Source organism: Schistocerca piceifrons, chromosome 8 (genome assembly GCF_021461385.2).
Source record: "Schistocerca piceifrons isolate TAMUIC-IGC-003096 chromosome 8, iqSchPice1.1, whole genome shotgun sequence".
NCBI lineage: Eukaryota > Metazoa > Arthropoda > Insecta > Orthoptera > Acrididae > Schistocerca > Schistocerca piceifrons.
In genome coordinates, this window is record NC_060145.1 from 373,304,812 (window position 1) to 373,376,900 (window position 72,089).

Genomic DNA, 72,089 nt, shown 5'->3' on the forward strand with positions numbered 1-72,089 from the left:
GCCATGATCCATTTTTCATAAAACCATATTGTGTGCCCACTGCAAAACTTACAGTGGTTGAGAAAGAATTACACAAGACGGAAGTGTGTGGCATTATTGAAAGGAGTATCAGTGTGTATAATAACCCAGTGGTGGTTGTGTCAAAGAGATATGGGGAGTGAGAATAGTTCTTGACTGTAAGCCTTTAAACAAGATGTTACACAGGGAAACAGACCACCCTGAAAACCTTTATGATCTGTTGCACAAGTTCAAGGATATAAAATAAATGTCAAGTTTAGACTTAACCTCAGGCCATCACCAAGTACCCCTGGCACCCAACTCTAGGAAATACACCGCTTTTCTATACAAAGGTCATTGCTATCAGTATTGTGTAGTCCCTTTCGGATTGAACCTATCAATAGCAGAATTTATTAAAACTTTAGACCATGTACTTGGGCAGGAACGTGTATCCAAATTAGTGATTTACACAGATGGCATTTTAGTAAATGGTCAAGATTGGAATGAGCAAGTTGGGCTTTTAAGACAGGTGTGTGATAAACTTAGAAGAGGAGGAATGGCACAAAAACATGAAAAGCCCAAATTTGGAGTGCCAGAGTTAAACTTTTTGGGACATGTCTTAACAGAAAAACGAATTTTGGCAGATCCAGACAAAATTAAAGCTAGTTCAGAGTTTCCTATACCCCGTAACAGAAAACAAATCATTTTATGGGCCATTTGAATTCTACAGAAAAATTGTGAGTAAACCAGAACCTGTTACACAGACCAGATTTCAGTTTATCTTTCTGTTTACATATTGAATAGTGATTATGGTTATGTGATGAATTATTTCAAGAAAAAGAAGTCAATGGGGAGACAGTTCATTCTACAATTTCATTTGCAAGCGGAATGTGATTGAAGCAGGAGAAAAAAAAAACTATACAGTCACAGAAAAAGAGTTATCAGTCATACAGTGGTAGTTTTCAAAATTCAGGACCTACTTACTTGGACATAAGGTAACAGCGTACTCCGATCATAAAGCCTTAAGCTATTTACAGGAATGCAAGCTCTATCATGATAGAAGATGAGCATTGTATTTACAACAATTCAACTTCGAAATTAAGTATATTAAAGGTAGTGACAACATAGTTGCAGATGCTCTATAGAGGTTACCAGTAGGAGGGGAAACAAATTTATCAGAATGAAGAAAAACAGTTTAAAATGAGGTATATTAAAGGGGCCACAGATTAAACCGTTGTTAGATCATTGTGCAAGAAAAATCAGGAGCCAGAACTGGATACAAATTAGAAATTAATAAATTAGGTATACACGAGAACTATGGTCATCGAGGCATTCAGAAATGTATGCAGAAATTACAAGGAAATATACACTTCCACAATATGGCCAAGAAAGTTGGAAAATAATTGTGAACTTGTGGTAAGTGTCAATGAGTCAAACTAAGTAACAGAAAATGTCGAGGCGAAAGGCAAAACATTACTCCTGCACAACCTCTAGACTTAGTCGCTGTGGATTTCTATGGGCCTCTTCCAAGGAGGAGTGGCCACTGCTACATTTTTGTCATAGTGGATGTATTTTCTGACCTAATCAAGTCATATCCTGTCAGAAAAGCCACAGGGAGAGAGAGAGGGAGAGAGAGAGGGAGAGAGAGGGGGAGGGAGAGGGGGGCGGGGGGGGGGGGGGGGGGGGGAGAGAGAGAGAGAGAGAGAGAGAGAGAGAGAGAGAGAGAGAGAGAGAGAGACTTTCTTAAACATTGGGAAACCAAAAGCGATTTTGTCGGATAACGGTTTGAGGTTTTGGCAAAAGTATAGAAAGCCTTTATTGATAAATCAGGAATCAAACATGTTCAAATACCTGTATATAATCCGTCATCAAACCCAGTTGAGAGGTATATGAGCGAAATGTGGTCATACGTATTGCAGTCATAAACGTCCTACAAGGTACGACCATGTACTAGACTTTGAAGGTGTTATGAACAGCTAGCAACGTACTTCCACAGGATTTTCACCTTATGAAATTATGTTTCATCTAAAACCGGACAACATTGTCACTGAACTCTTAGAATTTCCACCATGCACAATGATGACTGTGCGTGAACATGAAGCCATAGTGAAAAAAACCATCATAAAATGGGAAGACAAGATACAGACGACATGATTGCAAGATCAAAGCAAGCAAGTTTAAAGTTGGAGATTATGTTTTAGTAAAACCATATCAGAAATCAAAAATGTTAAGGCCTGAAATAAAGAAATTCTTTGATATATACACGGGTCCATTCGAGACTGGAGAATTCACACCTTAATGCATACCTGTTGGTGTATCCTAAATCCAGGAAAGTTGTCGGGCTAAGGAATATTGTTTCGTTAAAACTGTATAAACTAAGAAAGTTAAAAGGTGACTCAACAAAAGTTTTTCACTGGAAGTTATGAAATGTTGTGTATAAAAATTGACTGATTTCGATATAGTTTTGTCCTTGAAAATGTTTATTATTTCTTTAAAATGTATTTGCTGTATGAAGTGTTTGCAATGAATTGTCCTTGTGTAATATGCTTATCGTGTTAGTTCCCGATATTTCTGTGTGTTTGTGCAATTTGAATGATATTTGATAATGTGTGTAATTTTAGCTTGTGTAACATTCTCACACCACACTTATTGAAACATTTAAAATGTAAACCACTAATCAGCACTAAATCTGTCTTGCAACAATTAACAGGTTTTTTTAAAATTCTTTTTTAGTCTTAAAGGCAGAGTCTTAATTACTACACACTTAAGTTGTTGAAATGTCCAACTACACAAGGGGGAGAATCGTTTTAAGTTAACAACATGAATTGCTGTATATTTGTTTCCCACCACTGCAAAGCATAGGCAGTAATATTTTTCCAATTTTGATATATACATATCAACCTAAAACTTTCAAACAACCATGGCTCTACCCTCGCACTTTTACTGTGTATATGAACCCTTGTAACAGACTGTAGCTTTACTTTTGAAAACTAATTTTTTGTTTATCCTTAGTGTAAGTGTTACAGTTTGCAATAAGACATTTTACACCCAATATGTTAACGCATTTGTACTACAATGTTTATTGAATTTATTGTTAGTTAAAGGATCCTTTTTGGACTATTACTCAGTATTACTCAGACAGATCCAATTTTATGTTTTCCTTTACTTTGTGTAACAATTTCAATGTGAAACCTAATATCATGCCAATTGCTATGGGCAGAAGGTTGGCAAAATTCAAAGAAAATAGTCCTATTAAAAATTTTAATTTATTTAAAATCATTCTTGGCAGTTCCATTATTCTGGTGTCAGAATTTTGTTCGCATGTTCATACTTACGAAATTCTTGGGGGGCTATTGTAATGGAACTGACAGAACCCATTTTGTTATATTATACACTAATTAAAGTTGTTTTGAAAAGTATTTACTTTGTACGATTTTAGGGTAGGTGTTGCGATCCATAATCGATACAGTAATTGTCAGTTCTTTGCCAATATGACTTATCTTTGGTCAGCAACGTTATTTCGCCGCTTGAGCTCTGGCTGTGGTTGAGTTTTTTATTTTTTTAAGTTCTGGCAATAAATATGTGTTTTTTTCTAAACAAAAAAACTGTGGAATCCTGCTTCATCACTTCAGTAGTCTAGTGATAGTCAAAACCCACACCTTTTTCCATTCAGAGCAGCAATAGAATCAGTCATTGCCTAGACAACGAAGCCACATGGACAACAGATATTCAGTAGCATCAAGGTAAGTGACATGATCATCTCTACAAAGTACTTGACATCCATTAGCCAGACCATAATGGTGTCCTTATGGAAATAACTTTGTAGTGTAGTAGAGAGGGTCCATGATACAGGGCAGAAAAATGGTTGGTGGTGTACACCAGTGACACAAAGGTCAGCTGGGCGAGGGTATCACGTGACAACAGCATCAAAGAGGATCTCCGAGTCGGCAAATGAGAAGACCATTTGCCTCGGTTTGACTCTTTAGAGACTTTCGGGTTGGCAGAGGAAGATTCAGATGTTTGTAGGCTGGAGGGACATAAGAAGTCTTCGCAGGCATATTCCTTCTGTTCTTTCAGGACTGCCAGTCGTGTAGCAGGTGACTTCTCCCTTGAGGCGAAAGTATGGTGGCTTGTTGCACAGCTGGAGGAGACGGGAATGCTACCATTACATTGGGTGATTTCACAACAGCAGTGTCAAATTTGAGGTTGCATGTCTCCATGGCCATCTCCTCCGTGGAGTGAGATGTTGCCACTGTGAATGTATATATCAACAAGGCATTATCCTTTGAAATACACATGACACATTACATATACATATGAACATGACATTGATGGTTTTGACTGATCATTAGTTAACGATTAACCGAACCTAAAAAATTTCAAAAATCTGTGTGAAAACTCTTAGGCATCTGTTTTGTAACAATAAGCTCTCTTGGTAGAATTCAGAGCTGATAAAATGACAAATATCTAGGATTCCTTGCCAAAATTCTTCAGGGACTGGTATGTACAAGTGAAAACTGACAACATGGAAACCCGAGACGAGACTATATTAACATCCCTCAATGCAGGTCACCACTATGTCATAAGGGTGAAACCTTAAAGTGTCAACTTCTAAAATTTCAACATCCCTCCTCCCCCCCCCCCCCCCCCACATTTCACTCTTAATGACTATCTCCTCTTCTTACAGCTTAGTCTTTCTTTTCATACCTTTAAGACAATGAGTGGGAAACTTCAGTCCTGGAGGAATTTAAATACCATATGGCAGATTAGTAGACAGTTCCACATATGTTTGTTATGAGATACCACAGTGCATGAAGAATAATGTTAGCTACAAGACACGAGCAGAATATATTGGAGAGCACTATAGGTGATCACTTTAAAAACAATGACATGAAATAAAGAAGCACAATACTGAAAGTGCCCCACTCATGTTTTACACTGTACCTCATATAATTAAATTTTGCACTGCTTATGGGAAGAATCTGAGAAGATTAAGATATACAAGGTATAAAGGTAGCTGAGAAGTCTTTGAAACCAGTGAAGTCACATAAAAGCTTAGTTTGAAATAGTGGATAAAAACAACAGCCGAGTAATGGAAGAGTAGAGTAATAGTAATTCCTCTGATAAATGTAACCAGAGTAGCAGTCAGTTCATTGTATACTTCATGGAGGTAGCCTTTAGTGTTTGCTTCTGCATGTTAACATAAAACACTTTCCACATACCTGAGGATTCTCCATGATAGGATTTACGTAGCATGGTGCATGAATTACTCTATTAACAATTGTGGATTGACTAAAATTTGTAACACAAATTTACCTTTAAAAATTTATTTTCTTGCAATTTAATTTTGTAATATTTTTAAATCTGAATTTGATCAAAATACTTATGTTGCCAAAACAATCTTGCACTTTACAATAATATACAGCATTCAGCACACAAGGTCAATTTCAGCTAACCACAAAACCAATCATTCACATTTATGTTAAACTTTACGTAAAGAATAATTACAACCAATCTCTCAAATTTTCTACCTGATGTATAAATGTATGGTAAATATAAAATGACAAACTTTGTACACATACAAAAACCACGAACAAGGCTTCACTGATAATAGGCACATGTTTCACATATGTTACTACCTTGTTTTTCAGTACAAATTTACTTTCAAACAAACAGAGCAAATAAAATCACATAGAACAGAGAGTAAACATCGCCAATCACACTAATATTTATGGTTCACAATGTGTTAAAAAGTTGCATGATATGAGTATTTTTCTGTTTAAATATCACACCCTGTAAAATCTCTCTCACTAATCCAACTCTAACGTTACTCATCACTTTTTTGTTTACGCAATAGCTGAACACTTAAATCATAGAACCAAGGTGTCGTCTTCTCTCACACCACATTTCCTTACATAACCACAAATGTCTTTGTTGAATGACTGTGTACCACAAATCATAACAAAAACAGAACTCTTTCCTGCAAGTTCACTGGAAACAACTTCTGAAGTGATCCTTCCCGATGAAAGATCCTCACCATACCATTTCTCCAAACCTGTATCATCATCTTGTGTTAATACTGTTTTTGAGGTAAAATTCCAGTTCTCTCTGAGCTTTCGAAGGGGTTGTCTGAGCAAAATGTTATTTCTAGTCCTGCACGAAAAAATAATCCTAACAAAAGTCTCATCTAATTCATTGGATGTAACATAATGAGCCAATGCGAAACATGGTGCTAGCCCTGTTCCAGCACAAAACATCACTATATGGCTGTAGCTATTGGGATTATAGTGGAAGCCAGTCTCATATGGTCCTTTCCATAGCACCACTTCATCACAATAAACCTTTTTCCAAAACTCTGACATCAGGCCACCCTCATAGAGTTTCACAAGAACATTGAATTGACTTTGAGTTTTGCCAGGGAGAGGGGTGTAAGCTCTGGATATGGAAACATTTAAGTTACTTTGAGCTACCAAGTATTGCCCTGGAGAAAAATTTATACTCCTGTCACATTCTGTTGATTCAAAGCAGTACACATTAACATTTACTGCCTCATGTTCTACAGAAACACAACGAAATGGAGACCACCACAATGGAGAAATGATGTCAGCTGTATCAGTGTTGTATTTTGTAGCTTCCAGTCTTCTGCATTCTGCTTCCCAGGCCCTCATTTGCTGCTGATAAATGTCAAATATGCAAGGTTGACAACCTTGCCCACAACAGTCTTCCACTCGTGGTTCTTCCGGTTTGGGTGGAAGAGCCAGAGAGGGACATGGCACATGTACCTTTGGATGCACAGAACTATTATTAACTTCTTCCTCACCGCTGTATTGATCCATCTTGTCAGCTTGCCTTAAATAATGTTTTATTACTGCAGTCTTGCTTGCAAAATGTGCAATTGAATGTCTTAACCACTTTCTTTGCAGCACTTTTAAGAATGTTTCACAAATAAACAACTACATCTCCATACTTGTCTCTCCAGAAGCTAATATACTAGCCCTTATAGGTCCACCATCCAAACTATTTGCTGTCATAGTTGCCTCAAGGGATGAGCGCATGCCATTTGTAGTACTTCCACTTTCCATCACAGCAGTACCATTCTCACCACCTCCATTACTTGTTGCTCTACTGGGGTTGTCATCCCAGTCAACCTATGGAACAAAACAAACAGTGGAACTACAGATTGGAATATCAATTATAAAAGGAAAAGGACTGATTGCTACTCATTGTAAAGGTGGATCAGCAATCTCAGCTGCTGGAGATGGTGGTCGTGTGTGCATCAGGTGTGGTTGCTTGTGTGAATGAATGTGTGGGTTTCCTTTTCCGATGAAGGCTTTAGCCAAAGCTAAATGAATGTCATTTTGTAGTGCCGGTCTGCAACTCAACTTGTCATCTTTACAGTGAGTAGTATCTGTTTTTTTCCTTTTGCTAATGGAACAATAGAATTTTTTAAATTATTATAGGAGACACTGTTACAATATTAAGAACTACTGATATCAACTTAAACTACCAGAAAGTTCAGCAAGTGTCCTGATTCAATCTACGACCTACATTACCTTTTCAGGCATCAGAATTACAAAATAGAATTACTGTTAAACTAAATAAGGTGGAACAAAGTGACAAGAAACAGCAAAAAGTAAGTCACTGAAATGTAGTATGTCCTCTATAAATTTTTGAAGTATCTACGAAATTGCAATTGAAGCACCAAAGTAATGAATATTATTGGCTAACAAAACCCTTTCCAAGCCACTTACCATCCTCCTTTTTGTTTTCAATTTGATGCAAATTTGTTTACACTAACAGCTTTATACAATATTTACAAACTTCAAAAAGCATGAAGTTAAAATGAAACAATAAACTACTGTATACAAGTTTTAAAGTGAGGTAGGGGGAAGAAAACTACCTTGAAACGAGTTACTCTAGGATTTGTTGCGAGAATATTGCGTTGCAGTTTGTCGAACTGTGGTGTTGCTGGTGGCTGGGCCTGCAGCTCAGGGTCCGTGTAATCGTTATTTACGTAGTAACCAACACGGATGAATTCCTGGCCCCTAAACATAAATATGTCACTGAAGTAATTCCAACAATTTACAATCGACAACAAATAATGTTAAAAGATGGAAACTACTTAGTAATTCCTCACCTATATGAACATGTGAGCAACACAACAGTGACACCAACAACATCTGCCACTGGTATTTTTTTAGGATCTGGAGGTTCTGCTTGGAATACAAACATATGCCGTCCCTCTGGCACAGGTCCCACATACACAGTATCTAGTACCTGGACAAAAAGTTCATATTATTTCAAAGCAGTATTAACATCAATATCACAGAGTTCATTTCTTCAGCTTCTATGTCAAAAAGTGAGTATAGACTAGTACAGCAGTTTGGCATTACATTAACAGTAGGAACTAGTGGCTGTAGAGCAACAAAACATTTTTCAGAATTTTAAATAGTTATTCTTTAGAATTACAAAATTGTATTACACAGGACATCCCGCATAAAACCAGTACACTTCACGTACTAGTTAATCATCTCTACTCAAATGGAATGTGAAGTGGCAACACTGTCTCAAAAGTTGGCTACACTGCATTTTCTCAGAAAAATAAATGTTGCTGTGTGTTCGTGCATCAATTGTGTGAAGCTTGTGATGTTGAGCTGTTACAGAAATGGGGCACTTTGCATTAGAATAGAAAACTGATATTGTGGAGTGTTATATAAAGATAGGCATCATCAAGGAATGTTTCATGCGAAATATCTTGGTAGGAAACTCCCCACAATCAACACTATTCATGATATGTATGAGAAATGGAGGGTTGTAACATTCATTCAGAATGTGCAGAGGAAAAGATACGAAATTAAAAGCCTAAAAGCCTAATGTGCGAGTGTTGTGCAAGAACTAAAATTTGACGATCAGGCAAAGAGAGTACATTATTGTAAATGGCTGTTAACATCATTTGCCAACTGTTACTTGGACCCCTTGGTTTACTTAATGTCAGATGAGACCCTGTTTCATTTGTTGTTTTTGTTTTTGGGGAAATAACTAGTCATATGCACCCATGTCAGAACCACATGTGGTGAAACAAGCACTGTATCATTTGAGAGATACAGAGGCAAGCAAGTGCGCTGGTACTTACTTCAGTTCACTGATATTAGCGCCACATCACCATAACATGTATGTGCCTAGCACGGAAGTATTGCACCATAATTTAAGAATGAATTTAAAAAAAAAAAATTCCAGCTTGGTCAACATATGCTTCAATATATTAATGTTTAAATTGGCAAATCTCCGAGTGATTGGATATCTTTCCCTAAATACACAGTTTTAAGCAAAAGAAAACAAGTGGCACTAAATAATAAAGCCAGAAATTGGTCAGAATGTGCAAATGGATGTCAAACTCAACTGTTATAAGTTTCAGCTTGATCGGAACAAAATTTTAGCCAGAATTCATGTATTTACGAAAAATAAATGGCGCTAAATGATAAAGCTAGAAGTCAAAAATTTGTATGAAGCCTTAGTTTGATATGAAAACCTGAAGTACCTGACCTCATTAAGATATATCTAATAGTTTTCGAGTAATTTACTGAACACTGAATTTGGAACAAAAATTGCCTTATTTGTAGTGGATTAAGTATTATTTATGTTAATGATAAAAAATTTTGATTACAGCACCACATGACTTCCATTAAATAAAGCTATACCAAGTTTCAAGACTTATGTAAATAACACTTAATACAAAGTCTCTTAAAGTTGTAGTTCAGAGGTCACATTCTACTGTCAGTTACATTCTAAAAATTCTAGATGGCAAAGTTTAAATGCAGTCGAGCTAAATCTTTTTCTGTGATGATAACCAACTTAATTCCATTCATACAAAAATTGCAAAGATTCTAAATTAATACACAACAGTGTCATAAAATAATGTGTGTCCGAGGAAGTGGTCATTTACATACTGCTAGGTGGGTACAGAGCGGACGACGGCAGGTGTTTCTGTCAGCTGTCTGCTGCGCCCGTATATTAATACAGCTGGAGAGGCAGTGACTTCACTTCACTTTGCACCCAGCTACCATACAGTCCTCAGTCAAACGCCGGCTTATGCGCTGTCTCGGCCGACATCACACTCATACTGCACTAAACTCATGTTTTTGGTGCAAATAGAGGTGAACTCATGAGGACTGTATACCATCCTCGATCGCTTAGATTTTGCTAAAGTAACTGTTTGTGTGCTGCTCATAATGTTAACAAATCCACGTGGCAAGCAGTGATGATTATTTTCCACTTTTATGGTGAGCAATTATTTTGATTATTAAAAGTCAGAGCAAAACCCCATTTAATGGCAACTTACCTTAAAGGTCACCTCTTAACTGTTCCTAGTGCTGTTTAGGATACACACATTTATTTAGTCTTATTGTCACAAATACTACTATGTTGTGCATGTGAAAGCTGACCAAATGTATCAATTAAAACTCAAAATCTTCATTTATAATCATAGTCCCTGATCCCACTGAGTAAACGGAGAATAGAAATATTTCTTTCAGTGCGCTGGACAAGAATATGGATTTGCAGACTGGAAACTATGGTTAGTATGTTCATCGCTTTCTGGCTGACCAAAGTAGTAGTTTTCAGGCTCTCTTAAAAGACGGCGAACAATATTCTAATATTTCCTATATTATTAACCCACTGTCCCACACACAACATGTGGACTTAAAAGGAGTTGAAAACTACTACTTGTGAAGCCCAAGTGGCAAAAGGAGAGAGAGCTAAAAACAGGGACTTGGAGAAAGCTCCATAAAATAAACCATAGAGACACTGGAGGTCCTGAAGTAAAGATTAAATGTCCTTCACCATATTGCTACAACAGATAAAACGTAAAATGTGATTGATAGCCCGCGTGTCATTTGTTAAAACAACCGATAACTCGGACTGCAAACAAATGAGAATGTAAGTGGTTTTTTAAAAAAAAGGGGGCACCCCATCAGGAAATGGTGAACCGTCAGAGGCTGAGGGAAGTGAGTACAATGGGGTTGGGGATCACTAAAAAGTGGCAATGGCTAAAAAGACAGTGCCCAATACGCAACCTAGCTAAAATGATCTCCTTGTGGGAAGAGGGCCGAGAGGTGGTCAGCCAATAATATGGTGGCAGAGGTTTCATTCCCTGGAGCTTGTTCCCATGAAGGGAAGACCTGTGGTGATGCAAAATTGACACCACCTGCTGACAGATGGCAATACAGAGATCAGAGGAAGTGAAGAACTAGCGTGTCAAGGTATGAGAACTGCAATCTTGGCAGCAGCATCCGCAACCTCATTTCGCTTCAGACGAAGGTAACCAGGGACCCATATAAACAATATAAGTGTTGCTCCATTAAGGGAATTCCTGGACCCGTTGCATTAAAGTGTCAGCACACAGAGGCTCTGAAGGGCACAGAGTGTTGGATCAGTGGACAATTGAAAAGCTTGTGTCGCCGGATGTGCCGTGTGGCCTGATACAGGGCAAAGAGCACGGCTGTAAACAATGAGCAGTGTTCCGGAAGCCAATACTGAAACTCGTTGCCAACGACAAAAAAACACCCGTCACCATTGTCAGTCCAAGAGCCATCAGTGTACACGAAGGTACTATCACAAAGTTCTGTGCGAAGGTCGAGAAACTTCAAGTGATGGACTTAACTTGGTTCTGAAGGACACTACTTCAGTCTCAAAGGTTAATACAAGCCACCACACAAATCCAAGGTAGTGAAGAGTTTACACCCATCGGCAAGTGGCAGGTAGCACGTAGTTGATCTGCAGGAGCAATAGCCGAAAACGAACTCCTGGAGCTAACAGAAGTGGGACGCGCCCCATACTGGAAGTGAAATGAGTCATCGACGAAGGAGATACAGAATGCGTGGCCACGCACGGCAGATAAAGGGCATGCATATCTTCTGAGCAGAAAATGACAGCAGTATGACAGTGGTAGTGTGCACACACACACACACACACACACACACACACACACACACACACACACACACACACACACACACACACAAACTGGGCTACTGTAGAAGGCACCAGTGGCCAAACGGACTCTGCAATGGTGGATAGTATTGAGACAATGTAAGAGTGACAGACATGCAGATGAATAAACCACACACTTAGTCTAATTTTGACCGGACAAGAGACTGATACAATCTGAGGAGGGTGGTCCGATCCGCTCCCCAGGAAGTACCGCTCAGGACACGTAGGACACTCAGGGACTGCGTAAACAGGTGGGCAGGTAAGACGCATGAGAGGACCAAGAAACTTTCCTATCACGCATTTACTCCAGAAATTTTGTAATTTCAATGAACAAAAAGAGCAACAGGCCCAAGATGTGAAAACGGTGGAAGAAACCAATTGCACCTCCAAAATTTCATACATGCTCCACGAGTATAGACAATCAAGACACCACATAAGGCATCGCTCAAGGAGACAAGTCCGTGGAGAACTTTAATATATGGCAAAGTCATCAACAAAAATGGAGGCTGAGATGCCCAATTGGAGACAGGCCATAATAGAGTTAATGGCGATTGCAAAGTGGACGATGCTCAGGACGGACACTGGGGCACGCCATTTTCCTGGATAAAGGTGAGCAACATGGCAGAACCCACACGTTCCTTGGAAAACTGGCCATTAAAAAATTCCTGGAGGAAATGGGGCATGTGGATTCAAACCCCATGTGTAGAGAGTACAGAGAATACCAGTCCCGCACCAGGTCTCTTAGGCTTTCTCGAAATCGAAAAACAACTCCAGTCTGGTATTTACGTCAAGAACTGTTCATGACATGGATTGACAAGATGACACGACGGTCAACTGCAGAACAGAGTGCTCAAAAACCACACTGTGCAGTGGTTAATAAACTGTGAGACTCTAGCCACCATAATAGATGGGCACAAGTCATACGTTCCATTCTCTTGTGAACACAGTTGGTGGGAGAAATGGAGCGATAACTAGAAGGAAAGTTTTGTTCCTTGCCAGGCTTGTGTGTGGATATGACAGTGGCTTCACGCCAGCATCTGGGAACTGTGTCCTCTGCCCAGATGTGATTATACTAATGAAGCAGAAACTGCTTGCCCGCAAGAAAAAGGTTCTGCCACATCTGAATGTGAACAGTCTGGTCCTGAGGTGGAGGATCAGGACGAAGAAAGAGCATGATCCAGCTGCCTCATGGTAAAGGTGGAATTGTAGCTCTCACCATTCTGATAAGAGAAAGGTATCGCTCGAGCCCCCTCCACACATTTCTGATGGAGAAAGACAGGGTGATAGTGCGTGGAGCACGAAATCTCGACAAAATAGCAGCCCAAGATGTTGGAGATAGTAGCAGATGATGTTGTAGTGGACCCTACTATCATGCTGAAATTGGTAAATGGACCTTGGTCCCAGACGGCCATCACAGGTTGGCCCACATGACTAAAGATGGTGTGGAAGTTAACAGAACTGGTAAAGGAAACAAAGCCGTAATATTGTGGCAGGAAGTTTCAAACATCAGGCAGTTCTCCTGAAATTTTGTGGAACAAAGCTAGCTTTTCTGCTATCCTGAAGCATGTGACGACACTGTGCACACAACTGTTTGTAACAAATGCAGTTTGCCATTGTAGGGTGACTGCTAAATTGTGCGAATTGCGTCACGGCATGCCTCAGTGCACCAAGGAACGGGGACACAGCATGGTAAAGAGGAATTGTGAGGAATGGAACATTCTGGGGTGGTAAGGATAGCTTTGATAAGATAGTCTATCTGGTCACTACAACTGGGGAAATGTTCGTCGAAGGTTGCCAGGGAGGAGTACAGCCTCCAGTTGGCTTTAGAAAGCTGATATTTGGGTGCGCATGTAGGTGGGGTAGGAGTCAGCAATGAGACAGCACACTGGAAATGGTTGTGCAAGTCCGTGTCAGAGACAACGGACCACTCAAGATTATGGGCAAGCTAGGCAGTGCAGAAGAATAGGTCCAAATGGGAACAGGTTTGAGTTGAGTCTGAAAGGAATGCACATGCTCCCCTGTTAATGCAGATGACGTTAAGCTGCCGAGGTCAGTTGAGAGAGCACCTCTCCGACAGCTTCTGGGGAGTGCCGAAGGAGATGGTGTGCGTTAAAAGTCACCGAGAAGCAAAAAATGGTGTGGGAGTTGCCCAATAAGATGAAGGAAGTCTGCCCTGGTGACCCTGAATGACAGGGGATGTAAATGGTATAAAGGGAAAATGTGAAGTGGGAAAAGACAATGCGGACAACAGCAGCTTTAAGCCAGGTAGTTAGGCAGATGAGTTGACAAACATCATCCCAGATGAGCAGCAAGTCTCCCCCACGAGATGGGATGCTGCTTTGGGGGAAGCTCAAAGTGGACCAGGAGGAAATGCATGAGCTCAAAGCGGTCGTGGGGATGCGGTGTTGTTTCCTGGAAGCAGAGTACAATCAGATGCTGCAATTCTAAGAGTAGCCTTAAGTCCCCTTTGTTGGATCGAAGGGTGCGAATGTTCCATTGGATTACAGTCATGACTGAAAAGAATGGAGTCTGAAGACTTCCTGCTACAGGGGCACAGTGACTGGAGGATACTACTTACACATCTTAGGTCACACTTCCTGACTACCTGACAGGGACCAATGGGCAATTTAGGAAGGTAGCAGCTCAGGCAATCACCCCTCCATGGGCCTGGCCTTTACTAGGGTGAGTATGAACCCTACCCATCAACCCAGGGCTGGGAATTATGCTTTACCCAGTTAACTGTTAAGCATCAGATGTGTGGGCTGGCCTTCAGGAGCAGAGGGAGGAAGAAAAAGTGCTAACCTCAAACACCGAAGTGGAAGAAGGCTAGGAAAGGGGGAGGGGGGGGGGGGGGGGGGGGGGGGGGGGAAAGGAAGGAACAAAGAATAATGGAGATACTGTTCTGATATCGCAACTGAATATGCAGAACACATTTTCAACAACATCCCAGACATGTTCCCCAAGGGAGAGGAAAAAGAACAACAAGAGAGAGACTTGCAGCAGGGAAGTGAGAAGATGCTGCAAAGGCTGGGGCCACATGATAGCCAAGCACGAACCCACCAAAGAGCAGCGAGAACCCCCCCCCCCTGGGGCAGGGGGGGTTGCTGGTTTCAATTGCCAGGTTATGTAAATGCCAATGTGCAGAATTGCGGAGACTTGTCTCAAGACACCATGTATTTTGCATTAACAGCTTCTCCACTCAAAGAAGGTAAGCATTTTGTATGCATTGTCCAGTTCACACGTTACTGGCCACATTGAACAGTGTAAGATATCTTGAGATCTTTGACACTTTCTATGCGTAATTAACAGATTTAGAGAAATTTTATACCGTATTCCAACAAGATGGTGCAACTCTCCACACATCAAACCAAAGTATGGCTCACATTACCAACATGTTACCAGAAGATGGACTCTCAAATTCCAGATTAGTACTAATAAAGAGGCTGGGCTTTGAAACTGTTAGAGATAAACTCCCTCAAAACGAAACGTTTTCATGAGCAGCCTTCCATTACTTTCGCATTACAGCCAATCATTTTGTTAAAGCCATTAATGGCAAAATATACTGAGCATTAAATCCTCCTTTATCTTGCATTACAATCCAACAAATGTTAATTTCTTCCACTTTTTTTAATATAGATTTTGTGACATTTACTTACCACTCATCCTTTATAGGATTGTCTAAAATCTACGGCAATATGCTTTGCCAACTAATTGGGAACCAAATGACTGGCCATGGATAGATAGTTATCATCAATTTAAAATTAGCGCCCCTCACGAATTTTCCAAAACTGAGTTCAATGGGAAACAGTGTACCACAGTATAATGTTGTAATTGCCTCACATGTGCATCATCTGATTCACAAATAATAATGTTCTGTAAGGTGTATCACAATGATTACATTAAATGGACAATACAGTCTATAATACAATTTCCACTATGGTCTCACAGCTTGACCACCATTAATTTGTTATGCATCTGTAATCCAATTACCTTCCTCTAAACCAAATTGACCACATGCAGAAGTATGGCATATTCTCCCTCTTAGATCTTTTGATATATATATATTTTACACCCACAGTGAAGTTCATTTCTAGTCTTAAATGGAAATGTGTATCCTAATATCCTTAACAGTTCTGTCCGCTGGGCAGATATTACAGGTATTACGTAACACACTTTGGGATTCCGAGTGCAAAAGTTGCTTCTTTCTCTAATCGTCTACTCCCAGTGCTCTCAGGATCACAGAGACTTCTGCATCAAAATCGAAAGTTTGGCTCTAAGTGGGTGCCGCAGAAGTAGTCGACATCCAGCGGTGTCCCTGTTTTGGCCATAGTTTATATTTAAACTCACAGTATTCAGGGAAAAGTAAACATTTAAGAAATTAGTCTTCTCCAAAATCACTCTAGAACTTTTAAATAACAAGGATGGTAGATTGCTACAACCTTATACTGTCTTTTAAATTTGTTACACTCAGACTTCAGGTTGCTTCTCTGATAAGGTTGTAAATGGCTTGCATGCTCTTCTAAGCCATAAACATGCAAGCACTAGAAAGTCCAATGAATTGCTGATTGCACTTTGTACACATGCATGGTTGCAGAAGGGTGAAAGTGTGTAGATGCAGATGAAAACACAGGCCGAGTCAGGCCTACCATACAGACAATTTTTTCAAGTAACGATGCAGCCAATCTTTGTGGTGTTTTGGTCATACAATAAAAAAATATTGGAGTTTATGAATTTAACAATTTTTTTGCTATTTTAACACTTACATTACTATCTCTCTCATCTTGTGTTCCATGTCACTATTTACAATGTTTTTCCGTGCATCATGAAAAGAATCAAGAGAAGTTAAATCTGGTACTCTGGTGGCAAAAATCACTAGCTCTAGTCTAATATTTCACAAACAGTACTGTCAAGGAAGGAAAATTTGGTGAAAAGAATCATGTAGTCACAAATCCGACAATCATAAAAATAGTATTTCACCAGTATAAAATTAATGTTTGTTCTATGAAGTTGCTTAATGATAACTATTAAATGCGTGCATTACCTCTAAATGCAATAGAACTGTATTAAGGGATTGTGTTCTGGTGATGTAACAGGTTGGAAGAGAGGGTAAAGAGCTAAAGTAAGGTAGGCCACCAGAGTGTTGTCATTTACTTCCCTTCTTCATAATTCTGCAAACTATAGAACAAGCAAGTGATTAGTCACTCCACAGCATTGCCACTTCTGCAGCGTATCTTATGAATCACTGGAGGCACAGTAGTATATTTTCCACAAAGTGCATTAACACTACTGGGATTGAAGACAAGTTACTAACAATGTAATAAAAGAAATGCATATCAGCACATTCTATGTAAATTTCTGCTAATTGTGTAACGACTGGAACGAAATTTACTGTACCGTAACTAACATTTTTCTGGGAAATACAAGTTTCCAATCCCAAGTGCTGCTTGCTCTTCAGTTTGCCGATTTTTTATTCCTCCCCAGCATTTCATAACCATCTTCTCATATGAGTGGACAAAAATAACTTCACCTAGCTCATATTTATATACAAGAGCTTATTCAGCTTATTGAGTGAGTAATTATTTACAGGTTTTAGAGGAGCTATTATGAACTGTCTACCAAAAAGAAGAGCCTGTCCCAAGTGTAACATGCTGATAATATGCATTTAACTATACTGATTTCATTGTCTCCACTAACAATGACTGATACTTTTTACAAGATGAGGGCCATCAAAAGTATCTCCCCAGCCTCAGCCCTGCCAGTATATGAAGAGACCCCACAGGCTTAAATTTGCACTCTCTGTGACAGAAGTAGGTCACCTTTGAGCTTTTGGAACTTCAGATAATTCAACCAAGTTAAGCAACATATTTCAGCAGGTTAGTGTTCTGAACTTTAACATGATCAGTCTGTTTCCATCAGACATATTCACACCCACCTTGGAGCTAAACTGTGGGTGCGTGGTAAGTGACTCCACTTAGTTCAGCCCACTCTGGAAGTGCCAGCAATTCCCAAATGGGAAAAGTTATACAGTATATCAGTAACAATTAATGGTTTCTTTTGTTGGTTTTGTTTCAGAAAACAAAACAAGTAAGGTCATTAGCACCCATGAATCTTGGAACACTAACACGAAAAAGAAGTTAAAACAACTACATGTTAAGCCCGATTGATAAAAGAAAAGAGCTAAAAACAAGGACTCCTCTGGGAGAAAGGTCCACAAAATACACTGTAGAGACAGCAGAGGTCCCAAACCAAAGATTAAATGTCCTTCGCCATATTGCTAGAGGGATAAAAAGTAAAATGTGATTGACAGCCCAAGTGTCATTCACTGAAATGGCTGATAACTGACGGCAAATGCACTAAAATGTAAAAAAAAAAAAAGTTCATTTGGCCAGGAAACGGCAAACTGCCAAAGGTTGACAGTAGGCACTAAGTGGTGGGGGATCACCACTTAAATGACGATGGCTAATAAGACAGTGCCCAATACACAATCTAGTTTAAATGAGAGGGCCGACAGGTCATCAGCCAACCTGCTCAGAGACGTTTAATTCCTTGGAGCTTGTTCCCTTGACGAGAAAAACAGAGGTGATGCCAAACTGACAACATCTGCCAACAGATAGCAACACAGATTATCTGAACGAATGGAAGAGCTAGCTGGCCAAGGTAGGAAGACTGCAGTCTTGGCAGCAGTGTCAGCAGCCTCATTTGCAATCAGACTGATTTGACTAGGAACTAACGAACATCACAGCAGCTCCCTCAACAGCAAACAAATGGAGGCTTTCATGGACCCATTGCACTAAGGGATGGACTGCGTACTCTGAAGGGCACAGATAATCAGAGCATATGACGCAGTTAAAACCTGTGTCACCCGTTTACTGGATGGCCAGACAGAAGGCCAAGAGCTTTGCTGTAAATAGAGCAGTGTTCTGGAAGCAGATACAGAAAATGGATTGTGCCAATGACAAAAGCCCACCAAACACCATGGTCAGTTGTAGCACCATTAGTGCACACTAAGGAGCTATTGCTAAGTCGCATGCAAAGGTCACAAAACTTACAGCAATCTATCATATCTAGAGTAGTTTCCTTAGGAAGCGAATTAACTTCAAGATGGATACCAGACACCACACAAAGTGATGGTGGTGGCAGGTACTGTGAAGTTATATCTGCCAGAGCAACAGCTGAAAGCGAAATCTGGGATGGCAGTCGATGGGGTCACTGAAAAATGAGGCATAGGAAGGGTAGCCAGGCACAGCAGACAAACAACATGCGTATCTGCTGAGGAGACCATCATGCTGGTACGACTGGCACTTCGGCAGCTTCCACGTAGATTCTCAACCAGGATAGTATAAAAGGCAAGAATGGCTGAATGGATTCCACAATGGTGGATTGTATTAAGACTGTAAGATGGACAGATGCACAGATGACTAAACGCACCCATAGGATAGTTTCTAGACAAAGGACTAGGTACAAACTGAGTAAAGTGGTCTGACCAGCTCCCCAGGAAGTACTGCTTAGGACATGTAGGGTGTTGAGAGTCAGGATACAGCGATACAAACAGTTTTGTCTGTGGAAAAGCCAAGGCCATTGTTGATGCTCCACAAGTAAATACAATCGCGACATCGCTGAAGTTGCCAGTAAAGGAAGCACGTCAATGGAGAACTGCTATAGATCACAAAGTCCTTGATAAAAATGGAGCCAGAAACGTATGGGTCATAACAGGGTTAATGGCTGTAGCATAGAGAACGTAGCTCAGCACGGAGCCTTGAGGCAGCCCGTTCTCCTGGATGAAGGTGTCTAACAAGGCCGAACCCACATGTTCCTCGAAAACTCTGACAAATTCTCGAAGGAAATGGGGCAAGCAGCCTCAGAAGCCCCATGTGTAGAGTGTATGACACAGCCACAGTCTTATTTCTCAAGAAAAGTGTTCTTGACATGGGTTGACGAAGTGACAAGATGGTCAACTGCAAAACAGCACACTGTAAGTCCACATTCTGCAATGGTTAGTAGATTGCAAGATTTGACCCACCATAGCAACTGGCCCCAAGTCATACGTTCCATCACCTTACAAACACAGCTGGTGAGAGAAATGGGGTGGTGGTTAAAAAGAAGCTGTTTGTCTTCACCAGGCTTAGGTATGGGTATTACAGGGGCTTTACACCAGCATCTGGGAAACATGCCATCCATCCATATGCAATTGTACGTATAAGGACAGTGCTTGCACGCAAGAGAAAGGTGCTGCAACATTGAGTGTTAACGCTGTGCAGTGCTGGGGCTGGGAGGACACGAGAGCATAATCTAGCTCCTGCATAGTATCACGATTCTGAGAAGAGAAGGGTATCCCCCAAACCACCACCACCCATTTCAGAGGGAGGAAGGCAGGGTGACATTCGTGGAGCTCGAAATCTCTGCAAAATAGTACCAAGAGGTCTTTGTGGCAGCAATAGGATCCACAATTACATCTGCCACAGTCAGGCCAGAAATATGGGAATGGACCTTTGTCCAAAAGAACCAACAGAGGTTGGCTCATAAGACAGAAAAGGAGTGAAACTGTTAAGAGAACGCGTAAGTGAAATTCAGGTAGCTTTTTTTGTACAAAAGAATGCAATGACACTACATACGAAGCTATTTCCAACAAATCCAGTTTGCCATCATAGGATAGCAGTTACAAACGCGTAGAGCGCATCACGAGCGAATCGCATCGCAGCATGCCTCAGTCCACCAGAGGACCAGGACACAGTGTGGTAAAGATGGGTGCGAGGTATGGAATGTTCTTCAGCAGTAAAAGTAACGTTTGTAAGGTACTGTACTTGTTTATCACAATTGGGAAAATGTTGTGCATTGAAAGTCGCCAGGAAGGAATACAGCCTATAGTCAGCCTTAGAAACCTGCCAATTGGGTTTACATATAGGTGTGGTAGGAGTCAGCAATCTAAGAGTGCATGGGAAATGGTCGCTCAAGTATGTGTCAGAGAGAATGGACCATGTGAGATGACGAGCAAGCTGGGCAGTGCAGAATGAGAGGTCCACAGGGGACCAGAAGGGAATAGGAGGGGTCAAAGCAGTCATGAGGACACAATGTTTTTTCTTGGAGGCAGAGAACAAGTGGACACTGATTCCAAGAGCAGCCATATTTCCTAAAGGTTAGGTGGTATGCACTGGCAACACGTAGGCCAGCCAGGTGAGGGTATTATGTGGCAACACCGCTGAAGATGATCTCCACGTCTGGGAATGACAAGGCCATTTGATTTCTTAGAGCGTTTGGCTGGAGAAACAAAAAGTCTTAATGGAGAATATTTTTCCTTTTGCCCCTTCTGGGTTGCCAGTTGTGAACCAGGTGATTTTGTTGCCTGGGATAAAAATTTGGTGGCTTCTTGTGCACCTGTAAGAGAAGGAGGTGGGGATGCTACAATGTACTGGGCAATTTTACAACTACAGTGCCAAATAAGAGGTCGCAAGTTTGCATAGGCATGTTCTTCATGGAGCAGGGCGTAGCAAGAACAGTACTGTAAGTGCCAGATGGTAAGATGCACAGCTTTCAAATAGCCACAACTTGTGAGCAAAAGGATAAGGTACTTTCTTCTTCACCTGGATAGCCCACTCATCTAGAGATCCAGGATATTCTCCGGATGAGGCAGCATGGCCAGAGAACTTCTGACAGAGGGACCAGTTGCCAATTTGGGATGGTGGCAGCTCAGGCAGTCAACCCCTCCCTGGGCCTGGTCTGTATCAGGGGTATGTGTGTACTCTACCTGTTTACCCAGGGCTGGCAGTAACCTGCTATGAGTCAAACACATGAACTGGCTTTCAGAAGGGCACAGAGAGGAACACGAAATGAAGAGAAACTTCGAACACCGAAGCGAAAGAAGAATAGGAGATTGAGAACGAGGAAAGAAAGAAAACAACGAAAGACATGTGATGAACTGTTCCAATGTTAGGCTATCAAGACTGCAGAACACATTCCTAAACATATTCCAGCCATGTTCCCAAGGGAGGGAAAAAAGAACAGCAGGGGATAGGCATGCAACACAAAGGGAAGAGGTGCTGCACAGGCTGGTGCCCTGTGGAAGCGCACACAGTCTCAGAGAATGGTTTCAGTTCTCAGACTGCAGACGTGTGTGTGTGTGTGTGTGTGTGTGTGTGTGTGTGTGTGTGTGTGTGTACTGCTGACAAAGGCCTTAATGCCTGAAAGCTATAATTGTGCTAATCTTTTTGTTGTGCCTATTGTGACTCAGCCTCTCCACTATATGGTAAGCAGCAACTTTCCTTCTCTGGTATTGTTGGACTCAAAAATTTATGAAGAAACCTGAATATGGTACTACAGAAATTATCCAATTTGTACCACTTCCAGAATAAGGTTAATCGCCCAAAAATCAAATCGGATAATATAGTTTTGTGAGTGAAAGCACAACAAGAGTACTCATGAAAACGACCATTTCATGCCAAGTGGTGTAAATTAAGTAAAGTTTTTTCACGAAATATTTATAGATTTTGCTGAAATTGTGTGTTAATTTTCACACGTTCCCAACTAATATAGGTATAATTTTAATTTTACTTGCAGAGATATAGGCACTGTCTGCCCCCATAGTGCAGGTTTTAACAGTGCACCCCAGATTTTTTGGTGACACAGAACCTCCGGCAACATTTTCTTGAAGGAAACAAAACTGCCATCTCTTACAACTTTTTGTGTTCTCTTGAACTAAATTAAGATTTCTTGAGCAATTTTCATATAAATTATTTGAAGCAAAGTCTCAAGGAAAACAGACTCTTGAAAAAAAAAAAAAAATAATAATAAAGTTTAGCTAATTATTGTATTATACTGAAAAATGGATATTTTTAGCACAACTATTTTCATTAGTAAGATCGTGTTCTAAGCTACCTACAAAACAATTTCATTTTTCATTGCAAGCATATTAGGCCCTTAAAGAAAGGAAGTCGGTCCCGGTAGAGGTGCATTTAAAATATGCCCATATTCTGCTAGCACTCAAATCTGACATCTTTTATCATATCCTAAAATTCTTTAGGGAAAGGTAATATCAAAAGCCTTGATGACTACAAAATGAGGTAGTCAGGGGGGGGGGGGAGGGGGGGGGGGGGGGGAAAGAAGAAGAGGGATGGGTGTAATGTCATGACTCAACATATTTCAGCCTCTTTTGCTATAATCACAGAATCAAACTTACTTACATATGCACACTGAAGCAATGTATGAAAATTTATAACAATGCTGAGATTCGAACTCTGGTCTCCTGCTCACTAGGCAGATACACTATTCACTGTGTTTCAGGCAGGATCCCGTTTTGTCCATCGCTGAAGTGCTATTCTGTGCGAGCTTAGGGGGAAAACCAAGTGGGCTGAGGCACGAATGGGAATCTGGATTGAGGAGGGAAGCAGGAAGGCATGCTAGTTACTCTGTGCAGTTGTGCAAAGCCACTGCTCCTGGGTGGCATAGTGGTTAGCATATTTGCCTAGTGACCAAGAGACCTGGGTTCACATCCTGGTCTTTGTACAAACTTTCATTTGTCACTTCAGGCCGAGTATTTACATCATGTGTACGAGACTTGAAAAGGTCTCTGAAGTCTAGTTTCATTTGAGAAAAACTGGCTATAAAAATTTTGGTGAAGTTCCTAGTAGCCTGTCTTGACATTTTTTTGAAACGATTCACAGAACTCAAAATTCTCTGTATGTCTATTATACAATACTATCGATCTGGTAGTTTAATTCCAGTGCTGACCCCACGGCCCTCCTATCCGCATCCTCCACGGAGGATGACACGGCGGTCAGATGGTCCCGGCAGGCCATTCGTGGCCTGAAGACTGAGTGCTTTACCTTTTTTTTAGTAGGATATTGTGTGTTGGTACATGGAGGCTTAACCACTACTCTTTCCTTTAACATTACTCAACCACACGTCCATCACCTTAGATGTCACGTATGATAGCTGTACAACAGCAGCCACGGGTGGGTTTCTTTGCAGAGGCTCTTAAGTGAGATGGCAAATTTCTTTGTCAGACACCAAAGCTAGAAAAGGTCTCTAAGAGCCAAAGCTTATGTTTACATCAAGCTACTTTTAATTTTTTAAATGTTTCATTATCTTGCTGTTTAACATCACGAAGAAAACTGTACTATCAGCCAGATGATGTCCTTGATTAGGCTGGAAAAACTGCAGTAATGTCCTTTTCCACAATCCATCACTCTTCAGTCCTTGACGGCCAATGAAATGAATTTCCTTAGCCATGTGAGTGCATAAAACTTATGAAAACATCCTTTTCAGCAGAAGTCTTATTTCCAACCCAACACTCTTTCATACATGTATGCAGCATATTGTCCTGGCTGGAGGTCTGATCTGTTTCTCTTCAGCATTGAGAGAAGTAACAGCATTAATGTTTGTTTTATCAGCAAAGACGACTGAATGGCAAAGTGTTATAAGATGTGAGGTTTGAACATGAGCATAACCTAGCAAGAACTACAGAAAATCATGTTTTGCAAGCTGATGAAACAACTCAGGTTAGCGGAATTTCGAACAGTGCGCCATCTTTTCTGGCCAAAATTTGTGACCTTAGCACAGGAGATATTAACATCACGCCTCCAGGCAGGACAATATGCTGCATACCTTTATGTAAATGAATGGTGGGTTGGAAATATCTGAGACTTCTTTTAAGCAGATGGCTGCTTTAATAAGCTTTATGCACACACATGGCCAGAAAACTCTTTATTGGGCATCAAGGAGTGACTAGTGGTGGGTTCCAAAACAGTGCATTATTGCAGTTCTTCCAGCATAATCAGCGACACTATCCGGCCACAAGCAATTTTCCTCATGATGTTCAGCAGCACATTAATAAAAAAAGTAAAAAATTGAATGTAGCTTTACATAAAGATAAGCTTAGGCTCTTAGAAGAGACCTCTTCTAACATTGGCCTCTAACAGAAGTATCTTAAGGCTTGGACACCTATGTTAAGAACCCAACTTTGACTGCTGTTGCACAACTGTTTGGTGTGGCTCCTATGGTGATGGATATGTGGTGACGTCACTTTAAAAGGAATCAGAAAAGGTTAAGCCTCAGTGGACCACAGCAACATATTTACACAATTTTTCCACCAGTACACCAATAAATTACTTACCTTCGCAATTATTACACTGGCAAAATTAAAACTGTACCTATGTTCATTTGGAGCACGTGCGAATGTTCACACAAAATTTTATGAAATCCGTAACAGGCATTTGGGAACCTCTAGTCAACTCCGCAAGCAATGCCAGCACAATACTACCTACTTTCTACTTAGAAAAAAATGTTACAATAGATATAAAAAGGAGCTACTGAACATATCAAAGAAGGAGAGTACAAATCATTGAACATTTTAGAGAATCACAAAAATGAAAACCTGAACTGTCAGAAAACTGGTGCCAACCATCAAGCAAAAGTCTACAAACCAAGTTCCAAGGTGGAGTATTAAGTGAAGAATCTACAAATACATTATAGATTAGATTAAAACTAGAGTAATTACAGTACACACAGAGGCATTTAAGCAGTTATTCTCCTCATGCTCCACATGCCAACAGAAGAATTGAATTGAATTGAATTGAATTGAATTTTTTTGATCCTGTAAGATTACATCATGTACAGTAAATGTACGTGTAATATAGGACATGTCAAAGTATTAAAATTCTTTATCAATTATTTTTCTACACCTTTAGCTTACATTTTTACATCACTGATAATGAGTAACAATATATACAAATTTAATGGCATAAGTATTCTGCAACACTGTAAAACTCTTTTTCAATGAGATAGTCTTTAAGTTTCTTTGTAAATTCATTGTGAAGTACACTATCTTGCAAGGTTTTGGGCAGACTTCTTAGTAGTCTGATACCAGAGTACTGGGGTCCTTTTTCTAGCATTGCCAGTCGGTGGGGTATGCTCCGTACTTCATTCTTCTTTCTTGTATTGTGGGTGTGTACACTAGCATTTGTAATCCAGTCCTCACTACCTTTTGTGATGTACATTATTGTTTTGTATATATATAATGATGAAAAAGTTAAGATACCTAAATTCTTGAAACAGTTTCTGCATGTTTCAGAGGTCTTTCTTCTTAAAATGGTCCTAATTGCTTTTTTTTGTAATGTGAACACTCGTTTTGTCTCTTGTTTGTTTGAGTTTCCCCACACCGTCACTCCATACTGTAAGTATGGTTCGAAAAGTCCATGATACACTGTACACAGAAGGTTCTTGTCTGAATACTGTGATAGCTGCATCATTAAGAATATGACAGAGCTCAGTTTCTTACAGACATTATTAATATGTTTTTTCCATTTCAGTTCATTATCCACAAGAATACCTAAGAATCTAGCAGATTCTACTTCTTCCAGCCTTGTTCCGTCAACCTCTAAATCCATGTCTACAGCCTTTTCCTAGTTTTTAAACACTGCATACATAGTCTTTTTTAGATTTATAACCAGTTCATTTTCCAACAGCCATTGAGCTGTGACATTTGCAGATATGTATGCTCTTCTCTCAAGCTGTTCCATATTTTGGTCACTATTTAGTATTGTCATGTCATCAGCATACAATATTTTCTTTTCTTCCTCCTCAACACCTATATCATTAACAAATACATTAAATAACAATGGCCCCATTACCGAACCCTGCGGCACTCCATATTTGATGGATTGGGTTTCTGATTGGTATGAGTTTCCTAATGATACATACTGCTTGCGGTTGCACAAGTATGATTTTATCCATTCACCTGGTTGCCCCCGAATGCCATAGTTGCTTAATTTTTGTATCAGCATTTCATGGTCAATGGTGTCAAATGCCTTTGAAAGATCCAGAAACATTGCAGAGACAACCTTTTTCTCATCTAAGGACTGTAAAATGTATTCTGTTAGACTGACAATTGCTGATTCTGTAGATTTACCCTTTCTGAAACCATGTTGTGAGGTCATGAGAATGTTATGTTTGTCCAAATAGTTAACTAATCTGGTATACATAAGCATTTCTAGGATTTTTGAGAAACCTGATATCAGTGAAACTGGTCTGTAGTTGTTGGGATCATCCTTACACCCTTTCTTGTACACTGGCACTACCTTCGTTATCTTCAGTTTTTCTGGAAAAATTGCATCTCTGAAAGAACAGTTTGCTATGTTCAGCAGTGGTGTTATTATCTCCTCACATACCAGCTTTATTACATGATTTGATATTTCATCATCACCAGCTGATTTCTTGGACTTCAGTTTCTGTATAGTTTTCCGCAATTCATCTTCCGTGACTGGTCTTAAGAACATAGTACTGCATGATCTTCTTGGTACCTTAATACCCTTCTGTTTTTGACTATTTCTTTCCAATTTTAGGTTTTCTACTACACTGATATAGTTATTATTCAGTATGTTTGCTATTTCCATACCATCTGTGACCACTGTGTTGTCTACTTTAATTGACCTAATACCTTCTTCTTTGTTTGACCCATCTTTTTCCTTTCTTTCAGCATTGATTGCCTTCCAAGCTGCCTTTGCCTTGTTTTTTGAGTTCGCTATAGTGGTGTCAATTGCTCTTGCTTTCGCTTCTCTTATTGTTTTTCTATACTTCTTTTTTAACACTTTATAGTTTTCAGCTTCGCCCATCCGTCTCACATCCTGAAGCTTCCTTCGCTGTTCTAGTATTTCACTCGTAATCCACTGTGTTTGATCTTGATGCCTTTCTTGTCTCTTTACTTTGGGAAATGCTACATTAAAATGGTACTTAATTGTTGAAATAAATGCATCATATTTTTCATTTACACTCTGGGCCTGTAGGATTTCATTCCAGGTTTCCTTACTTAACATTGTTCTAAAGATGTTGATATTTTGTTCACTGATGATCCTAATTTCTTTGGTTGTTTGTTTTGGTTCTGATACTGTGTCATTACTTCTGCAAAAGCTGATTAGTTGTCCATGATGATCAGATATTTCTGTCTGAACTACATGTGACTCATAGTTACACATATTAGTAATTATGTTGTCAATAATTGTCTCACTTTGTGAAGTCACTCTTGTTGGTGCAGTTATTGTCACTTTCACGTTATGCTGTATTAACAATTCTTCAAAATCCTGTCTTATTTTTGTGTCTTTTCCCATGTCAATGTTGAAGTCTCCACATATAATAAGATTTCTCTTCATATTCATTCTCAATATATTGTTCAATGGGAAGTATCCTCTGCCATTCACTTCAAAGCAATTTGTCGAGAACGAAGGTAAACTTAGTTTTACTGAAGACAGGATGTATGTGAACAGGAAAAGAAAATTCCTGGATTTTTCCCAGATTTCCCAGTTAAAAATCAACTTTTCCCCAGGTGAAAATACAGTTTTTTGAGTTAAGTGACAGTATACTTAACTTTGGAACTGTAAAACTTAACAATCCTTTGAATGATTGAGGTTTTATACACGAGTGTACGAATTCCTGGAACTTTAGAAAACTAAATCCAGGGGGGGGGGAAGTGTTTTGGATAGATCTTTGACATGCAGCAACAAGTACGCTACATACATTTGTATTACTAAAGTATAAATTCAAATTCCAAACACAGCACGTTAGTTTCCAAGCATTGAAATCGAGATTGCGATGTGCTTCTGTAAGCCAATCATAGATCACGTCACATGATCTCGCCAGCCAATCACATATTCACAGCATACACCACGCGACATAGCCAGCCAATAGCAACATCACTGATAAGTAGCACAAACACACAAATAGGAACAAGTTAACAGAGATAATATATCATGTCAAAAGAAACAGTGCATCAAAAAATGCTTCATAAGCATCAGAATTTCTTAAGCCATACTAAAATGCATTTGGCTTAAAGTACAGATTTGTATGTCCAGATACCAATGATTATGGGTTAAGCCGGTGGTAGACTTTGGTTTATTGATAGAATATTGGGCAAGTACAATCAATCTACAAAGGAGATTGCTTACAAATAACTCTTGCAACTGGTTCTAGAATATTGCTCAAGTGCTTTTTTTTTTTTTTTTTTTTTTTTTTTTTTTTTTTTTTTTTTTTTTTTTTGTGGTGTTAGGGCGCAAAACTTCTATGGTCATTAGCGCCCTACCCGTGACGTAGAAAACAGGAAAAAAACGAAATTTAAAATCAGCAGCAATGGGAACAAAGTCATAAAATTTGAGAAACTAAAGGCAGAAGGAATGCTTAAAAATCCACTATAGAAAGGGGTTGGTTGTCCCCCAAAAAAAGCTTCAAATGACTGACGTCATTTCACTGTCACTAATAAACTGTAGAACGCGATCAGCTGAGCGCGTGTCATCTGCTAAAATCGACGATAGATCAGGCGATAGCTGTAGACGGGAGCGTAACGGATTAAAATAGGGGCATTCAATTAAAAGGTGTCTGACCGTCCACAGCTGAGAGCAGTGGGGACAGAGTGGGGGAGGATCACCGCTTAAAAGATGTCTATGACTAAAAAGACAGTGCCCTATCCGGAGTCTAGCTAAAATTACCTCCCCCTGACGACGCGTTCAGGAGGAAGAGGTCCAAGCGCAAGGAAGGGCTTTCACTTCCCGCAATTTATTATGGGGAAGTGTTGACCAATGCGCATGCCATAAATGAGCAACTTGGCGACATAAACCGCTCCGTAGATCGGTAAACGGAAGAGACTGAATAGCTGGCCGAGGAAGAGAGACTGCAGCCTTGGCCGCTATATCGGCCGCCTCATTTCCACAGATACCAGCGTGTCCCGGGAGCCAGAGGAACGCCACTGAGACGCCCCCCAGGTGGAGCAAGCGCAGACAGTCCTGAATCCGGTGGACCAGAGGGTGCACAGGGTAAAGAGCTTGGAGACTTAGGAGAGAGCTGAGAGAATCTGAGCAGATTACGTACTGTATCCGCTGATGGCGGCGGATGTAGTGGACAGCCTGGAGAATAGCGTAAAGCTCCGCAGTATAAACCGAACACTGGTCGGGAAGCCGAAAGTGATTTGGGGTGTCGCCAACAATATAGGCACTCCCTACACCCAACGATGTTTTCGAGCCATCGGTGTAAATAAATGTGGCTTCCGTCATTTGTGCACATAGAGCAGCAAATGCCCGATGGTAAACAAGTGTAGGGGTACCATCCTTGGGAAATTGACATAGGTCTCTGAGCAAGTCGATCCGCGGACGGAGCCAAGGCGGTGCTGTACCCCAAGTTGTCAAGAAGGTTTTAGGAAAGCGGAAGGAAAGAGAATGGAGCAGTTGACGGAAGCGGACTCCCGGGGGTAGTAGGGAGGAGCGGCCTCCATACCCGACATCAAAGGTGGCATCGAAAAAAAGGTCATGGGCTGGATTAGCAGGCATGGAAGACAGATGGCTAGCATAACGACTCAGAAGGACTGCCCGCCGATTGGACAGCGGAGGTTCAGCAGTCTCAGCATAAAGGCTTTCCACAGGGCTGGTGTAAAAAGCTCCAGACACTAAACGTAATCCACGGTGGTGGATAGAGTCGAGACGCCGAAGAATAGACGGCCGAGCAGAGGAGTAGACCATGCTTCCATAATCCAATTTCGAGCGCACTAAGGCGCGATAGAGGCGGATAAGGACCACTCGGTCCGCTCCCCAAGAGGTACCATTCAGGACACGGAGGGTGTTAAGGGAACGCAGACAGCGAGCCGAAAGATAGGAAACGTGGGAGGACCAGCACAGTTTTCTGTCAAACATAAGACCCAAGAATTTAGCGACGTCGGAAAACGGAAGGTTGACAGGACCTAGATGTAAGGAGGGCGGACGAAACTCCTTACGTCGCCAAAAATTAACACAAACGGTCTTACTGGGTGAGAAACGGAAGCCAGTTTCGATGCTCCACATTTGCTCAAGTGTGTGGGACAAGTACCAGATAGGACTAAAAGGGAATATTTAATGTACACAGAGAAAGGCAGCATGCATGGTCACAAGTTTGTTTAATCTATGGGAGTGTCACAGAGATACTGAAAGAACTGAACTGGAAGGCTCTTTAAGATAGATGTAAACTACCCCAAAAAAGTCAAAGTTCCAAGAACTGACTTTAAATGATGACTGGGTATACACTATAGTTCCCTATGTATCACTCACACAGGGATTGTGAGAATAAGATTAGAATAATTACTGTATGCACAGAGGCATTCAAAGAATCATTCTTCCCTTTGTCTGTAAGTGAATGGAACAGGAAGAAACCCTAGTAGCTGGTACAATGGGACTTGCCCTGTGCCATGCTCCTCATGGTGGTTTGCACAGTTTAGATGTAGATGTAGAAATAGTCCCCAGCTTGATATTAAGTTTTTCAGTGTGGATTTTGAGACACACATTTTCTTTGAGCACCAATACTGTGTCTCATGTTTGGTCCTTTATTATGGCATAATGTTGTATGTGCCAGAAGATGAAAATGTGCACTTTATAAATTCAGCAAACTGTTTAAAGTAGCCAATAGTATGGAACAAAATACTTCAAATAGATCCATTGCCTCAGTGGAAAAGATTAATGAAAGCCAAATTTCTTTACAGAACCGACAAAAGTAACTTCATTTTTCTGCAAGGCAATTAAGGCCCGACTGCCAAAAATACGGAAATAAAATCAGAACACGAACTATTAACAAATTTAGCCTCACCTAATTATGTGAATGTATTTTAATTCACTTGATAGCACCCGACCACAGAAGTCCGTTTTGTTAGAGGAAACAACAAAATAACTTAACGTAAACAATGGTCACATAGATACTAGTTCATCCACTCAGCAACCCTCACTGCTCTGTGCATGTGCGAACCTGACAGCTTGAGCGTGCCAGAAAAATTTTTCTGGGTAGCACCTGATTGTTTGTCCCAACTGCTGACATAGCTAACAGCCAGAATGGGAGACAGTACTGTTAATACGCAACCCAACTGCATATGCGCAAGAGCCCACTGCAACTGCTGAAATGAAACTAATGCAAACAGTTGTGACGTCATGCTCAACAGAAGCAGTTTATTGTTATGAAGTATTGCGTGTATTTCCTTTGCAACTTACGTTCCTGCAGTGGTGGGATACAGTAAGCTTCTTTGTTAGAGTAACAGTTCTTACTGGTAAAGATTACAAAATTTTAACTTAAAACTAAAAATTCCAATCATATACAGACCGACAGACTGCAGACAGCTGAAGGTCATAATGTGTAATGGGCAGACATCTTTCCAAATCATCACACAGGAATTCCAAACTGCATCTGGATCCACTGCAAGTACTATGAGAGTTAAGCAGGAGGTGAGAAAACTGGGATTTCATCATCGAGAGGCTACTCGTAAGCTACACATCCGTTCCAATAAATGCAAAACGACACCTCGCTTGGTGTAAGAGCGTAAACATTGGACGATTGAACAGTGGAAAAAACAATGTGTGGAGTGACGAATCATGGTACACAATGTGTCGATCCGATGACTGTGTGGGTATGGCAAATGCCTGGTGAATGTCATCTACCAGCATGTGTAGTGCCAACAGTAAACTTCAGAGGTGGTGGTGTAACAGTGTGGTCACGTTTTCCATGGAGGCGGCTTGCACCCCTTTGTTCTGCATGGTACTATCACAGAACATGCCTACACTGATGTTTTAAGTACCTTCTTGCTGTTGAAGAGCAATCTGGGAATGGCAATTCCATCTTTCAACATGATCGAGTACCTGTGCATATGCACAGCCTGTGGTGGAGGGGTTATACAACACTAACATCCCTGTAATGGGCTGGCCTGCACAGAGTCCTGACCTGAATCCTGTAGAACACCTTTAGGATGGTTTGGAATGCTGACTTCATGCCAGGCCTCACCGACTGACATCGATACCTCCTCTCAGTGCAGCACTCTGAAGAATTGGCTGCTATTCCACAGCAAACTTTCCAGCAGCTGCTTGAAGATATGCCTGAGAGAGTGGAAGCTGTTATCAAGGGTAAGGATGGGCAAAGGCCATATTGAATTCCAGCATTACCAATGGAGGTCATCAGGAACTTTTAACTTATTTTCAGCCAGGTGTCAGAATACTTTTAATTACATAGTGTAAGAGGTCAGACTGTTGTTGTAAGGGGAGCCACCACCACCACCACCACCACCACCACCACCACCACCACCACCACCACCCCTCCTCCTCCTCCTCATAGGTTGAGGAGGGCAACAGGCTTCTGCAAGATCCAGCTGCCGAAAGAGAGTAGGCATCATTAAAGCACAGCGGAATGTGTGTCCCACATAGCAGTCCTCCAGCCCGGTGGACATCCAGAGAAAAGGGAGAGGGCGAGAGGGGGAGAAGAGGAAGGTGGGGGGGAGGGGGGGAGAAGAGGAAGGTGGGGGGGAGGGGGGGAGAAGAGGAAGGTGGGGGGGAGGGGGGGAGAAGAGGAAGGTGGGGGGGAGGGGGGGAGAAGAGGAAGGTGGGGGGGAGGGGGGGGAGAAGAGGAAGATGGGGGGGGAGGGGGGGGAGAAGAGGAAGATGGGGGGGGAGGGGGGGAGAAGAGGAAGATGGGGGGGGAGGGGGGGAGAAGAGGAAGATGGGGGGGAGGGGGGGAGAAGAGGAAGATGGGGGGGGAGGGGGGGAGAAGAGGAAGATGGGGGGGAGGGGGGGAGAAGAGGAAGATGGGGGGGGAGGGGGGGAGAAGAGGGAGATGGGGGGGGAGGGGGGGATGGGGGGGAGGGGGGGAGGGGGGGGAGATGGGGGGGAGAGGGAGATGGGGGGGAGGGGGGGAGATGGGGGGGAGAGGGAGATGGGGGGGAGGGGGGGAGATGGGGGGGAGAGGGAGATGGGGGGGGAGGGGGGGAGATGGGGGGGAGAGGGAGATGGGGGGGAGGGGGGGGAGGGGGGGGGGAGAGGGAGATGGGGGGGAGGGGGGAGGGGGGGGGGAGAGGGAGATGGGGGGAGGGGGGGAGGGGGGGGGAGAGGGAGATGGGGGGGAGGGGGGGAGGGGGGGGGGAGAGGGAGATGGGGGGGAGGGGGGGGGAGAGGGAGATGGGGGGGAGGGGGGGAGGGGGGGGAGAGGGAGATGGGGGGGAGGGGGGGAGGGGGGGGGGAGAGGGAGATGGGGGGGAGGGGGGGGGGAGAGGGAGATGGGGGGGAGGGGGGGAGGGGGGGGGAGAGGGAGATGGGGGGGAGGGGGGGAGGGGGGGGGACGAGGGAGATGGGGGGGAGGGGGGGAGGGGGGGGACGAGGGAGATGGGGGGGAGGGGGGGAGGGGGGGACGAGGGAGATGGGGGGGAGGGGGGGAGGGGGGAGATGGGGGGGAGGGGGGGGAGGGGGGAGATGGGGGGGAGGGGGGGAGGGGGGAGATGGGGGGGAGGGGGGGAGGGGGGAGATGGGGGGAGGGGGGGAGGGGGGAGATGGGGGGGAGGGGGGGAGGGGGGAGATGGGGGGGAGGGGGGGACGAGGGAGATGGGGGGGAGGGGGGGACGAGGGAGATGGGGGGGAGGGGGGGACGAGGGAGATGGGGGGGTGGGGGGGGGCGAGGGAAAAGGGGGGGAGGGGGGGAGCGAGGGAGATGGGGGGGAGGGGGGGGAGAGGGAGATGGGGGGGAGGGGGGGAGGGGGAGATGGGGGGGAGGGGGGAGAGGGAGATGGGGGGGAGGGGGGGAGAGGGAGATGGGGGGAGGGGGGGAGAGGGAGATGGGGGGAGGGGGGGAGAGGGAGATGGGGGGGAGGGGGGGAGAGGGAGATGGGGGGGAGGGGGGGAGAGGGAGATGGGGGGGAGGGGGGGAGAGGGAGATGGGGGGGAGGGGGGAGAGGGAGATGGGGGGGGTGGGGGGAGAGGGAGATGGGGGGGAGGGGGGGAGAGGGAGAGGGGGGGGAGGGGGGAGAGGGAGATGGGGGGGGGAGAGGGAGATGGGGGGGAGGGGGGGAGAGGGAGATGGGGGGGAGGGGGGAGAGGGAGATGGGGGGTGGGGGGTGAGGGAGATGGGGGGGGGGGGGGGAGAGGGAGATGGGGGGGTGGGGGGGAGAGGGTGATGGGGGGGAGGGGGGGAGGGAGATGGGGGGGGGGGGGTGAGGGGATGGGGGGGAGGGGGGGTGAGGGTGATGGGGGGGGGTGTGGGAGATGGGGGGGGAGAGGGAGATGGGGGGGGGTGTGGGAGTGGGGGGGGGAGAGGGAGTTGGGGGGGGGAGAGGGTGATGGGGGGGGAGTGGGAGATGGGGGGGTGAGGGAGATGGGGGGGGTGTGGGTGATGGGGGGGGAGTGGGGATGGGGGGGAGAGGGAGATGGGGGGGAGAGGGAGATGGGGGGGAGAGGGAGATGGGGGGGGAGTGGGAGATGGGGGGGAGAGGGAGATGGGGGGGGTGGGAGATGGGGGGGGGAGGGTGATGGGGGGGGGGGAGATGGGTGGGGGGGAGGGTGATGGGTGGGGGGAGAGGGAGATGGGTGGGGGGGTGGGGTGATGGGGGGGGTGTGGGTGTGGGGGGGGAGTGGGAGATGGGGGGGGAGTGGGTGATGGGGGGGGAGGGGGATGGGGGGGGAGGGGAGTGGGGGGGGAGTGGGAGATGGGGGGGGGAGAGTTGGAGATGGGGGGGGAGAGATGGAGATGGGGGGGGAGAGATGGTGATGGGGGGGGTGAGATGGGATGGGGGGGGAGAGATGGAGATGGGGGGGAGTGATGGAGTGGGGGGGGAGGATGGAGATGGGGGGGGGTGATGGGATGGGGGGGGAGTGATGGAGTGGGGGGGGAGAGATGGAGATGGGGGGGGAGAGATGGTGATGGGGGGGGGGAGATGGTGATGGGGGGGGGGAGGATGGAGATGGGGGGGGAGTGATGGAGATGGGGGGGGGAGTGTGGAGATGGGGGGGGTGAGATGGTGATGGGGGGAGTGATGGAGATGGGGGGGGAGAGATGGAGATGGGGGGGGAGAGATGGAGATGGGGGGGGGGTGATGGAGTTGGGGGGGAGAGTTGGAGATGGGGGGGGAGTGATGGAGTTGGGGGGGGGTGGATGGAGATGGGGGGGGAGATGGTGATGGGGGGGGAGAGATGGGATGGGGGGGGGAGTGATGGAGATGGGGGGGGAGAGATGGAGATGGGGGGGTGAGTGGAGATGGGGGGGGTGTGTGGGATGGGGGGGGAGAGATGGAGATGGGGGGGGAGAGAGGAGATGGGGTGGGGAGTGAGGAAGATGGGGGGGGAGAGAGGAGATGGGGGGGGAGAGAGGAAGATGGGGGGGGGGGTGTGGAAGTGGGGGGGAGTGGAAGATGGGGGGGGAGAGGAGATGGGGGGGGAGAGGAAGATGGGGGGGGGGAGAGGAAGATGGGGGGGGAGAGGAAGATGGGGGGGAGAGGAAGATGGGGGGGGAGGAAGATGGGGGGGAGAGGAAGATGGGGGGGGAGAGGAAGATGGGGGGGGAGAGGAAGATGGGGGGGAGAGGAAGATGGGGGGGAGAGGAAGATGGGGGGGAGAGGAAGATGGGGGGAGAGGAAGATGGGGGGGAGAGGAAGATGGGGGGGAGAGGAAGATGGGGGGGGAGAGGAAGATGGGGGGGAGAGGAAGATGGGGGGGGAGAGGAAGATGGGGGGGGAGAGGAAGATGGGGGGGAGAGGAAGATGGGGGGGGAGAGGAGATGGGGGGGGGAGAGGAAGATGGGGGGGGGAGAGGAAGATGGGGGGGGAGAGGAAGATGGGGGGGGGGAGAGGAAGATGGGGGGGTGTGGAAGTGGGGGGGAGAGGAAGATGGGGGGGAGAGGAAGATGGGGGGGGAGAGGAAGATGGGGGGGGAGAGGAAGATGGGGGGGGAGAGGAAGATGGGGGGGGAGAGGAAGATGGGGGGGGAGAGGAAGATGGGGGGGGAGAGGAAGATGGGGGGGAGAGGAAGATGGGGGAGGAGAGGAAGATGGGGGGGAGAGGAAGATGGGGGGGAGAGGAAGATGGGGGGGAGAGGAAGATGGGGGGGAGAGGAAGATGGGGGGGTGAGGATGTTGGGGGGGAGAGGAAGATGGGGGGGAGAGGAAGATGGGGGGGAGAGGAAGATGGGGGGGAGAGGGGGAGAGGAAGATGGGGGGGGAGAGGGGGGAGAGGAAGATGGGGGGAGAGGGGGAGAGGAAGATGGGGGGGGAGAGGGGGAGAGGAGATGGGGGGGGAGAGGGGGAGAGGAAGATGGGGGGAGAGGGGGAGAGGAAGATGGGGGGAGAGGGGGAGAGGATGATGGGGGGGAGAGGGGGGGAGAGGGGGAGACTTGGGTAGGAAGGACGTGGAAAGAACGTACTGGAGGTAAAATCAGAAATCATCGACAGATGGTCTAGTTGGCCATATTTCAGAGGAGTCTAAAGGTAGGATAAATAATCAAGGGACTTTTACTCCTGATCTTTTTTCCCTTTCTTATAACCCGGGCAATCTGATGAGCCTGAGGAGTGACAGCTGTGACGAACACACACAAGCAGGTGCTTCCCTCAGGAGTGGGTGTCCGCACTCACCATGGAGAGGGCTCACCATACAGCGGGAAGACATGTGCCCAAACCACAAGCACATCATGGGTGGAGGGACATTGGGGCTTCACATCACACCTGGAAGACATAACCTTCACTTCTGAGCTGGCACCTCCCTCAATCAGTTTGAAGGAAGAGGTCTCTATGAAAAACAACTTCATGAACCAGATCCAGAACTCCCTGAATTTGCAAGAAGTAATGGATATCAGCCAGTGTATACATGCACAAAAAAAAGGAAAAAAAATCCCTGATTTCTCAGCTAAAAATACACTTATTCTTTCTTTTCTCAGACGTTATGTCTGGTCAAAACTGGAAAGTGACGCGGACGTTGATCAAGGGTGACTTCCTTTTAAATGTATGGTATATGTTACATTGCATTTAGGAACTTTCGGGTAATTGAACATATATCAATAATTACAGATTTCTGTAGTTGTATATACAAGTTTGGATGTAGCTGTATTGCATTGATGTACTGGTGGCTATTGTGTGGTATGACTCCTGTAGTTGATAGTATAATTGGTATAATGTCAACTTTATCCTGATGCCACATGTCCTTGACTTCCTCAGCCAGTTGGATGTATTTTTCAATTCTTTCTCCTGTTTTCTTTCGCATATTTGTTGTATTGGGTATGGATATTTCGATTAGTTGTGTTAATTTCTTCTTTTTATTGGTGAGTATGATGTCAGGTTTGTTATGTGGTGTTGTTTTATCTGTTATAATGGTTCTGTTCCAGTATAATTTGTATTCATCATTCTCCAGTACATTTTGTGGTGCATACTTGTATGTGGGAACGTGTTGTTTTATGAGTTTTATGTTGTAAGGCAAGCTGTTGATGTATTATTTTTGCTAAATTGTCATGTCTTCTGGGGTATTCTGTATTTGCTAGTATTGTACATCCACTTGTGATGTGATCTACTGTTTCTATTTGTTGTTTGCAAAGTCTGCATTTATCTGTTGTGGTATTGGGATCTTTAATAATATGCTTGCTGTAATAACTGGTGTTTATTGTTTGATCCTGTATTGCAATCATGAATCCTTCCGTCTCACTGTATATATTGCCTTTTCTTAGCCATGTGTTGGATGCGTCTTGATCGATGTGTGGCTGTGTTAGATGATACGGGTGCTTGCCATGTAGTGTTTTCTTTTTCCAATTTACTTTCTTCGTATCTGTTGATGTTACGTGATCCAAAGGGTTGTAGAAGTGGTTATGAAATTGCAGTGGTGTAGCCGATGTATTTATATGAGTGATTGCTTTGTGTAATTTGCTAGTATCTGCTCGTTCTAGAAAGAATTTTCTTAAATTGTCTACCTGTCCATAATGTAGGTTTTTTATGTCGATGAACCCCTTCCTCCTTCCTTTCTGCTTAATGTGAATCTTTCCGTTGCTGAATGTATGTGATGTATTCTACATTTGCGGCATTGTGAACGTGTAAGTGTATTGAGTGCTTCTAGGTCTGTGTTACTCCATTTCACTACTCCAAATGAGTAGGTCAATATTGGTATAGCATAAGTATTTATAGCTTTTGTCTTGTTTCTTGCTGTCAATTCTGTTTTCAGTATTTTTGTTAGCCTTTGTCTAGTTTCTTATTTTTTTCTTATTTTTTATTTTTATTTTTATTATTATTTTTATTATATTATTATTATTATTATTAAAGTACTACTTCTCAAACCACCATTGGTAACTTTTTCACAACTTATCAGGAATAGTTTATCTGAATAGTTGCCAGAGATCACCAGAAGACAGACACTAGTGCGCGAGCACAACTATGATAACACAAAGCTTGTGCTTGCTCTGTTCATATGCCTCTTGTTGGCTTTCTGTTTGGAATTTTGAGTGTAGTGTGGTCAAGTGACCATGTGCAACATGTTTGGACGGGACATATATAGTTATTATACTTAGGGCAAATGTTTTATTATATTCTATCCCTATAAGGAATGCCAAATAAGGAAACAGCACTTGGCGCATTATCAGATCTTTCATTATGGCTAAAGAAACAGGAGCCCCTACCTGGTATTAAGCTTCAGAATACGAAGCTGTACACTTGAAATTCATCAAAGAGTTGAAACTGAGCAATAATATGGAATGAAACACTCCATTTCAAATAATAAAACAAAAAATAAAATCAGAAAACAAATGGCCTGAGGTGCTGGAGTTGGTAGAGTTGTGTTTGTTGTTTTTGTCGTTAGCATCCGGTCTGACTTCAGAAAAGGTAAAAAACGAAAATGGAAACCAGCAGCAATGGGAACAAAACTCAAAAAATTGGAGAAACTAAAAGCAGAAGGAAAGCTTAAAAAACCTCGACAGAAAGGGGTTGGTTGTCCCCAAAAAGAGCTTCAAATGACTGACGTCATCTCACTGGCACTAATAAACTCAAGAACACGATCGGCTGAGCGCGTGTCATCTGCTAAAATGGACGATATTTCAGGCGACAGCTGCAGACAGGCGCGTAACGAAGTAAAATAGGGGCACTCAAGTAAAAGGTGTCTTACCGTCCACAGCTGAGAGCAGTGGGGACCGAGTGGGGGAGAATCGCCGCTTGCTGATGGCTAAAAAGACAGTGCCTATCCGGAGTCTAGTTAAAATTACCACCTCCTGACAACGCGTTCGTGAGGAAGAGGTCGAAGTACAGGGAAGAGCTTTCACGTCCCGCAACTTATTATGGGGAAGTGTGGACCAAAGTGCATGCCATAAAAGAACAACACGACGACATAAAACACTCCATAGATCGGCGGAGGGAATCGTGCGAATAGCTGATCGAAGAAGAGAGACTGCAGCCTTGGCCGCTATATCGGCCGCCTCATTTCCACAGATACCAACGTGTCCAGGGATCCAGAGGAACACCACCGAGACGCCCCCCAAGTGGAGCAAGCGTAGGCAGCCCTGAATCCGGTGAACCAGAGGGTGGACAGGGTAGAGAGCTTTGAGACTGAGGAGAGAGCTGAGAGAATCTGAACAGATAACATACTGTATCCGCTGATGGTGACGGATGTATTGGACAGCGTGAAGCTCCGCAGTATAAACCGAACACTGGTCGGAATGCCGAAATCGATCTGGAGTGTCGCCAACAATATAGGCACTCCCTACACCTAACGATGTTTTTGAGTCATCAGTGTATATAAATGTGGCATCCTCCATTTGTGCGCGTAGAGCAGAAAATGCCCGACTATAAACAAGTGAAGGGGTACCATCCTTGGGAAACTGACAAAGATCACGGAGCAGGCAGGTCCGGGGACAGAGCCAAGGCGGTGCTGTACCCCAAGTTGTCAAGAAAGTTTTAGGAAAGCAGAAGGAAAGAGAATGGAGCAGTTGACGGAAGCAGACTCCCGGTGGTAGTAGGGAGGAAGGGCGGCCTGCATACCCTAAATCCAAGGAGGCGTCGAAAAAACGTCATGTGCCGGATTAGCAGGCATGGAAGACAAATGGCTAGCATACCGACTTCGAAGGACAGCTCGCCGATTGGACAGCGGAGGTTCAGCAGTCTCAGCATAAAGGCTTTCCACAGGGCTGGTGTAAAAAGCTCCAGACACTAAACGTAATCCACAGTGGTGGATAGAGTCGAGACAACGAAGAATAGACAGCCGAGCAGAGGAGTAAACTATGCTTCCATAGTCCAATTTCGAGCGCACTAAGGCGCGATAGAGGCGGAGAAGGACCACTCGGTCCACTCCCCAGGAGGTACCATTCAGGACACTGAGGGTTTCGAGGGATTGCAGACAGCAAGCCGAAAGATAGGAAACGTGGGAGGACCAGCACAGTTTTCTGTCAAACATAAGACCCAAGAATTTAGCGACGTCCAGAAACTGAAGGTTGACAGGTCTTAGATGTAAGGAAGGTGGAAGAAACTCCTGACGTCGCCAAAAATTAACACAAACGGTCTTACTGGGAGAAAAGCGAAAGCCTGTTTCGATGCTCCAAGAGTGGAGGCGATCGAGCCAGCCTTGAAGACGTCGTTCAAGAAGGCTGGTCCATTGAGAGCTGTAGTAGATCGCAAAATCGTCCACAAAGAGGGAGCCCGAGACATCAGGAAGGAGACAATCCATAATTGGATTTATGACAATGGCATACAGTACAACACTTAGCACGGAGCCCTGGAGTACCCCATTTTCTTGGGAGAAAGTACAGGAGAGAGTAGTGTTCACCCGCACTTTAAATGTGCGTTCTGCCATAAATTCACGAAGAAAAAGGGGCAACCGACCACGAAAGCCCCAAGAGGACAGTGTGCGGAGGATGCCTGTCCTCCAACAGGTATCATATGCTCTCTCCAGATCAAGAACTATTGCTACCGTTTGGCGTTTCTGGAGAAAATTGTTCACGATATAAGTGGAGAGAGCAACAAGATGGTCAACTGCAGAACGATGCTTTCGGAAACCGCATTGGGCAGGTGTTAAAAGACTGCGGGACTCCAGCCACCAAGCTAAACGGCAATTCACCATACGCTCCAAAACCTTACACTACTCGTGAGAGAAATGGGGTGATAGCTAGAGGGGAGATGTTTGTCCTTTCCAGGTTTCGGAACAGGAACGACGATAGCTTCCCGCCATCTCCTGTGTAAAGTACTGTCGGTCCAAATTCGATTATAAAGGCGAAGGAGGTAATGCAGACTATGGTATGATAAATGCAGCAACATTTGGATGTGGATACCATCCGGTCCTGCGGCGGAGGAGCGAGAAGAATAGAGTGCATGTTGGAGTTCCCACATGGAGAAAACAGTATTGTAGCTTTTGCTATTTTTAAAGGAGAAAGCAAGAGGTCGCAGTTCTGCTGCGTTTCTTCGGGAGAAACGCTGGCGGGTAATTTGAAGAGCTCGAAATCTCAGCAAAGTGCTGACCCAATGAGTTAGAAATTGCGACAGGGTCCACTAATGTATCATGCGCGACTGTGAGCCCAGAGACCGGGGAGAAACTAGGTGCGCCTGATAACTGCCGAATCCGACTCCAAACTTCCGAAGAGGGAGTGAAGGTGTTAAATGAGCTAGTAAAGAAGTCCCAGCTTGCCTTCTTGCTATCACGGATGAAGCGACTGCATCGCGCACGTAACTGCTTATAGCGGATACAGTTGGCCAAAGTAGGATGGTGTCCGGAAACGCGAAGAGCACGTCACAGCTCACGTATTGTGTCACGGCATGCCTCGTTACACCAAGGAACTGGGTGGGCGCCGGGGCCATTCGGAGCTGCGAGGTATTGAACGTTCCACAGCTGTAAGAATAACGTCTGTAATATGAGTGACCTCATCATCGACGCTAGGAAAGTGACTGTCATCAAATGTCGCTAGAGACGAAAAAAGTGACAAATCGGCTTGGGCAAACTTCCAGCGTCTTGGGCGCATATATGGCAGTTGTGGCTGCAATCTAAGGATACATGGAAAATGGTCACTCGAGTGTGTATCAGCAAGGGCGAACCATTCGAAGCACCGAGCTAGCGGAACAGTACCGACCGAAAGGTCCAAATGAGAGAAATTTGTCGTGGAGGCAGACAAAAATGTAGGGTCCCCAGTGTTGAGGCAAACAAGATCCGCTTGGTGGAAGACGTCTAGCAATAGTGAGCCACGCGGGATGTGGAGATCCCCAAAGCGGGTGGTGGGCATTGAAGTCCCCAACCAGCAAATAGGGGGGGGTGGAAGCTGACCAAGAAGATGAAGGAGATCAGCTCGTGCCATTGATGTGGACGATGGAATGTATACAGTACGAAGAGAGAAGGTGTATCCAGAAAGGGAAAGACGGACAGCGACTGCTTGGAAGGAAGTGTTTAAGGAGGAGGAGGAGGAGGAGATTAGTGTTTAACGTCCCATCGACAACGAGGTCATTAGAGACGGAGCGCAAGCTCAGGTGAGGGAAGGATGGGGAAGGAAATCGGCCGTGCCCTTTCAAAGGAACCATCCCGGCATTTGCCTGAAGTGATTTAGGGAAACCACGGAAAACCTAAATCAGGATGGCCGGAGACGGGATTGAACCGTCGTCCTCCCGAATGCGAGTCCAGTGTGCTAACCACTGCGCCACCTCGCTCGGTGGAAGTGTTTAAGGGGATTGGGTGATAATGGAGAGAATTATGGAGAAGAATCACGAGTCCTCCATGTGCTGGAGTGCCTTCAACAGAGGGGAGATCAAATCGGACTGACTGAAAATGGGGGAAAACAAAGCGGTCATGGGGACGCAGCTTTGTTTCCTGAAGACAGAAGATGACTGTTGAGTAGGATCATAAGAGGATTGTCAATTCATCCCGATTGGCTCGAATGCCGCAGATATTCGAATGGATAATGGACATAGGGCGGACAGAAAATGGAAGATGTGACCAAAGTTGCCATCAACGACTGCTCAGAGCTTGCGACCGACAGCGTGGAACGGCACTCAGCCGAAGGCAGAAGATCCTGATCCATAGGTTGTTCAAGAGCAGTTCCTGCCACCAGCGATCGGACGGTTGATCGGCCGCCAGCAGTGCGCCTCGGCGACACAGAAGACGGCCGAGGGTCGTTACCACCAGGTGGTGCTGTAGATGAGACACGCCGTGGTGGAGGAGAGGAACTGGGTTTCTTATTAGCCTTCTTGGAAATATGGTGTTTAGATGGAGAAGGAACCAATGGTTGTGAAGTTGGGGTACGTAAAAAATCTTCACGAGTATGCTCTTTTTTGGAAGTCCGGGTGTCTGATTTTTGGGATCGAGATTTAGCAGAACCCGATGAAGGGTGAGCCATAGAGTGAGCAGGCAAAAGTGGGGAGGTTGAACGGGCGATCTTTGCGCTGGCTGATCTGACGACAGTGTCACTAAAGGTGAGATCACAAGTCTGCATGGCTGCCTCCTTTGTTGGCCGAGGAGAGGCAAGGACAGTGCTGTATTTTCCTGTCTGAGGCACAGTGGGCTTTCGACTGGCGAATAATTTTCGAGCAGCAAAGGTGGACACCTTTTCCTTCACTCTGATATTCTGAATGAGCTTTTCATCTTTAAAATGGGGTAATCTCGAGAGGTCACCCATACAGTTAATGCAACGAGGGGATGGAGGTGGACAAGCACCCTCATGGGCATACTTGCACATTTGGCCGGGTTGGAACAGGACTGGCTGGTATGATTGAACCGGTGACACCAATAGCAACGCGTAGGGTTTGGGACGTAGGGGCAAACGGAAATTATCTCATAGCCCGCTTTTATTTTCGATGGGAGTTGAACTCTGTCAAATGTCAAGAAGACAGTATGGGTTGAAACGATGTTCGTGTCAACCCTTTTCATGACTACGAACAGCCGTTACGCCCTGGTCAGACAGGCAGTGTTGAATTTCCTCGTTGGACAGTCCGTAGAGGGAGCGTGTATAAACGACTCCACGTGAGGAATTTAAAGTGCAGTGCGCTTCCACCCGGACAGGGAAGGTGTGGAGCAGCGAAGTACGCAGCAATTTTTGTGCCTGGAGGGCACTGACTGTTTCTAACAAGGTGCCATTCCGTAATCTGGAACAAGACTTTACAGGACCTGCAATTGCGTCGACATCTTTCTGAATAATGAAAGGGTTGACCGTGGAGAAGTCGTGACCTTTGTCAGACCGAGAAACAACAAGGAACTGTGGCAACGATGGAAGAATTGTCTGTGGCTGAGACTCAGTGAACTTACACTTGTTAGCAGACATAGTGGAAGATGAGGAAACCATTGCGGAAGACTCCCCCATGATTACCGGTGTCTCTGATGACGCGCTCCTCCCTTGTGGGGGCCCTCTCTGAGGGCACTCCCGCCTTAGGTGATTGTTCACACCTCAGGTCACACCTCCCGAGAAATGGATAGAGGGACCAATCGGCACTTTCGGAAGGTATCAACTCGGGTAATCATCCCTCCCTGGGCCTGGCCGTTACCAGGGGGTACATACGTGTCCTACCTGTCTACCTGGGGCGGGGAATTACGCGTTACCCTGTCACCGGCTACGGATGAAATTGCGTGGGTCGGCCTTCAGACACGCACAGGGAGGAAAAAAGAGAAAGGGAAAACAAAGAAAGGGAAAGGAAAGAAGAGAGGTCTCAAGTGCCACAGCGGAGAGAAGGGTAAAGAGAAGAGGCAAGGAAAAGAGAAGGACAAAGGAAGGATGAAGACGTGCAAGCAGAGAAAGCGAAGAATGTGTTACATTTTCGAGTGTCCATCTCCGGACGTAGGCACAAAACATACTCCCAGAGGGGGGGGAAGGGAAGGAGAGGAAAGAGCCATAGGTGAGGGGAGGGCGAAAATGGGGGATGGGGAAGGATGCGGAAAAGGAAGGTATGCAGCCTGGAAAGGAAGGAGGGCCACATTAGCTCGGGGTTCCGTGCTCGCTACGCACATATCCACGAAAGAGTTGTGGACGCCCTGGGGGGTTGGTGGTGCGTGTGTGTGAGGGGGGGAGTACTAAAGATGAGGCCAAAAGCTGTATTTGTCTTAATTGGGCCTGTCTGCAACTTTATTCATCTTTAAGTAGACATCTGTCTTTTCCTAGATTGATACAGAATACGGATGGAGTTTCCATTGTTAAACAACACATTATAGTCTTCTGTAATCATGCAATTGTATTTTAATTCATCTGAAAGTCCTAGTGCAGACCAAGTTGCAGGGAAAGTATTTCACTGCAAGCCAATGAGCCTGGCCCTCCTCCCAGGGTGTACCCAGAGAAGGTAAGGCCACAGAATCATAAGAAGCAGCACTGAAAGAGCCATTACCAACTGCATAACAGCTGTAGGCGAATGACCAGCTGTTTGGAGCTTGATACATTTCTTACAAATACCATTTGCTATGATACCATCCACTCTGACCAGGGGCTCTCCCCACAGGTGCCATCCAGCCACAGCAAGAGCCATCTGGCACAGTGATTGTTGCCAGGAGTCCTGATGTCCCAGAATGACAAGCAACTATTCCTAGGCATACAAGGGGAGGCAACAGCTCAGGTATCAGAAGTTTAGTCCCTGTGCTGTCAGCGAGCTTGGCCAGGTGGGTACTTAATAGCCCCACCACGAGGACTGGCTAAACTTGCTGGTGACCAAATGGGACAGAGGGGCTACAGCAGGGAAGGAAGATGGAAGGAGAGGTATCCACACCGTAGATGTTAGGGAGAGATTTCTTCCCCAAATGGCTCACATTATAAAGAGAAAATTGGAAAGTGGAGGTCAAACCCTAAAGGGGGACCAAAAATGCCAAAAAGGTAGGACTGAAAAGAAATGGCAAGGGGAACAAAAACCAGAAGGAATTCAAGAGACTTGTTGGATAGTCAGGTCAGTGTAAGTAACACCAAGAGAGGAGAAGCAATGAGGACAGGGAGTGGCACTGGGTAGAAAATTCAGTCCAGGAAGAAAGGGCCGCAATAGGTCCAGGATATGTGTGCACCATGCACTAAAGAACTGTGAGCCCTAGGAGCAGAGGGGCAGGATTGTAATTATATAAAGATGAGTGATATATAGTCACGGTGTAAATTTTGAATAGTGGCAATGGTAGACAGGGCATTCATCTGTTAAAATACATAGATTATCTACGAAACAATGGAAAAGCCAGGACGGAATGTAACAATATTACGACACTTGCATAGTCACACAAAACCACAGTCTCTGGCAGCTGAAGCCAGTTTGGCTTATATTGTGAAAGTCCTTTTGTTGTGCCTATCTGTGACTCAGCATCTCCGATATATGGTAAGTAGCAATATCCTTTTCATAATACTGATAGATTATCTATACATAGGCAAAGGAAAAATGGTTATAAACCTGCAACAAAAGCAGGCATAAAGGCAATGTAATTTGCACACCAAAATTGAAATCTTTGACAACTATAACTTGTTTCGAGTTGCATTTAGTCTTGCAAGGCTGCCTTAAATTACTCTGACAAAACTATCACATGTTCCCTTTTGGAATGGAGGTTGTGATGACAGATCTGTCTGTATCAAAGGCTAGGTTGGCAGTAATTAGTACAAGATACTGGTGAAGACAAAATTGTGTGTTGAGTAGTTCAGCTACAGTTACTCATGTAGAGTGTCCTTAAAATTAGTTTTATTGTTGTACTAAAATCGCAAAAATCTTAAGATCAGAACTACTCTATGGTAATATTACTACCAGGATTTGGCACTATTACAACTCACTGCTACAAAACATGTCTGCCAATAGCTCTCAGTTGGTCATTTATTACCTGCTGTTAGTTTCGTGTACTCCCATACCACAATGGTGAAGGCTGTGACTCCTACTCCACGAAACAATGCCCCAATTCTAAACTTAAATACTGTCACACTACAGACAAACTTTATATGAGCAGCACATTTCCTTTATTTGGGTATGTAGCATTATCTTCTACTTTGATATACCTGCAATGTCGCTATCAGCAAGGTAAAGTCCACCACAATGACCAAGACTGCGGTAGCTAATTTTAATGTTTGGAAGCGAGTTTGTTGTAAAGAAAAATAAGTAGCTAAAAAAAAAAACTCACTCAGTTAACAATTTATGAAACAGTCAAATGCACTGTGCAAAATAATTAAGGAAACAATGCACTGTCCTACCACCTTCCAAACAGGATGCCTAACAGTAAGGGTAAGGCAATGTAATGCTGTCTTATCAAATTATCAACTTTACAGGAAATGGAAAATTAAGTCAGTACCAGGAAGTTGCTGTAGTTATTGCTATATATTCCGAAGGCCACACTGATGGCAAGTGGGGAAAAATGGTCAAGAAATATAACAGCAGGTTCAACGAACATCAGCAGCGGCACGTTTTCACATTATTACACTACCTGAATTAACTATAAATGCTAACCTGCTTATATTTTCAGTACTAAATATTTAATGTACAGTGTTTTCAAAACCAATGACATTTGTGGAAGTATAGCACTGAACACATTTGTTAGCTTTCAATTTTCCCCCCCATCTCACTGGAAGTCAACTTAGCCCAGAATATTCTTGTTAATTTTAAGAATTTTTTGTGTTTCACACCGTTCGTTGATACTTACATTTCTGTCAATAGTGGTATGCTAGTTTTGCCCTGTAATATACTGAGCTTAAAGCACTTCTGCTTACCTGATCAAATGCTTCACTTTCTGCAGAACCAACATAAATTATTTTCCATTCGAGATCTTCCTGGAGATCTTCTACACACTCAAATGTTATTTCAAACTGAAATGGATTCAAGAAAGCTGATGGATTGTCGAGTACAACAACATTCATCACCTGGACTTTAGCCATGTTTTAAATGCACCAATGTTCCTGTAAAGAATAAAAAAGTTTCCTGAGCACTAGTACAATTAAAGAACAATTTACATTCTCATAACAAACACACACACACACACACACACACACACACACACACACACACACACACACACACACACACACACACTCTCTTCAACAATGTTTCAAACTACTAATGGTTGGTCGATATTTCCAACATGTTATTTGTGAAGTATCAGTCCGCATCACAGGAAAATGTTTCTGGCCAGCTACTGCATGGCACAGCAAATTTTGATCTTTAGGCTGGGTTGAGATTTTTGTATGTGGTATGAAAATTGACTAGGTCTGGCAACTAACACTAACTGGCACCTAAGTAAGCAGAATGCATGTGGAATACAAAAAGTACAAAAATAAGATTCACTGCATAAAACAGTCTTAAGAAGGAAAGAACAGCAATTGCTTGAACAATAAATTTACAAGCCAATACAGCAGACTTTTTTTTTATTAAATTCAATAAATAACGTATTTTCAACATAATTTCATTCCGTTATCTTTACATAATCCATTGAGCGTTGAACCAATGCTCCTCTTCTGAAGGTACTATCTGAGATGCTGTTTTAAAATGCAAGCTTTGAAATTAATTTTTTTGTCAAAATATGTAAGTCCATCACACTATGAAATCGGTTTTCTGAAATTTCAAGTATTTCTTTGAAAGATATGGTGTTACACATGTGCAAAAAATGAATGCAATCTTCCAGTCATCTTTCCTAACAAGTTATTCCCACTACTACTTATATAGTATGTTTTTGTCAAATAAACACACCTTTTAAAAATTTACAAAAACCTTTGAGCATTAACAGGCAACAGCACTTCACTACATATGTAACTCATCACTAGATACTATTGTGAAGCAAATGACAACATATTACAATAAAAACTTCCTGCTATTATGGATAGAGTCTTAATAAGAAAGGCAATTACACACATGCACCCAACAATTACAGGTTCTAGTGGGATCTTTATAGCACATGAGCATAAAATGGTACATATCTGAGCAGTGCATTGGTAGTAAAATTCAAAATTAAAATGTATTAAAAGGGCATTAACAGTTCACCAACAGCCTACTAATAAATTATAAAACAAGGAGTTTAAACTACTTACAACACCAATTATCCCTTTTATGAAACAATGTAATACCTTTTCAAATGCCAGCAGGTTTGTGCATTGTCCACACGTATGTTTGTCCTACACCACCTGTCCCTACAAGATGATATCCCAGTTCCTCCAGAGAATCTAGGACCTCACGTGGCACTTTGTCACAGACGTAAACGTAGCTAAAAAAGAACAGACATAAACAGTACATGGTTATCAACCATAAAAGTTGCCAGATAAACAATTCAGGACTTACAAGTTATTCCCAGGATCAACTTTTTTAACAGCGCCAAGTTTAAGCATTAACTCCGGATCAGAATTCTCATCACCGACAATCGTTGGGCCTCTTTCCTATATAAAGGAAATAACAACTCAAGATTAGTCATGCCACGGCTCATTCGTTATATACAGCATGCTTTTCCACAGCAACACTCCAGCGTGTATCTATCGTGGAAGGACAGGAGAAACTGGCTGAAGCAATGACAATATACACAACGGTTGGAAAATTTCTAAGCAAGGAAGTATGCACAATGCTTAAAAACATAGGCATAGTGTGCACAGAATAAAAAATGTACTGTTTACAACAGAACAGCATAGTTTTACAAGTTACTTAGAGAAATAGGAAGCCACACATCAAATGGGGAAATGTCACAAATAACAAGGCAACATACAATCATTTACGTGATAAGACAACTTTGTCTCTCTCTCACAAAAGCATAAATGGCAGAGAAACTGGCAGTGTTAAATACATACAAAACTGCTGTTTACTTATATATATTTCAAGCAAAGTGCTGGACTAATTTAGAGTTATATTCCAGTAATAACACTTCCTGCGCAAACTGCAAAGGAGTTGGTAACTTTATTACCGCTTAATTCTTTTGAGAAACCGTGCACCTAACATTTAATTTCACAGTAGATATGCTCTCAAATAACATGGCAATGTCCAATACAATACTACTGTTTCCGCAAATCCTGTCTAAACGATAATTGTGAACAATTCAGGAGTAATTGATTCGTAAATGAAACTGAGTTCTATCAATAAGCGCAGTGGAAGAGGAGCTGAAAATAACGGGTTTTCGCTTCCCACAAACAGTTCTTTTGCAATGCAACGGCGCTCATACTTTGAAAACATAATAACCGTCACGATATACGAAACTTCGGTGTCTTCATTATACTCTCACTACTTCCAACATGCACAGACTTCAAACGCAGTAAATACTCTTACCAATCGTATCTGTGTAGATACTAATACATAAGGCATACTGAACGTAAGTAGATTGCTTAAGCAACGTTGGAAGACAACATTACACACTAAATGTTTAACACGGTATTACTCTTGCCTGTTCAAAGTTCAGCAACTTCCGTCCACACGACCCCTGCAGGAACGCGGGAAACTGCCGCAGCGCGAAAAACTTGAACACATATATTCACACCCCCCACCTCAGTGATCAAGGATGACTACAATATTTATACCGATATGGATCTCTGATACTATAATTATAATTAGCCGCTGAAATTGTAAAAAAAATATTTTATATAAATAAAACATATATCGCTCGAATACAGTTAGAGATGTCTTTGGTGCGAAGTTTGAATCACTCATTTCAAGAGCTAAATGGTGGTGACTAATTCATTCTAGATGCCTGCATTTATTAATTGCCTATTTTAGTCTCTTTATCAATTACTCAGGATCACTTAAAAATTATCACAAGCTCATGGAAAGAATCGCGCTGCTGAAATAATAATACACTAAGATGTAAATCATTTTCTTCTTGATTCGTGAATATAGGCCCAAGATTATATATTTGTCATATATTGTTGTTTTTCTGACATGTTCCACATCCTGGAGGACCTCCTCACTACGGATCAATTGGAATGAAAGTAAATCTAATCTAAACTGAATTAGCAACATTAACAATGTATCTATATAAACTATTATGTTAATTTCAAATCAACAAATATGATCTGTGGAGAAGCAATGTAATGGGCGTGGGCTATTGTTAGGAACCTTACTGCTGCTGCGTTTAAACCTTTTGCGAAACCTATGGAAATGCCAAATCCAGAGGCCACGAATAGGTAGCAGTCGTGAGTCTCATTTATAAAACACTTGTTTCCTAGTTGTTATTCATTACAATGATTTGCAGTGACATAAACCACCACAAAATGAGTACTTAGCTGTTCCTGAAGACAGCCTTCTGCTAGAGCTTCCAAACCTGAAGTGTGTCACTGACCATCTTTACTTCCTGTGGAAGGTTGTCGAAATTGAGTGCTGCAGAATGACACTCCTTTCTGAACAGTACGCGAACACGATGAAATTTTCATAATTGCGAGTCGCTTCTTAATACTTTTTAAGTTCTCATTAAAGAGCGCCATAATATGCTTTGATTGTCTTTCTAAATTATTACCATTATGACGCTGCTAATACACTAAGACGTAAACTATTTTCTTCTTGATTCGTGAATATAGGCCCAAGATTATATATATATATATGACTGGATAACATGATAAGGAAGTAGGGATATATGAGGAAAAAAAGCACTGACATTGTAAAAGACGAAATATAGATACAAATAAGGGGAAAAAATAAAATGTGGTGGCAATAATATGTTCATAATTTGCATTCCTGACTTTCAGTAGTGTTTATGTATTATGGACAACTCTCACAAGACAAAATGTATGATTGCTTGTTACAGTTTTTCCTCTCATAATGCCTGTTTGTAATACGCAGGAATGCAGTTCAGTATAGTAGTCGATGATAGCTGACACCGCCACGTGTAAATACTCTCTATTCTCTTTAGAAGTCGGTAAAGGTTCACACACAGAAATATCGGCCATCTTCTGAAGTTCTACCCACTAATATTTCCGTTAGTACCTTAAAAAGACAAAACAAATATTGTGGAAACGTTGTAAAGCTTGAATTAAAACTTGCATCTTTTAAATTTTGTTAGTAGAAAAAGTGAATAGGCCAAATTACAGTCCAATCAAAAAAGGCAGTAGTTTCTCAGATCGATGTATATATGTGTCTATTGTTATAATCTTGGGTCTATATTCACGAATCACTAAGGAAATAAATTACATCTAAGAGTAATAGCAGCATCACAATGGTAATAATTTATAAAAAGAATCAAATCACATGTAAAAACATACGAGACCTTACATTACTTCCACAATGAAAACATAAATCGATCTTAGAAACTACTGCCTTTTTTGACTGGACTGTCATTTGGCCTATTTACTTTTTCTACTAATAACATTTAAAAGTTGCAGGCTTTAGTTCAAGCATTACAACGTTTCCACTGTGTTTATTTTGGATTTTTAAGGATCTAACGGGAATATTAGTGGGTAGAACCTCGGAAGAAGGCCGATATCTCTGTGTGTGAACCTTTACCCACTCTTAAAGAGAATAGGTAATATTTACACGTAGCAGTGACAGCTACCATCGACTACTATACTGAACTGCATTCCTGTGCATTACAAACAGGCATTACGAGAGCAAAAGTTATAACAACCTATTGTATGTTTTGTCTTGTGAGAGTTGTCCGCAATACATAAACACTGCTACAAAGTTAGGAATGCAAATTATCAACATATTATTGCCACCATAATGAATTTTTCCCCTATTTATATCTATATTTTGTCTTTTATAATCTCAATGTCATTTTTGCTCGTATATCCCCACCTCCTTATCGAGTTATCCAGCCATTTATCTCTCTTTCTCCTTCCTGTCCGTTGTTTACTTAATCGTTTCCTTCCATTCTTGCCAAGCAAATTCATTCTTTGTATCGATGTCAATGAGAAAGGTAAGTTCACTCTTCATGACATGAATTTTATGATGCTGCCTAATCTAACATCAGTTGTAGAGCTAATTTTGTACTTAAAAATATGGAAAGTAATGGAAAAGTACATTTCTGAACTAAAATTCACAATTTCTCCTATAGGATATATATGATTTGGATATTTTGATGTGAATTGTGTCCCAAAAATTGACGGATCTCATATATTGGACACAATGAAAATGGGAATATGCGCGATCCATTATGTTTGAACGAACACTGGTGCAAGGGAACTGAAATTTCTTATTGTGTATTAGATGATTTCCAGTTAGTTAATATTAGTTTCAGCAGGGAGTTGCATATTTATGGAGGTGAGCCAGTTTATATTAATAAAGCTTTATTAAATGGTAGTACTGGATTATAACTACATAGTAAGTTGCACTTTGAAACGACAAATATATATAGTTTAAGCATTTAGAAATTGTTATTTTATCACTTTATAGGTCACAAAATGCAGATCCACTAACGTTTTTAGAAAAACTGGAGAATTTATTTAATTTTTTAGTCAACAGATAAGAAAGTATAATATTGTGATTTGTGGAACATAAATATTGCATTTGAAGTAACAAAAATATACATAATGTAAATGAAATTAAAAATCTGTTTAAAACAAGGAACTTTGATATCGTCTGTAATTACTAATGTCAGATTAGTTACCTTTGTTGTAAATTGGCTTGACATTATTGATTTTTTAGTTTTTTGGGAAGGCTCCTGTGCTAAATTATGCATTAATGATATAAGACACTTGGAAGGCTATGTTGACTTCACTGAATTTTATTAGGTTGTTTGGAATCCCAACATTCCTAAATTACTTTTTTAATATATCTGTCAGTCTGATACATCTAATATACTTACGGTATGGAGAAACATTGTATTGTCATTCATGAGATATTAACTCTCAAACTAGAATGAGATTTAGTTTGAATCAAGTGTTTGTGGAATATCTTGGCTATCAGCAGTGGGTCCTTAGCAGTCTTGCCTTCACCTTTTACAGTAAAGTTGGCATTTCTTTTCCTTTTTATTACTTCCCAACATGTTTTCATTTTGTAACTATATTTCTTAATGTAGGGGTGATTATCATCTGTTGTATGTAGTATAAAAATTTTCTTCTGCTTTAACCTCTGTAAATTTTTACATATGGTTCAATGCTTCAGTTTCCCTGGTAGATTTAGTTAACATCCTGAGTATGTCTGTTACTTTTCTGTTCTCTGGATTACTCATGTGTTTAACAACCCCTAAGAAAATGGTGGGATTTCAATGCTGAGCTTTACAGGTCTGACCTCCATCGCAGTGGGGTCAAGAGGAAGGGTGAGACGTAGGTAAGAGGAGGTATGGCGACCCCTATCCGCCGAGTGACATGTCGACAGTGGAGTTGGGTAGAACTGCAGTGAAAGTTCATGCCAATGTGAAGTCATTAATGCACCTTACACCTCACTTGATCTTCTGAACTCTGGCCTTTGTTTAGTTTGTCTTGCTGTTTGAGGCTCGGTTGAGTTACAGGCTGATGTTGCAGGACACCATGCTTGCCATTATAGAAAAGGGTTGTATACCTGAGAGCCAAATTTCATAGTTCCCTGTCACACTAGGAGAAAATAACGAGGTTTTAAAAAAGTGACTCCTTAACCCTTTTTTGCAATGTTATTACGAATCCGTGTTCTGTCAGCATTAATTAGCGTCTTCTCTCTCTCTGTATTTATCATTGACCAATACATTATTCTCAGATTAAATATTCAAGATCAATATTACGTTGATTTCATTGACATATTCAAATTTGTGCATGCTCACAATTACTTGGAATTATTGTTTCAGATCCATTTATAAAGCTATAGTGTCTTCATATCCATTCACTGCTATATTAAAACACATAGTTTAACATAGTCATTTTTAAAATTAACTTTAAAAACTCCTAGAATAGTTATACTTTTCTTCACCTGATAGAGAAATGTTTCTATTTACAAGGAAGGCAACTGTTCAGAGTTAGCACACAATGTATTGCAGAGATCTTGTTTGACTATTAATTTATTGATGTGCTTAGATACTACATCATCAGACGTAGAATGAAATATAAAACCAAACCACATCAAACTGGATACATAAGGCAGCTCAGTTTGAAGTGGTATGTGTTTCATTCTATGTCTTATGATTATGTATCAAAATTCATCAATACTGAATTTTGTAACCAGACTTTCTATTAATGTAAAGAATCACCAATACCATTGTGCTAATAAAAGTACTGTTGCATTTACATGGGAATGAAGGTATAGACAATTATTCGCAGTTCATTGTCATACTTACACTCAGTGACTAATCTAAAACTATAGTAATATTATATTGAAATCAAAATACCTCTACAATATTTTTAAACATCCAGTACTGTGCACCTCAGCAAGTGCATATTGTCAATTACAACACATTTTAAACATCTTGCATTACAGTAAATAGTAATGTGTTACTTTAACATTAGCCAGTGATTAAAAGGATTTACTGCAGCCTGGAATAAGATACCTATCACAACGTGTATGAACATTTTGCCACATTAAAAAGTTTTTGTAGATGAAGGCAAAAGCTGCTTTTGCTGTAACACTAACTATTCTCACACACAAACAAACGACTCAAAACTTACAACACTGAATAAACAGAAGCAGAACAAGAGCAGATCCATCTGCTGTTACTTACTGAAGCTCTTGGTAGGCTACAGGAGAAGTTCACAACAACTGTGAGCTAAAGTAGTAACTATGTGGAAATGAAGGGAGCAGTAGAACACAGGAGGACATGGAGAGAAACTTCCTGCTTCACGCACAACACATGTCATGCTAGACAGCATAACAGTGATCGAGTAGGGTTGAACAGAACGTGTCCTGCCTATGTTACTTACATCTCTCTCTGATGAGCTCAGTGTAGTGTTCATAAATCTAAACTCATAACCATAGATTAAAATGATCTTGTATTTAATATTTAAATAAAGAGGGTCGGCGCCTGCTTTATAATGGAACAATGCCACAGTAAGACCAATTAATTACAGATGCTTACATTCATTTTTAAAGTGTCACCTAACCAATATCATTTTATAGTACACGCATACATCATCTGTTGTCTGTTGTTACTAATATTTGTAAAATATGAATTCACACAATAACAAAAGTAATCTTGGCTGACAGACTCTGAAAGTAATGTGCATGTTCTGACTAGTGTCACTAAACAATCATGATGTTTTTCATGAAGCAAAAGATCCACCAGACAAGAATATGATGCATGAAGTACCAAAACTGAGGGAACTTTAAATCTCAATGCACACGATGTGATATGCTATCATTTATATTATTATTATCATAAGTCAAGGTTTAATTATGTACACTCCAAGATGATGAGTACATTTGATAACTTTTTTATTGTTTCGTAACCAACAAATTTCATACCTGAGCAAGTGAAAATGAAGAGAGCAAAATGAGCAATAATTTTTAGGATCTCAAGCATAGTGCATGGAGAATACTGTGGCCAGTAGATGCACAGTCAGTGGGGCATGCGTGTGGAGAGTGGTGGTGGTGAGAATTGTGGGCAGCCCCTGTGGGGGAAACGACAAGTACTAGAGAAGAAGTGCTGTCCTAAACTGAAACCTACCCTTGCACTTTTTGTATATATTAAGTGGACCACCTACGCACCCACACTTGCACAATGGATATTCAAAAAAATCTACTGTAACTGCTACTTTGGTCAGCATCTAGAAAGAATTCCGCAGAAATGCAACAAAAATGACGATTTATTTTCGCCTGGCTTCTTAACAATTTGTAACTTAACAGAGAAACGTCATGAGTGGCGAATATTTGAAAAAAAACTATACTTCTCTTCCAGCCAAGTTAAAATTTGCTTCTTTAGCCAAAACACAGCGGATTTTACACAATGTCACTTCACTAACATGCTGTGCAGGCGCAATTGCGAGAGAATTGTTAATCAGTGGTTCATTAATTTTATTAAGTTAGGAGCTGAGGAAAAAGTAATGTCAATGGATTATGTAAAAGCACATCCTCAGTACAAAAATAAACGTGTAATATCTTAAAGCATGTTGTTCCAAAACCGACAGGATTCTCGATTCACCAGCTATTGATGGCCCTTAAAATTACATCCTTTCATCTAAGAAATCTGTAGGTAGTGAAATAACATGGTATATAATGAAGTTTTGTATAATAACCATATGGCAAAGTACCCTCCTCTTTGTGTGCCATCAATTGCGAAAATCTCATTTCGATATCTCAAACCGTTTATGAAATATGATGAATGTTGTGGATATTTTATTCTGGCTTTATTACAGGCGGGTATGCTCGCAAAATAGTGTGCTACATCGGATAAAGTTTCTCGAGACTGGTAGAGACATCCATCCAATTCTAAAGAAAAATTAAACACGTTAGCTAAGTTTCATTTGTAGCAACATATAATGTAATATGCACCAAGCCCAAAACCCTAGAGACGCCTATTTTTCATTGCAACTTTCTTGAATTTCGCATAGTGCCTTACTTCAGTGCAAGTATCATAATAACTACAACTATTATCGACATGATGGGCACGTCATCATGAAACTGACATACAAAACAATAAGTTTATCAAAAATGATTTTTTTATGGAATGATTTTTGTAAAATAGATTGAGAAAGACTGCAGGATGTGCACATCGATTCTGTCATCGCAGTGTATACACTACATGGACTGTGTGTCCTAACATATCACAGGTGAGTCCAGACTAAATTGATGGAGAATATCTACTCAACGCAGCTCGATAGTCAGAGATGTTGTGTTGTGGAGTTTTGCTGGTCGCTTCCACACAGAGGTCCCTCCTCCTTCCTCCCATTTAATGTGGAGCACGGGATGAGGAGAGAAGAATTGTGTAATACTGGTGAATTGATCTTTGCGCAAATGCATGTGACCACCCATGCCATGGCTGGCTGTGAGACAGGGTGCAGATGGGCTGTTTATCGTGGTATGGAGACGCAGACGAGTGTGATCAGCTGTATTGTAAGTGTTGTTGGTGTGAGGCATGACCGAACAGTTTATCACAGAGATTGTATGGTGTGAGTTGTCAGGATGAGAATTCATAACTATGCCAGGGGTGGCAGACCCAGTGACCTGTGCTGCAGTTGTCATCTGTTGTGAGAGAGGGTTGTTTTAATAGAGCAAATTGTATGCCATGATTTGGTCACACAGCTATTTCAAGAGGGAACAAATGTTGTGGAGACAGCTTCTTAGTGTAACTAGTTACCTATTAGATGTCAGTGGAACCTTGGTACGTTACTGGGACGTCAATGGAGTAACATTCTTTTCCATGTGGCGCAAATACTGCAGTTTGACGTCGCTGAGGGTGTTGTCGTATCTAGTAGATGGACGCCTTGGGTAGCATCTGGGATTCAGCATGTGCAATGCGGTTTGCACAACACAGTGGTGAAGTGTGCATAACTATTGACATGCCTTTATTTGTATATCCATCACGAGAAGAACTGTAGCTGCACTCCATTCAAAGATATACTTTGGCTGAAGCACCTGGAAGATGCCATATTGGATCTCATCAAGCACATATTTAGTGTGTTTTATATTATAACCACCTTATGATTTAAGTCCTGTAAATAAAAGCTGTTCCGAAGTGCTAGTGTCACACAGTCTGAGGCGCCTTGTCACGGTCCAAGTGGCTCCCTCCCCCATCAAAGGTTCGAGTCTTCCCTCGGGCATGGGTGTGTGTGTTGTCCATAGCGTAAGTTAGTTTAAGGTAGATTAAGTAGTGTGTAGGCTTAGGGACCAATGACATCAGCAGTTTGGTCCTGTAAGACCTTACCACAAAATACTAGTACATTGAGGATCTCTCGAAAAGGTACAATTTATTGATACCGATTGCCAAATAATGAGTCATCAGCATTTGCAGGTGTCAGTGGCCATATGACACAGAACAAATCCACACATTACAATGCAACACCATGGTGTATCGGATAACAAGAGTAGATGATATTAAGTTGTATGAACTGAACTGTTGGTCCATATCCTACAATCCTACCTGTCACTGTCAGTCATTTAAAAATCAAGCATGAAATAGCAAAGTGAGAGTGAATATTCAAAACATATCTATTATCTGGTAAAAACAAACTACCTCTCATCGTCAGAACAAAAAAGAAACAACACTGACACATGTGAGAAAGAATTAAAAGGTGATTTAGTCTCACTGACAGTATAAAGTATAAAAGAGAAATTACGAACTAGTTATTTTAGGAGACTTCTTTTCCAGACAAGAATGTCTTCAAATTAAGCACATATGTGTATGAAATATATTCTAGTAATGATGCAGGCATATTTCTGCTGGTGTTTTTCATAGTTGTTTCTGTTACTTTCAAGACGAAGGGAAGAATTTTACTTTCCTGCCAATGAATTGTAATTTTTGCGCATATCAGAACATTCTTCACACAACCAGCACAATTATTTAGCTTCTCCATAAGTAATTTTTGTAATACATATCGCTGCATAAATAAGTAGCATGTAGTTGACAGGTTCTCACATCCAAAGGAAGAAAATACACCAAACGTTGCAAGTTATGCACAAATTAGAACACACTTCACACAACCAGCACACTTATTTAGAGCTTCTCTGTTTAAAGCTACAATGAATTAGTTTTCTATATCAAAAGCATTTTCTGCATAAAGTATGTATAATTCTAAAAATGTAATGTATTAATTTATTTAAGGTATACTGAACTCAAATACCTATAAACTACATTCTTTTTCTACAAACAGATTTGCAAACATTGTGTATTTCCCATGTAAAGCTAAAAGTCATGTATTCTGTGTATCAAATGCTCAGTATTTAATCTGAATAATACCAAGTGCATGTATCTAAGGTATCACACAGAATATACTTAAACTACCAACAATAGGACAAGCAACCTGCTGCTGAATACCATGTAGTGTCCTGACTTCCAGTACTCCCAGTAATAAACCAATACACACAAACACAGTAAACATACATAGGCACAAACCATTTCAGATGAGAATAGGTCGAGGTTCTACCGAGACTTTCTCACCCGAAATAGGTAGAAATAGGCCATTACCAACCAACACGATACATAAGCTGTATTACACATCCAGATACAGTATATCACTTCCCTCTACATATTGTAAATTATTTCCACCATGCTCATTGTATCACTTTTTTTTCTCTGACATTTGCAGGTATAAATTATATTCTCACCAGCTAAGCAGAAACAAATAATATAGAACCATTTTAACAACCGTTAAGCACTCAATTCGTTGTAATCTTATAGAAATTTTTATATTTTGTTCCTTATATTATTTCAAAAAAGCATTAACAACTGTATTCTTATAACATTGTAATACTGACAAGTTTTTGCTGTTGGATTCAGAAGCATCTGATCCACCTTACCTTTCAAGGCGGTGGGGTACTCTGTACTGTTAATGAAATAAATAAATAAGTAAATATTCGCACTACATGCTGCTATGTACATAATGAGTATGAAACTGGCAGAAGGTCACATTCAAAGAAAGAAGAGACATAATAGTTCCCAGATTTGCAATGAGCGAATCAGCTGAACATATGAAGAGCTTGTGCTTTAATTCGGCTGTTAGAATGGCTGCCACAGTCACGACAATACCTTGACAACAGACATCTGTCGATGTCTTCGAGAAAATCCATGTATATATTTGAAAGGAGCGCAGCCATGGTGCCTCTCGTGATGTACATACAAATAAACAACGTGCTCATCGCCATTGCGTCCGAAAATGATGTAGACTTAGATGTAGAAAAGCCAGTGGAACCAGCTTAGATGTGTGGTTTGGGACGGAAAATTTATGTCCTCCACGCGACGAGTTGTTGTGTCGTCCAGCAGCCACTTGTTCCCCACAGATAAGTAGGATTCTCAGCCACGTATGTAATAGCTCTTTGGAGCAGGATGTTTTCCCCGATAGACTGAAATATGCCATTGTAAAACCATTGCATAAAAAGGGGGATACGTCGGATGTCAACAACTACCGCCCAATCTCTCTTCTGACGGCTCTATCAAAAAATTGTGAGAAAGTAATGTATTCAAGAGTAGCCTCCCATACTTGTAAAAATAAAGTAGTAACAAAATGTCAGTTTGGTTTTCAGAAAGGCTTTTTAACAGAAAATGCTATATACGCTTTCACTGATCAAACATTAAATGCTCTGAATAACCAGACATCACCCATTTGTATTTTTTGTGATCTCTCAAAGGCCTTTGATTGTATAAATCATGAAATTCTTTTAGATAAGCTACATCATTATGGTTTGAGGGGGGCAGTGCACAAATGGTTTAATTCATACTTAATTGGAAAAATGCAGAAAGTTGAAATAAGTGGTTCATGTAATGTTAAAACAACAGCTGATACGTCAAACTGGGGGGGCTATCAAGTATGGGGTCCGACAGGATTTGGTCTTAGGTCCTTTACTGTTCTTGATATACATTAATGACTTACCATTCCACATTGATGAAGGTGCAAAGTTAGTTCTTTTTTCTGATGATACAAGTATAGTAATAACATCCAAAAACCAAGAACTAAGTGATGTAATTGTAAATAATGTTTTTCACAAAATTATTAAGTGGTCCTCAGCAAACCGACTCTCCTTAAATTTTGATAAAACACAGTATATACAGTTCCATACAGTAAATGACACAACTCCCGTAATAAATATAGACTTTGAACAGAAGTCTGTAGCTAAGGTAGAATTTTCAAAATTTTTAGGTGTGTCCATTGATGAGAGGTTAAACTGGAAGCAACACATTGATGGTCTGATGAAACGTTTGAGTTCAGCTACGTATGCTATTAGGGTTATTGCAAATTTTGGTGATAAGAATCTCAGTAAATTAGCTTACTATGCCTACTTTCATTCACTGCTTTCGTATGGCATCATATTCTAGGGTAATTCATCGTTGAGGAGTAAAGTATTCATTGCTCAAAAACGTGCATTCAGAATAATTGCTGGAGCCCACCCACGGTCATGCTGCAGACATCTATTTAAGGATCTAGGGATCCTCACAGTAACCTCACAAGATATATATTCATTTATGAAATTTGTTGTTAATAATCCAACCCAGTTCAAAAGTAATAGCAGTGTGCATAGCTATAACACCAGGAGAAAGGATGATCTTCACTATGCAGGGTTAAATCTGACTTTGGCACAGAAAGGGGAAAATTATGCTGCCACAAAAGTCTTTGGTCACCTACCAAACAGCATCAGAAGCCTGACAGACAGCCAACCAACACTTAAAAATAAATTAAAAGAATTTCTAGATGACAACTGCTTCTACTCGTTGGCTGAATTTATAGATATAAATTAAGGAGAAAAAAAAACAACTTAAACATTATTGTCATGCAATATTTTGTCTAATGTAATATCTTGTACAGACATCTTTTATTAACCTGACACGTTCCACATCATTACAAAGTGTCATATTCATGATCTATGGAACAAGTATTAATCTAATCTAATCTCTAATCTAACTGTAAGGAAGTGTCATCCCGTCGTGGAGTGGTGATCGGGCCGAGTCGCATCGCCTTGGCGTCGTTCGGACGAAAACATGATATCACGGCCGACAGCCACGACGGGTAGGGGCCGCCGGCTTCTTCGGTGACGATCGAGCGAAGTCGTGATATCTCGCCAGCTGGGATGGTATGAAATTCCTTCGAGATACAAAGTTCGTTCGACATACAGCTGCAACCATTGCAACCACGCCAATGCGTTAGACACAGGCATTCTCCCAGTTCCCATGGTTTGTGACTGGGTAAAAGCTATTCAAGTTTCGACCAGTGGACTGTTGCAACTAGTTTCGACTGGTCACATGAAATTCTTCTGACTGGCTCCAAAGCCTTTAATACGACTGCCCTAAAGAGATCTGCGCGCGCCTGTGCAAAGCCTTCTGTCTTCAGTCTCATAGCATTCTCTTTGAGATAAGAAGTTGCAGGTTCCCGTTAGCCTTGTAAAGGAATTGTATATTTCAAACTTGTGAAAATTTAATACATCCTAGAGTAATTTTATTCCTATAAGAAATTTTTATGTAGAAATTCTTGCATATAAAAAACCTGGGGTGTCAAAAGTAAAAGGATATCGCGATCCTTTATGGTCACTATCAAAATGAATAATTTTTTCTCTTCCATACAAGGATCTGATCACAGTAGCATTAACAACTGTATTCTTATAACATTGAAATACTGAGAAGTTTTTGCTGTTGGATTCAGACGCATCCGATCCACCTTACATTTCAAAGTGGTGGGGTACTCTGTACTGTTAATGAAATAAATATAGATGATTAGGTGTCACATACAACACTCATTGCACATTAAGTTGGCTTCGTTTAGAGGGGAGGTGGTAGAAATAGAGACAAGTATGCTATGCCATTACACATAAATTAATGAAACTAAGCTGCATAACCAGTAGTACCACTCCCCACCAAACTAAACCAACGATAATTTTTCTTCAGAGTAGATAATTTCCAGCATTTGTAATGTTTGGGCATTTACTACATTGGTACAATTATCTGCAATGTACTGCAGCTAGCAACAAAATTTGTGTTACCAAAATCAATGTGACAAGCAAATCAAATTTTTTCATCATATGGATCTAATCCCCCCCCCCCCCCATGAACCATGGACCTTGCCGTTGGTGGGGAGGCTTGCGTGCCTCAGCGATACAGATAGCCGTACCGTAGGTGCAACCACAACGGAGGGGTATCTGTTGAGAGGCCAGACAAACGTGTGGTTGCTGAAGAGGGGCAGCAGCCTTTTCAGTAGTTGCAAGGGCAACAGTCTGGATGATTGACTGATCTGGCCTTGTAACAATAACCAAAACGGCCTTGCTGTGCTGGTACTGCGAACGGCTGAAAGCAAGGGGAAACTACAGCCGTAATTTTTCCCGAGGGCATGCAGCTTTACTGTATGATTACATGATGATGGCGTCCTCTTGGGTAAAATATTCCGGAGGTAAAATAGTCCCCCATTCGGATCTCCGGGCGGGGACTACTCAAGAGGATGTCGTTATCAGGAGAAAGAAAACTGGCGTTCTACGGATCGGAGCGTGGAATGTCAGATCCCTTAATCGGGCAGGTAGGTTAGAAAATTTAAAAAGGGAAATGGATAGGTTGAAGTTAGATATAGTGGGAATTAGTGAAGTTCGGTGGCAGGAGGAACAAGACTTCTGGTCAGGTGACTACAGGGTTATAAACACAAAATCAAATAGGGGTAATGCAGGAGTAGGTTTAATAATGAATAGCAAAATAGGAATGCGGGTAAGCTACTACAAACAGCATAGTGAACGCATTATTGTGGCCAAGATAGATACGAAGCCCACGCCTACTACAGTAGTACAAGTTTATATGCCAACTAGCTCTGCAGATGACGAAGAAATTGAAGAAATGTATGATGAAATAAAAGAAATTATTCAGATTGTGAAGGGAGACGAAAATTTAATAGTCATAGGTGACTGGAATTCGAGTGTAGGAAAAGGGAGAGAAGGAAACATAGTAGGTGAATATGGATTGGGGGACAGAAATGAAAGAGGAAGCCGCCTGGTCGAATTTTGCACAGAGCACAACATAATCATAACTAACACTTGGTTTAAGAATCATGAAAGAAGGTTGTATACATGGAAGAACCCTGGTGATACTAAAAGGTATCAGATAGATTATATAATGGTAAGACAGAGATTTAGGAACCAGGTTTTAAATTGTAAGACATTTCCAGGGGCAGATATGGACTCTGACCACAATCTATTGGTTATGACCTGTAGATTAAAACTGAAGAAACTGCAAAAAGGTGGGAATTTAAGGAGATGGGACCTGGATAAACTAAAAGAACCAGAGGTTGTACAGAGATTCAGGGAGAGCATAAGGGAGCAATTGACAGGAATGGGGGAAATAAATACAGTAGAAGAAGAATGGGTAGCTTTGAGGGATGAAGTAGTGAAGGCAGCAGAGGATCAAGTAGGTAAAAAGACGAGGGCTAGTAGAAATCCTTGGGTAACAGAAGAAATATTGAATTTAATTGATGAAAGGAGAAAATATAAAAATGCAGTAAGTGAAACAGGCAAAAAGGAATACAAACGTCTCAAAAATGAGATCGACAGGAAGTGCAAAATGGCTAAGCAGGGATGGCTAGAGGACAAATGTAAGGATGTAGAGGCCTATCTCACTAGGGGTAAGATAGATACCGCCTACAGGAAAATTAAAGAGACCTTTGGAGATAAGAGAACGACTTGTATGAATATCAAGACCTCAGATGGAAACCCAGTTCTAAGCAAAGAAGGGAAAGCAGAAAGGTGGAAGGAGTATATAGAGGGTCTATACAAGGGCGATGTACTTGAGGACAATATTATGGAAATGGAAGAGGATGTAGATGAAGATGAAATGGGAGATATGATACTGCGTGAAGAGTTTGAGAGAGCACTGAAAGACCTGAGTCGAAACAAGGCCCCCGGAGTAGACAATATTCCATTGGAACTACTGACGGCCGTGGGAGAGCCAGTCCTGACAAAACTCTACCATCTGGTGAGCAAGATGTATGAAACAGGCGAAATACCCTCAGACTTCAAGAAGAATATAATAATTCCAATCCCAAAGAAAGCAGGTGTTGACAGATGTGAAAATTACCGAACTATCAGCTTAATAAGTCACAGCTGCAAAATACTAACACGAATTCTTTACAGACGAATGGAAAAACTAGTAGAAGCCAACCTCGGGGAAGATCAGTTTGGATTCCGTAGAAACACTGGAACACGTGAGGCAATACTGACCTTACGACTTATCTTAGAAGAAAGATTAAGGAAAGGCAAACCTACGTTACTAGCATTTGTAGACTTAGAGAAAGCTTTTGACAATGTTGACTGGAATACTCTCTTTCAAATTCTAAAGGTGGCAGGGGTAAAATACAGGGAGCGAAAGGCTATTTCCAATTTGTACAGAAAGCAGATGGCAGTTATAAGAGTCGAGGGACATGAAAGGGAAGCAGTGGTTGGGAAGGGAGTAAGACAGGGTTGTAGCCTCTCCCCGATGTTGTTCAATCTGTATATTGAGCAAGCAGTAAAGGAAACAAAAGAAAAATTCGAAGTAGGTATTAAAATCCAGGGAGAAGAAATAAAAACTTTGAGGTTCGCCGATGACATTGTAATTCTGTCAGAGACAGCAAAGGACTTGGAAGAGCAGTTGAATGGAATGGACAGTGTCTTGAAAGGAGGATATAAGATGAACATCAACAAAAGCAAAACAAGGATAATGGAATGTAGTCTAATTAAGTCGGGTGATGCTGAGGGAATTAGATTAGGAAATGAGACACTTAAAGTAGTAAAGGAGTTTTGCTATTTGGGGAGCAAAATAACTGATGATGGTCGAAGTAGAGAGGATATAAAATGTAGGCTGGCAATGGCAAGGAAAGCGTTTCTGAAGAAGAGAAATTTGTTAACATCCAGTATAGATTTAAGTGTCAGGAAGTCATTTCTGAAAGTATTCGTATGGAGTGTAGCCATGTATGGAAGTGAAACATGGACGATAAATAGTTTGGACAAGAAGAGAATAGAAGCTTTCGAAATGTGGTGCTACAGAAGAATGCTGAAGATTAGATGGGTAGATCACATAACTAATGAGGAAGTATTGAATAGGATTGGGGAGAAGAGAAGTTTGTGGCACAACTTGACCAGAAGAAGGGATCGGTTGGTAGGACATGTTCTGAGGCATCAAGGGATCACCAATTTAGTATTGGAGGGCAGCGTGGAGGGTAAAAATCGTAGAGGGAGACCAAGAGATGAATACACCAAGCAGATTCAGAAGGATGTAGGTTGCAGTAGGTACTGGGAGATGAAAAAGCTTGCACAGGATAGAGTAGCATGGAGAGCTGCATCAAACCAGTCTCAGGACTGAAGACCACAACAACAAACAACATGGATCTAATCGAAATAAGTAAAAGAAAACAGGATACTGACAAGGGATGTGGTGTCAGGAATAATTAAGAATGTCATCAATTAACATTTTGTATCACTGGTACTCCAAGAAGTGCCGACCACAAGTGGGAAGTAGAAAGGTGTGACTCAGCTTCATCCTTTATAACTAATGTTTTTGGATAGCCTGCAGTTGTCATTCATTCTTTAAATACGGTAATGAAACACTACACCACTTATGTATTTTTTCATCTTTGCACAATGCATTTCGAGAATTACCCATCGTCATGATCAAACATTTACATTATTGTATTGTCTGTCTTGCATTGTAGCATTTTTTGTGGTTATAAGATACTGTGCCTTCTGAGTTATGCAGAAAACATGACACACGCAAACCATCAATGTTGCTGTTTGTGAAATTTCACAGTGTGTGTGTGTGTGTGTGTGTGTTTGTGTGTAATGCGGTAGGCACAGTACTGTACCGTAACCTTAAAAAGACGAGACAATACAGTGCAAAGGAGGCACAACACACATACAAACAGCACACAAAATACGTATGTAAATATTTTCACTAGACAATGAGAATAAATTCGCGAACGCGTACTGCTAAGCATGAATAAGGTGAGAATACGGTGCACTGTTTCATTATTTAAATCAGAAAATTTGAGCAATGCGAGGGGAACAGAGGTGTCCACACTAGCGCTACAGGCGGGCAGATGACGATACATGCAAAATATGCTTTCGAGTAAACCCAAGGGTTCTGATGGTCGAAACTATCACGAAGTGCAACAGAGACAGTTTGGAAACTATAACTAACGGTTGTGGTAGCTTCACTCGACGAACATATACTGACGAGCGTATCGTGATCGGTGATGGCTCAATGCGTGCGAATTGGGGCTTTTGCCGTCACGAGACGAGTGAAGATAGCAACGAAGCAAGATGACTGCAATCGTTGACGGCCTCAGTTATATTGTCGATTGTACAAAATGGTTCGGCGGAAAATAACGTCCAAGTACTATTCAGCCTTGCACAATAGTGAAAAAATTTACTATCCGAATGCGAAGCAGTCGAAACAGTATCGTCGATAAGAGCGCGTTGTCTAACTAGTTGGATGAATTTAAATCCCGTGGAGAGTTTTGAATGCGCAGTTGTGGAGAACCAATCATTTCAATTATATGTTCCATGTCCAAAAGAGCCATCTCTTGCGCACTAATATAGGGCGGAATACTGTAATGCACTAGACGAGTGGTACACTGCACTGTTGTGACGTTTTTTCGGGTCTGAACATAGTTTGATGCGTTCCACATGAATATTCTTCCTCATAGCGTGGCATGGAAAACAAGGATGGAGGACAATCTCTGTCAGTTCGCGCGAAAAAAAAAGTGTAGCGACGCAATGCGATAATGGCGATATTGCCACTGCGCAGTAATGGCTTGGTAGTACAGTGATAATCGGAAATCGGCGTCACCAACGTAGGAACTTGGGTACGGACGGGTGCGAAACGACATGAATCCATATATTAGAGTTCACTACTTTATTTATGTCATGTATGTACACTATGTGGATTGCATGTTCTAACGTAACACATGTCGAGCCCAGACCAAGATGCAGCAGTCTCGAAATCGGGAGAAAAAAAATCTCGATAATGCAAGAAAGCAGAAGATAGCAGTTGATACGAGAAAGCCTATTCCCCACTATATACTGTAATAATAGACACACACAAAACTCACTCTGAATTAGGAAATTACTATTACAGTGGCTTCACAAGTAATGTTCCTAAAATTATAGCTCTTATGACTATGTTGTAATCAATACTTCAATTTAGCTACACTTTCTTTCTGGATTTTATAGTTCTGAGTGTTCTTCACTTTTTCCCCAGCTCTGGGTGCATTTATCTCCGCGTTTAACTCCACGAAAATAAAGTATTTCAAACCTTTCTACCTTAACTGTTGTGTTAGAAGTATACACCACATGCAACAACAGCGAGTTTATGCATTTTAACTGCAGCAGTGAAATGCAGTAAACCAATAACTATTGGCAATATGCGCCGCGATAACCACCTACATTAGTTACGTCTTGAAATCCTTCACTGCTACCATTCCAGAACTCAAGACAGATGACACCAAGTGTTACATCTCGCCATCATATTTCTACATATATAGGGCGAGGAAAAATTCGCACACTCAGACTTCGCAGCGCAATTCCTCGCATGCTAGCAATACAAAAAAATCTTCACAAAATTTCGTACTGCACATATTTAGAGCAGTAAATGGACGTTAAATATTGGCAATCTGGCAACACTGTAATCACGTGCAATGTAACTATCTCAATCAAGCTTTACTGTTAGTGCTGTGCAGCTGGCGCAATGGGTAGTGTTATGGGTCAGCATGCAGTAGATCATAGGTGCGATTGTCAATCAAGGCTTATTTGTTTTAATTTGTTAAATGTAGTATGCATGGTATGCTGTCTAGCAGCTTAATCGTCACACAACGATTACATGGGTCTTGTACAAAACATTTGCAGTTACGTACTACAAACACAGAAACGGAAATACAATCGTTTCCACTGGTCAGCTTTTATAGAAAACTTCTGTACCTCATGCATACGAATTGTGTCTCCAGTGCATCTCCTAGATTCCAATTTATTTTGTGTGTAGCCTTCCTCAGTGGTCCCATCGACTAATACCGACTATTATTCTTGCCACATTCAGGCCCATTACATATACACTCCTGGAAATTGAAATAAGAACACCGTGAATTCATTGTCCCAGGAAGGGGAAACTTTATTGACACATTCCTGGGGTCAGATACATCACATTATCATACTGCCAGAACCACAGGCACATAGACACAGGCAACAGAGCATGCACAATGTCGGCACTAGTACAGTGTATATCCACCTTTCGCAGCAATGCAGGCTACTATTCTCCCATGGAGACGATCGTAGAGATGCTGGATGTAGTCCTGTGGAACGGCTTGCCATGCCATTTCCACCTGGCGCCTCAGTTGGACCAGCGTTCGTGCTGGACGTGCAGACCGCGTGAGACGACGCTTCATCCAGTCCCAAACATGCTCAATGGGGGACAGATCCGGAGATCTTGCTGGCCAGGGTAGTTGACTTACACCTTCTAGAGCACGTTGGGTGGCACGGGATTCATGCGGACGTGCATTGTCCTGTTGGAACAGCAAGTTCCCTTGCCGGTCTAGGAATGGTAGAACGATGGGTTCGATGACGGTTCGGATGTACCGTTCACTATTCAGTGTCCCCTCGACGATCACCAGTGGTGTACGGCCAGTGTAGGAGATCGCTCCCCACACCATGATGCCGGGTGTTGGCCCTGTGTGCCTCGGTCGTATGCAGTCCTGATTGTGGCGCTCACCTGCACGGCGCCAAACACGCGTACGACCATCATTGGCACCAAGGCAGAAGCGACTCTCATCGCTGAAGACAACACGTCTCCATTCGTCCCTCCATTCACGCCTGTCGCGACACCACTGGAGCCGGGCTGCACGATATTGGGGCGTGAGCGGAAGACGGCCTAACGGTGTGCGGGACCGTAGCCCAGCTTCATGGAGACGGTTGCGAATGGTCCTCGCCGATACCCCAGGAGCAACAGTGTCCCTAATTTGCTGGGAAGTGGCGGTGCGGTCCTCTACGGCACTGCGTAGGATCCTACGGTCTTGGCGTGCATCCGTGCGTCGCTGCGGTCCGGTCCCAGGTCGACGGGCACGTGCACCTTCCGCGGACCACTGGCGACAACATCGATGTACTGTGGAGACATCACGCCCCACGTGTTGAGCAATTCGGCGGTACGTCCACCCGGCCTCCCGCATGCCCACTATACGCCCTCACTCAAAGTCCGTCAACTGCACATACGGTTCACGTCCACGCTGTCGCGGCATGCTACCAGTGTTAAAGACTGCGATGGAGCTCCGTATGCCACGGCAAACTGGCTGACACTGACGGCGGCGGTGCACAAATGCTGCGCAGCTAGCCCCATTTGACGGCCAACACCGCGGTTCCTGGTGTGTTCGCTGCGCCGTGCGTGTGATCATTGCTTGTACAGCCCTCTCGCAGTGTCCGGAGCAAGTATGGTGGGTCTGACACACCGGTGTCAATGTGTTCTTTTTTCCATTTCCAGGAGTGTAGTTAGATTTGAAATCTAGTAGATGCAATGGCGGGAAACAATTCGCGTCCACGACTTACAAAAGGCTTCTTTAAAAGCTGACCAATGAAAATCATTTGTACTTCTATTTCTGTCTTCATAACAAGTAACTGCAAATGTTCTATAGAAGAGCCACTGTAATCGCAGACTACCTTTAGAAAATAAAAACAAATAAGCCTCGACCTAAAACTGAATCCTTGGCCTCTTAAATGCTAACCCAGAATGCTACATATTGCATCAACTGCACAGCACTGCCCTGTTTGCTGAGAGGCAGTTACTGTACATGTGATTACAGTGTTGCTGGGTTGCTGATCTATAACGTCCATTTACTGTCTGAAGTATTGTAGGACAAAATTCTGTGATAGAATTTTTGTATTGTTAGTACGTGAGGAATCGCACTGGGAAGTCCGATTGCACGAATTTTTCTTCACCCTGCATAGTGCTTTGACACTACAGCCTTGCAAGGGTGTCAGTTGCTGTTACCCACATTTTTCGGAAAATTCGAGCTATAAAAAAACAGATGCCA

General features: G+C 42.4%; 2 protein-coding genes across 2 annotated transcripts; both read right to left on the reverse strand.

Moving 5' to 3' along the window:
- Positions 1-5,308: 5,308 nt before the first annotated feature.
- On the reverse strand, positions 5,309-6,833 carry LOC124711286 (NADH-cytochrome b5 reductase-like). The gene has a single exon (XM_047241290.1). The coding sequence runs from the start codon at positions 6,831-6,833 to the stop codon at positions 5,868-5,870; it is 966 nt and encodes a 321-aa protein (XP_047097246.1). The 3' UTR covers positions 5,309-5,867.
- A 117-nt stretch (positions 6,834-6,950) lies between these two features.
- Positions 6,951-49,825, reverse strand: LOC124711287 (histone chaperone ASF1). The gene is made up of 5 exons (XM_047241291.1): positions 49,689-49,825; positions 48,342-48,527; positions 8,135-8,274; positions 7,898-8,042; positions 6,951-7,145 (listed from the first exon to the last, which is right to left on the reverse strand). The coding sequence occupies exons 2-5, from the start codon at positions 48,504-48,506 to the stop codon at positions 6,951-6,953; spliced, it is 645 nt and encodes a 214-aa protein (XP_047097247.1). The 5' UTR covers positions 48,507-48,527; positions 49,689-49,825.
- Positions 49,826-72,089: the final 22,264 nt, after the last annotated feature.

Coding starts and splice junctions, on each gene's coding strand:
- LOC124711286 (XM_047241290.1), bottom strand. CDS start 6,833: ATGGATCAATACAGCGGTGAGGAAGAAGTTAATAATAGTTCTGTGCAT.
- LOC124711287 (XM_047241291.1), bottom strand. CDS start 48,506: ATGGCTAAAGTCCAGGTGATGAATGTTGTTGTACTCGACAATCCATCA. Junction 8,275..48,341: donor AAAGTGAAGCATTTGATCAG/GTAAGCAGAAGT, acceptor CTTTTTGTCCAG/GTACTAGATACTGTGTATGT. Junction 8,043..8,134: donor TTGCTCACATGTTCATATAG/GTGAGGAATTAC, acceptor ATTTATGTTTAG/GGGCCAGGAATTCATCCGTG.